At 44.1% G+C, this 72,089-nt stretch overlaps 1 long non-coding RNA gene across 1 annotated transcript; it reads right to left on the bottom strand.

Annotated features, from left to right (window-relative positions):
- Nucleotides 1-12,192: 12,192 nt before the first annotated feature.
- On the bottom strand, nucleotides 12,193-42,830 carry LOC141145870 (uncharacterized). The gene is made up of 3 exons (XR_012244685.1): nucleotides 42,611-42,830; nucleotides 21,113-21,363; nucleotides 12,193-14,125 (listed from the first exon to the last, which is right to left on the bottom strand). It is a non-coding gene; the product is annotated as an uncharacterized lncRNA (long non-coding RNA).
- Nucleotides 42,831-72,089: the final 29,259 nt, after the last annotated feature.

The raw sequence follows: 72,089 nt of genomic DNA, 5'->3' as shown, positions 1-72,089 counted from the left end.
GTTATAAAAAAATCTAATAAACTCAATTTTAGTCATACATTTAGGCCCAAATGTATTCGGCCACATGTCTTTGGTAAAAAAATGTCAATAAGCGTATATTTATTGGTTTGCGCAAAAGTTATAGCGTCTACAAACTAGGGTACATTTTCTGGAATTTACACAGCTTTTAGTTTATGACTGCCTATGTCATTTCTTGAGGTGCTAAAATGGCAGGGCAGTACAACCCCCCCCCCAAATGACCCCATTTTGGAAAGTAGACACCCCAAGGAAATTGCTGAGAGGCATGTTGAGCCCATTGAATATTTTTTTTTTTTGTCCCAAGTGGTTGAATAATGACAAAAAAAAAAAAAAAAAAAGAAATATTTACAAAAAGTTGTCACTAAATGATATATTGCTCACACAGGCCATGGGCCTATGTGGAATTGCACCCCAAAATACATTCAGCTGCTTCTCCTAAGTATGGGGATACCACATGTGTGGGACTTTTTGGGAGCCTAGCCGCGTACTGGGCCCCGAAAACCAATCACTGCCTTCTAAGGGCATAAATTTTTGATTTCACTCCTCACTACCTATCACAGTTTTGAAGGCCGTAAAATGCCCAGATGGCACAAACCCCCCCCCCCAAATGACCCCATTTTGGAAAGTAGACACCCCAAGCTATTTGCTGAGAGGCATGTAGAGTCCATGGAATATTTTATTTTTTGACACAAGTTGCGGGAAAGTAACACATTTTTTTTTTTTTTTTTGCACAAAGTTGTCACTACATGATATATTGCTCAAACATGCCATGGGCATATGTGGAATTACACCCCAAAATATATTCTGCTGCTTCTCCTGAGTATGGGGATACCACATGTGTGGGACTTTTTGGGAACCTAGCTTTATACGGGGCCCCGAAATCCAATCACCGCCTTCAGGATTTCTAAGGGCGTAAATTTTTTATTTCACTCCTCACTACCTATCACAGTTTCGAAGGCCTTAAATGCCAAGATAGCACAAAACTCCCCAAAATGACCCCATTTTGGAAAGTAGACACCCCAACCTATTTGCTGAGAGGCATGGTGAGTATTTTGCAGCTCTCATTTGTTTTTGAAAATGAAGAAAGACAAGAAAATTTTTTTTTTTTTCTTTTTTCAATTTTCAAAAGTTTGTAACAAAAAGTGAGGTCTGCAAAATACTCACTATACCTCTCAGCAAATAGCTTGGGGTGTCTATTTTCGAAAATGGGGTCATTTGGGGGGGGGGGTTGTGCCATCTGGGCATTCCATGGCCTCCGAAACTGTGATAGGCAGTGAAGAGTGAAATCAAAAATTTACGCCCTTAGAAAGCCTGAAGGTGGTGCTTGGTTTTCGGGGTCCCATACGCGGCTAGGCTCTCAAAAATTCTCACACGTGGTATCCCTGTACTCAGGAGAAGCAACAGAATGTATTTTGGGGTGTAATTTCACATATTCCCATGGCATGTTTGAGCAATATATCATTTAGTGACAACTTTGTGCATAAAAAAAAAAATTGTCTTTTTCCCGCAACTTGTGTCACAATATAAAATATTCCATGGACTCGACATGCCTCTCAGCAAATAGCTTGGGGTGTCTACTTTCCAAAATGTGGTCATTTGGGGGGGTTTTGAACTGTCCTGGCATTTTATGCACAACATTTAGAAGCTTATGTCACACATCACCCACTCTTCTAACCACTTGAAGACAAAGCCCTTTCTGACACTTTTTGTTTACATGAAAAAATAATTTTTTTTTGCAAGAAAATTACTTTGAACCCCCAAACATTATATATTTTTTAAAGCAAATGCCCTACAGATTAAAATGGTGGGTGTTTCATTTTTTTTTCACACAGTAATTGCGCAGCGATTTTTCAAACGCATTTTTGGGGGAAAAAACACACTTTTTAAAATTTTAATGCACTAAAACACACTATATTGCCCAAATGTTTGATGAAATAAAAAAGATGGTCTTAGGCCGAGTACATGGATACCAAACATGACATGCTTTAAAATTGCGCACAAACGTGCAGTGGCGACAAACTAAATACATTTTTAAAAGCCTTTAAAAGCCTTTACAGGTTACCACTTTAGATTTACAGAGGAGGTCTACTGCTAAAAATACTGCCCTCGACCTGACCTTCGCGGTGATACCTCACATGCATGGTGCAATTGCTGTTTACATTTGACGCCAGACCGACGCTTGCGTTCGCCTTTGTGCGAGAGCAGGGGGGGACAGGGGTGCTTTTTTTTTTTTTTTTTTTCATTATTTTTTTGATTTTTTTTATCTTATTTTTAAACTGTTCCTTTCATTTTTATGTTTTTTAATCATTTTTATTGTTATCTCAGGGAATGTAATTATCCCCTATGATAGCAATAGGTAGTGACAGGTACTCTTTTTTTAAAAAATTGGGGTCTATTAGACCCTAGATCTCTCCTCTGCCCTCAAAGCATCTGACCACACCAAGATCGGTTGTGATAAAATGCTTTCCCAATTTCCCAATGGCGCTGTTTAAATCCGGCGAAATCTAAGTCATGAAATGCTCGTAGCTTCCGGTTTCTTAGGCCATAGAGATGTTTGGAGCCATTCTGGTCTCTGATCAGCTCTATGGTCAGCTGGCCGAATCACCAGCTGCATTTTCAGGTTCCCTGTTGGGACAGGAGAGCCAGAGAAAAACATGGAAGACGGTGGGGGGGGGGGTCATTCCCTCCCACTGCTTGTAAAAGCAGTCTAGAGGCTAATTAGCCCCTAGGATTGCTTTTACATGAAAGCTGACCGCTGGCTGAAAAGAATGATACCAAGATGATACCTAAACCTGCAGGTATCATTCTGGTATAACCACTCAAAGTCCAGCAACATACCAGTACGTTGCTGGTCCTTGTTGGGCATATATTGTAAACTTTTTTTTCATGCAGCCTGTGGGCTGAACGAAGAAAAGATATTGATCGGTGGGTATGCCCACCATTAGAATACCTCCCTTCATCCATCCACTTCTAATGATGGGCATACATGCACCATTTATATATGCCAAAGCATGGGGGCATCCTCCTGCAAAAGGCAGGAGCAAATCGCTCCTCCACCCACTGCTGCCCCCATGCTTCGGCATATATGCTGAAGTATGTAACTGTGGTGATGAAATCACCTCCGACAGTGCTGGAGTCACGGCTTTATATATCGTGGGAGCAAACGCTGTTGCTGTCAAGATAAATAAATCCGCGCTGCAACTGAATGGCGTACCTGCTAAGCAAATGATGGTTAACCAAAAAACAAAGTAACATTACAGTATAACAGTAATACTTACCATACCTGCTAAGCAAATACAAAGAAAACATAGTAAAAAATAAAACATTTAACGCAACCTGTGCCTACCTAAAATATATATATGCCGAAGCATGGGGGCATCCTCCCACAAAGGCAGGAGCAAATCGCTCCTCCACCCACTGCTGCCCCCACGCTTCGGCATATATGCTGAAGTATGTAGCTGTGGTGGTGAAATCACCTCCGACAGCGCTGGAGTCACGGCTTTATATATAGTGGGAGCAAACGCTGTTGCTGTCAAGATAAATAAATCCGCGCTGCAACTGAATGGCGTACCTGCTAAGCAAATGATGGTTAACAATAAAACAAAGTAACATTACAGTATAACAGTAAGACTTACCATACCTGCAAAGCAAATACAAAAAAAAACATAGTAAAAAATAAAACATTTAACGCAACCTGTGCCTAAAATATATATGCCGAAGCATGGGGGCATCCCCCCACAAAAGGCAGGAGCAAATCACTCCTCCACCCACTGCTGCCCCCACGCTTCGGCATATATGCTGAAGTATGTAACTGTGGTGGTGAAATCACCTCCGACAGCGCTGGAGTCACGGCTTTATGTATCGTGGGAGCAAACGCTGTTGCTGTCAAGATAAATAAATCTGCTCTGCAGCTGAATGGTGTACCTGAAAACAATAAAATGGTTACCAACAAAACACAGTAAACAGTAAAGTATAAAAAAATTGCATATCTAAAAAGAAAACATGGTAAAACATAATAACAATAAAACATTGCAGAATAGAATACAGTAAAAAAAGTGCAGAACAATAGAGAGAGAATAGAGAGAGAGAGAACAATAAAACAACAACAACTATTTTTGGTTTTTTTATTTTATTTTTTTTTGTGTTTTTATTTTTTTTATTTTTTATACACTTTTTTTAGTAACTTTAACTTTTGTAACTGGTACCAGGTTTGGGTCTCTCAAAATGCAATGGCATCTTGGGAGACCCTGTGAAAGTGTGTCCTAGTCTGTGCAGTGCTGTACCCTACGCTAATACTCAACTAGTGTATGGTAGCTTCAAAACATTCACCCATGCAAAGACCAGGATTGCCAGGACAGGAGGGACAATAACACCGGGTGTCACGCCTAAATCCGCGCTTGCTACAGACACGACATCTTTTTTGGGGGGCTCGTTGGGTAGGGGTACTCGGGAGGGCATAAGGAAAATGCCTCTCATGCAGCCGGCCTACTGCATTTGGTTGGGGATGGTGAGGTGGAGCACCGTCTGGATACGAAGGGCTCTGACGATCTCTTCCTGGAATTTAAGGAAGGATCCAGTCCGTCCTGAAGCTGGTTATATTCGTGGACACAGAGGGGTTTCTCCACAACACCAGTCGCCGTAGTAATTTGGACCGTCGTGTCTGCATGAAGGGAGGTGAGAATGAAACATTCTTCTTATCCCTCCACTTCATAGCGAGCAAGTTATTACACTTCAAGCAGGCTCTCTCCCCCAGCCTAAGATGGGAATCTACAAGCCACTGAGGAAAGCCCCGGCGATTAGGTCGCACGGTGCCACATGCTCCAATCTGCTGATCAAACAAGTGACTAAAAAGTGGCACGCTCGTGTAATAATTGTCCACGTACAAGTGGTACCCCTTTCCGAATAAGGGTGACACCAAGTCCCACACTATCTTGCCAGCGCTTCCTATGTAGTCAGGGCAGTTTGTCGGCTCTACGTGACTATCTTTGCCCTCATAAACCATAAAACTACATGTATAGCCTGTGGCCCTGTCACAGAGCTTATACATCTTGACCCCGTATCTGGGACGCTTGCTGGGAAGGTACTGTTTGAATGACAAGCGGCCAGAAAATTTAATCAGGGACTCATCAATGCAGACAACTTGATGGGAAGTAAACAAGTCTGCAAAACGTTGGTTGAAGTGGTTTACGAGGGGCCGAATTTTGTAAGCCGATCGTATTCAGGGTCTCCACGAGGATGACAGAGTTCATTGTCGTTGAAGTGCATGAACCGCAAAATCTGCTCATATCGTGCCCTGGCCATGGAAGCATGGGCGCATGGTAAATTGGGTCAGTGGACCAATATGACCGCAACTTACTCTTTCTATTCAAGCCCATGTTGAGGGAAAGGCCCAGAAAGATCTTAAATTCGGAGACCGTAACTGGTCTCCAATCTCTGGCAAGGGAGGACTGGGGATTAGCGGGGATGTGTTGACCAGCGTATAAATTGCTTTGGTCCACAATAGATCTATAGAGATCTTCGGTGAAAAACAGTGAATAAAAATCCAGTGGCATAAAATCAACTATTTCCACCTGAATTCCGGGTTGGCCAGTGAATGGGGGAAGTACGGGTGCTGCAGAAGTGGTGGGTTCCCAATTCGGATTGGCAAATGCAGCAGGAAGGGCACTATGGGCACGATGGGCCTGTCTTTGTCTTCTTGGTGGCAGCGGGACACTACTTGTGCTTGCCACCTCGCCAGCTTGAACTGCACTTATGGGACTCGCCATGTCACCAAGTGTTACTGCAGTGCTGGATGTATGACCAGGGTGTACTAGGCCGCTGGTGCTTGCCAGTTCACCAGAAAGAATAGCGGCACTAGTACTTCTCTGCTCCATACGAGAGCCCTGCGGTTCTTGCACTTCAAGGACAGAAGAAGATTGGGACCTTAGCAGGGACCACAACTCCGTCGTCAGAGCTATCTGTCATGGAGCCGCTGTCCTCTACAGGATCGTATTCTGAGCCTGAATCTGACAGATGAGTGACTTCCTCTTCACTATCTGTCATGCTCAGAAACGTGTAGGCCTCTTCACTAGTGTACCTTCCATTTGCCATTTTGGGCTCTAAATTTAGGGGTACACTAGTGAGACTCACAGGCAAAAAAGCTCCTGACTGTCAGCGACTGTATCAAAACGCTACCAAAAAACTGTTAGCGATCGCAGGGATCAGGCCTGACTCTGCGAACGCTGCAGTTATGTGTGCTTAGTGTTTTGTAAGTGTCAGTGATCGATCGATACTGCACTTGGGTGGGCTGGGCTGGGCCGAGGGGCAAAACGCAGGTGCTAGCAGGTATCTGGGCTGATCCCGCTAACACTGCCTTTATGGGAACCCTAAACTGCTGGGGACGCTAGTATAGATCTGATCGGATCAGATATCGATCCGCTCAGATACTATAGCACTAAGGGAGGTGTATGCTGCGTGCGTGGGTGTTAGCCATACTGGCGCTAACCTGACGCTGCCTGGGGCGACGCAGACCTTATCTGACTCTAATAACTTAACTTATATCACCGCCGGGCAATTAGGGGGTTAAACCTGTATAAGGTAATAAACGGCGGGTGCCCTAAAACTATAATAAACTATAATAAACAAACCAACTAACCAGCGTCACTCGTAACAATTATATGGTGATCGCTGGTGAAAGGGTTAACTAGGGGGCAATCAGGGGATTAAAACCTTTATTAGGTAGTATATGGGGGTCCCTGTCGCTATAAAACACTGACAGCGAACCTATATACTTACCTCCCTAACTAGCGTCACCTGTGTCACTAATACAGCGATCAGAAAAACGATCGCTTAGCGACACTGGCGATGGGGGGGTGATCAAGGGGTTAACCTTTATTAGGGGGGTTAGGGGGGTACCCTGGACCTAAAGGGGGGTACCCTAGAACTAAAGGGGGCTAACCTAACTGCCCTAACACTTATAACTGTCACAAACTGACACCAATGCAAAAAAAAAACAAAACTGCTATTGGTGTCAGTGTGACAGGGGGTACAGGGGAGTGATCGGGGGGTGAAGGGGGGTGAAAAGTGTGCCTGGCGTGTTCTACTGAACGTGTTGTGTTGGTGCACTTACTTGGATGTCTTCTCTCCTCGGCGCCGGATCAAAAAGACCAGCTCGAGGAGGGATGACATCACTTCCTGTGCCTCTGTTTACATTACAGAGGCACAGGAAGGATTTTCATTTGCCAGGAGCGATCGGGAGGGGGTGGCCACAAATGGATGGCCTCCCCCTCACCTCTCATCGCCGGGAAGAAATGGCGACCGCTTCTGGCACCGGGGGGGGGTCCGATCGGACCCCCCGCCCGCAGAAGGCAGATCACGTGTATGTACGTGATTCTGCCTGTCCGTGCCACCTTGCCGACGTACATCGGCGTGAGGCGGTCGTCAAGTGGTTAAGTAGCACTGATTTAGGTCACATTATTTGGAACCTGCCAAAATACAGAACACTTAGCACTCAGACAGCGTCACTCACGGGTAACACGCTTACATTTTGGGACCAGGTATACGCACATAATAAATGGAGTTATAACTCGCCTTTGATATATATCAAGGACAACAAACTCTTTGAACCAGGGATGAGGGAGGTGGGAGGGAATTGGAGAAAAAATAGTAGCACGCAATTAAAAGACATAACTAAAGAGGGGAAATTACGCCCCTATCTGGATTTGAAAGCGGAGACAGACCTTATGGTGGTCAATGCTTGGAGGTACATGCAGTTATCGCTCTTTATTGAGAAACTTCCGAAACCAATTAGAAGAGAGGACGAGTATAGGCCGTTAGAGCAGTTATGCAAGAGAGATAAACCGGGTAATACTATCTCCCATCTTTACAAAATCCTGTCTTCAAAGGAAGAACTGGATGTACCTCTGTAACGAGCCCCTTGCTCGCTCGGTTCCACTCTCCCGACACTCCTCTGCAGCTATTGAATCAGATTGCAACGTCTGATGGTTTGGTCATCCGATGCTCCGGGATTAGAACTACAGCTCTGTGCCGTTCTAGTCCAGTTGTGATAGCTCAGAACAAACACCAGGCAGGCTGTATGTAAGTTCAAACAGGAATATCCTTTATTGCAAAATACAGGCTTTTATACACTCAAAGTGGAGGTGCAGACCTCCTGCTCATAATTACTCTAACAATACAGCTGTAACCTAATTAACCTAATTAACATGAGCTAATTAACTAATCCCTTTAGACAGCCTAGATGACTCAGACATGACCGTTAGGCCAGACTGGCCGTCTTGTAGTTCAGAAAATCCAATCAACATTATCACAATCAACATAGACTCTTCTTCACACAATAGCAGAGTTAATTAACACAAATAACAATGGGGATCTAATGACTCTTAGATCTCATAGTAGACTTATTTAGAATACACATTTTAGCAGACAATAGACAGACAGGTGTTGGAATTTACATCAGCATCTCCTAACAGTATCTGTCCCAGCATTATGAATCAGCCACTATTCCAATATGGCAAATCCAGGGTCCCCAGAGTCTGTGTGTCCTGGGGGACCAGGACCCGAATCCACAGTAATACCACCTCAAGGGTCCCCAGGCATAGAGCTCACAAAGAGCACCGTTCCCCCAAATGCAAGGGCCCCCGATCGATCGGCAAGAGGCTAGCATACAGTCCCCTCCAAAAGTCTCTTTCCCGGCTAGGTCTGTCACATTTCTCCCCTTTCGGCAGGAGACTAACACAGGAGGAGACCCCAGACGGGTTGACTCCGAAGTTAGTCAGTAGTTCCAGTCCTCTAATGCCTGTACCCACACAGTACCCCAAACAAATTGTTCCAAACAAAGCATTACTCACCCAGGCAACCTCTGCCTCTTTCAGAGAACATATCTGCCGCTGGGGAGAGGCCTGGACTGGCCCTTCTCCCTGGAGTCCTTTCTGCCGCTGGAGAGAAGACAGGGTGTCTGGGCTCACTCCGCCATGCTGTTGGGGATCTGGGCCGACTGCCCAGCATCCCTGGGGTATACAGGTGGAGACTGAAGTCCCATCCACCTTCACAGGACATCCATCCTCTGTTAGTTGAGGGCAGAGTCCAGCAGTACTCGGCCCTGTTGCCAGCCCTTCTGCTGGAAACCCCACACCATCTGCTCCGGCTAACTGTTGGGGAGGGACGACAAACACCTCCTCTCCCTTCTCCCCCTGTATCCTGATCTGCTGCTGGGAAGTGACCACCTCCTTCTCACCCTGAGCCTCCGGAACCGCCGCAGGTGTAGGGCAGAGATCTTGGACCCTCTGTCCAGTTGCCAGCGCTTCAGCTGGGGAAGTTCCTTGTGACTTCACAGATACTTCTGTTGGTGCTGGGCAGAGCACAGTGAAGTTTGGCCCTGATAACAGCTCTTCTTCTGCTGGAGGCTCACCAGGTTGTTCTTCCTCAGCAGAAAAGTCTATCAAATCCCCTGTCTCTGCAACTGGGTTCTGGGGATAAAGGTTCACCATCTCCTCTCCGTGGAACCCAGAAGATGCTATCAGTGCTGGACAGAGGTTAGCAGAGCTCTGCCCTGTTGTCAGCACTTCAGGTTTGGGAACGGCAATCTTCAGATTTTCCACTGCCGAATCTCTGGCATTCTGCTGGACAGGCACATTCCTCCATCCAAGATCATCCAATGCAGAAACAGGTTCATCAAAGTCAGTCAGCACTTGCTGCATCCGCCATAAGACCTCCCCCTACATAGCTGTGGGTGCAGGTTGGCAAAGCACACCGTTACTCTGCCACATTGTCAACTCTTCAGCCAGGATTTCAGAGTTGTCAACTGGTATTTCATGATAGTCCCAGGCAAAGGGAGCACCACCCTGCTGCTGAGCAGAGTCTAACAGCTGTTTGTAGGTGATCTCCAACTCCCATTCCTGAACGGCCAGAAACTCCAAATCTTCCAGTGCCCAGTGCACTTCTGAGACATTCAGTCTCCGCTCTCTGTGCTCCATTATTTCCTCCAAACGCCACTCCCGATCACTTCCAAAGTCAGGGTCCCTGGACAGCCTCCAGTATAACAATCCCAGGCCATCGTAGTCAAAGCCTTCCGTGGGGCTGTCATCCGCTGTCCATGGGCACACTTGGGCTACATACCACTGGAGGGCTCTATAGCTCTCGTCCAACCGCATTTCTGCCCGGATCAGCCTGCTTAACTCGGCTGTCCACTCCTGGTTCGGCTGTTCCCCCAAAAACAGCATTCGCACTTCATACTGTGACCAGTACCTCACATGGATGGAGGGGAGAACTTTTCCCTGGTGTCGCTGCTCACTGGCTAGCGCTTCCTTCCAGAGTTCACAGCGGATAGAATCAAACCATCCTAGCAGGACCTGCTCTGATACTGGTCCTCTGTGCTGTATCTCCTCTCGCAACCTCCTTCTGAATTCCTCATCCATGGTGGCTGGTATTTCCCCTCTCCTGCTATCCTGCTGCCTTGGATCCAGGTGATGGTTTGGATGTATTCACGGCAAGGAAGCACGATCCCACCATTCCCTCCACGGCTCTCAAGTAAGTCTTTCAGTGTGGCTCTCCTGCAGGCTGGTTTGGAGTGTCCCAGTAACTGGAGAGCAAATCCCACGGCTGCCAACCAATGTAACGAGCCCCTTGCTCGCTCGGTTCCACTCTCCCGACACTCCTCTGCAGCTATTGAATCAGATTGCAACGTCTGATGGTTTGGTCATCCGATGCTCCGGGATTAGAACTACAGCTCTGTGCCGTTCTAGTCCAGTTGTGATAGCTCAGAACAAACACCAGGCAGGCTGTATGTAAGTTCAAACAGGAATATCCTTTATTGCAAAATACAGGCTTTTATACACTCAAAGTGGAGGTGCAGACCTCCTGCTCATATTACTCTAACAATACAGCTGTAACCTAATTAACCTAATTAACATGAGCTAATTAACTAATCCCTTTAGACAGCCTAGATGACTCAGACATGACCGTTGTTCAGAAAATCCAATCAACATTATCACAATCAACATAGACTCTTCTTCACACAATAGCAGAGTTAATTAACACAAATAACAATGGGGATCTAATGACTCTTAGATCCCATAGTAGACTTATTTACAATACACATTTTAGCAGACAATAGACAGACAGGTATTGGAATTCTGTCCCAGCATTATGAATCAGCCACTATTCCAATATGGCAAATCCAGGGTCCCCAGAGTCTGTGTGTCCTGGGGGACCAGGACCCGAATCCACAGTAATACCACCTCAAGGGTCCCCAGGCATACAGCTCACAAAGAGCACCATTCCCCCAAATGCAAGGGCCCCCGATCGATCGGCAAGAGGCTAGCATACAGTCCCCTCCAAAAGTCTCTTTCCTGGCTAGGTTTGTCACAACCTCCATATATCAAGAAATGGGAAAGGGAGTTGGGGTCACAATGCAGTAAATTCACGGCGAAGAGGACTTTGAAAATGTTACACGGATCTTCAACCGATATTATGCGGTCGGAGACCAACTTTAAATGTCTTGCAAGATGGTATGACACGCCAGACAGACTCAGTAAACTCTACCCAGATAAAACGGACAGATGCTGGAGGGTTGTACAAATTTAGCTACGATGGCTCACATATGGTGGGAGTGTCCGGTTTATAAAGCATATTGGAAGAAAATTATACAACTAACCAAGGAAATAATTAAGGAATCTTTAGTAGAAGATCCATGGATATGTTTATTCCATGGAACCGAGAAGCCTATTAAGCTCTATCAATCATCCATCGTCCCCATACTATTAGATGCAGCTAAAAAACAGATATCAAGGAAATGGTTGCTGCCAGAGAGTCCAAACCCCCGAGACTGGCTCCTTTACATAAACGAAATTTACAATATAGAATACAGGGATTATTCGGGAGTCGAGTCAGATGAGGGGTCGATGGAACGGATAAATGGGCAGGGTGGCGTAGCTTCAAGAGTACATGGAGTTACCTAGCGGAGATTACATGTTAGACTTACGAGTTTGGGTTTCTGGGAAAGTATGGAAGGACATACAGAAGTTTGCTAGCTCAACTGTAACTACCTGCAGGAAGGGGGAGGGGTGGGTGGGATCGGGAGGTGGGTGGGTAATATTTATAGAAGGGGATTTTTGTATTTCGCTATGACAATGTTTTGTAAACATACTTTTAAATAATGTATGGCTTTCGTTTTTGTACGTAAAAAATATAAATAAAGAATTATAAAAAAAATAAAATAAAGTGGGGACAAAGTGTGGCTCTCATCTGCAAACCTCAAACTGCCATGTCCATCCCGAAAGTTGGGGCCAAAGTTTGTTGGTCCTTTTGAAATTAAACGCGAAATAAATCCAGTAGCCTTCAAACTTGCCTTACCTGAATCTTATAAGATCCACCCTGTATTTCATGTTGCACTACTTAAACCTGGTAGGAGATGAGACTGAATTTGAAGTGGAATCCATCCTTGACTGTCGACGGAGAGGTAGGACAATTCAGTTCTTAATTAAATAGAAAGGGTATCCACCTGAGGAGAGTTCCTGGAAACCTGAGGCCAATGTACACGCCCCTAGATTCCACCAAGAGTTTTGGGCCAAATACCCTGAGAAAATGGCCCAAATGGGCATCCGGAGGCTGCCCGTCAGGGGGGTGGCACTGTCAGGGAATCAACAGCAGGAGAAGGGCTCTAGGACCCAGCATCTCTACCAGCACTTATGGCAGGAGAAGGACTTTAGGACCCAGCATCTCTGGCAGGAGAAAGACTTTAGGACCTAGTATCTCTACCAGCAGGTCACATGGGCCTATATAAGGAAGTCTGCTAGTGTCTGCAATTGCTGGTTTGTCTTCAGCTCCCCCTGTGCTCCTGTGCCCTGTATTATCTGCTGATCTGATCTCCTGTGTACCGACCCGGCTTGTTTTGACCTGCTCTTCCTGATCCTCTGGCTTAACCCTTTGGCTTGCACCTGACTTCCTCCTGCCTGCTCCCAGCATCTGACCCCGACTCAGAGAAAGACTCTCTTTTAAGGAGCACTGGCACAAGCCTTCTGTACATTTGTCTCCGAGCTTTGCAGTTCTTTTTTGTAAAGAAGAGTGGTGAGCTGAGACCTTGTATCAATTATAGGGGTCTCAATCGTTTCACGATTAAGAATGCCTATTCCATTCTGTTGTTTACGGAGTTATTTCACCACTTCAGGGGAGCAACGGTTTTCATGAAGCTTGATTTGAGAGGGGCATACAATCTCATACAATCTCATCAGGATTAAGGAGGGTGATGAGTGGAAAACTGCATTTAATACCAGATCGGGTCATTATGAGTATCTCATAATGCCTTTTGGCCTTTGTAACGCTCCGGCAGTTTTCCAGGAGTTCATTAACGATGTCCTCTGAGATGTGTTGCAGTTATGTGTGGTGATTTGTCTCGATGATATCCTCATAGAGAACTAAGAGAGAACAATCTCTATTGTAAATTGGAAAAGTGCGAATTCCATTGTGAACAGGTTAAATTCCTGGGCTATGTCATTTCCACTGCTGGTTTTTCGATGGACCCAGAGAAACTTTCAGCGGTCCTACAGTGGCTTCGACCCATGGGTTTACGTCCTCTGCAGCGTTTTCTTGGCTTTGCCAACTATTACCAGAAGTTTATACGTAACTTCTCGTCTCTGGTCAAGCCCCTGACTGATATGACCAGGAAAGACGGCAACCCACTGAGTTGGTCTCTGGAGTCCATTAAGGCCTTTGAGAGTCTCAAGGCTGCCTTTGTTTCTGCTCCTGTGTTGGCACACCCTGATCCTACGTTGCCTTTTATTCTAGAAGTTGATGCTTCTGAGACTGGAGTTGGCGCCCTTCTGTCTCAACGTCCTAACTCTGAATGCACTATGCATCCGTGTGGCTACTTTTCCAAGAAATTTTCACCGGCAGAGTGCAATTACCAGATTGGTGACAGAGAGCTGTTGGCAATCATTTTAGCCCTGAAAGAATGGAGACATCTCCTTGAAGGTACCACTGTGCCGGTTCTCATTCTTACTGACCATAAGAATCTCACATTCTTGTCTGAGGCTAAGCGCCTTCCAGAGGGGTGCGATGGGCTCTTTTCTTGTCGAGTTTTAATTACATCATAGAAAAAGAGCGACCAACTCTCCTAGGGAGAAAAAAGAAGCCGTGCCAAATCCAATAAAACATAAACAACAGAAAAATGGGGTTCCCCTAAATGGATTTTCCCGGCACTTGCACATAAATTGTATATAGTAGCAGAGTACAAACTCATATAAAGGATAAAACAGTATTTTTATTTAATAAAGAATTTCATTTTGTGGACATCATAGGTAACAGAAACATATTGCATAATTGACATGGTTCATATAGATCAGTCAACAATGATGTTATATACAGAAAAAATCTCTTTTCAAGCCAGACGCGTTTCAGGGTACATAACAATAATTCAGTCCTTCTTCAGGGGCATGATTGAAAAGAGGGGTTCATCTAAATTAATTAAGAAATTGTAATAAGTCAGTCAATTATTGTATATGATTAACGATAGATATCTGTTTAGAGGTTAAATGATCAGTTGATCACTTACCTGAAAATGTTTCGTAGGTTACTCTGAGGAAAGGTTTAAAAACCACATGAAAAAGCAAGGCATGCTAAGAAAGATGGTAACCAAGTATATTGATGTGGATACAGATGCTGTTCCTTAAATATTGCAATTTCAAATAGGTGTTGGTAGACCACAAGTCTCCACAAGGAGGCACAAGGTTTCACCTACCCCTGTCCCTCCCGGACGCGTGCAAGCTAGAGCGATATACTGGGGCTAAAGAGGCAACCCTATAAACAAAAAGTTGAATAAGTACCATGAGTATGAGGGTATTCTATTATGTTGACATTAGAAAAATAGGGGGGCAGGCTAATGTGGATGATCATTAAATACATATTGAAATTTATAAAACATAATTTGCCTGTATTGTATAGTAAATTTATTCATGGTTTTTTATATATATAAAAATACCATTGTAGAACAAGAAAATATGTATAATATACACAGGTGAGTGTAAATCTTACATGAATCATATGTAGTCAATAATGCAATCATCCTAACTACTCTGTTAGCACTGATTCACAAAAATGGACCTAGTGCTGTACTCGCAGTGTGTTCAGATCCTAGGTTACAGGAGAGACTGATGTTTAAGTCTCAGAGGCAACAGGAAAGGAGCAGTAAAACCGGCTGTATATTTTTAAATGAGGATTGCATAGGGAAGAAAAGAGTATAGCCACATCCTAATTTATTATAACTAGAGAAATAGATAAATACCTAGATTTGGAACCTTGGAAGATTTCCTACCTTGGAAGACCTGGACACGGACTTCAAATCTACATGGGAAAATACTCTACAAACATGCTCACGTAATCTTATGCAGATATTAATTGACGAATATACTAAAAGATCTAGAATACTAGACATTGAAATCACTAAAACTTGTGAACAACTACAAAAATTCAGAACACATCAATCAGTCATAAATAAAGAGAAAAAGCTCAAAATTCATCTTGAATCCTTTAACAAAGATATCCTCATTAAAAAAAAACAGAAATTTCACAGAGACAAAAATGCGTTTGAAGCTGGAAAGGCATATAAATGGAATCAGAATAAAAATACCAATAGAAATATTAATACAACTTCAAACTCTCTTTCTAACAAATCTTCATCCCATAATTCCCTTCCCATTATCCCTAAAGTGAAACCCTCACTTGGCACCAAACGCCAATTTCAAGGCGATCCCACACAAGATCATAAGTCGAAAAAACAAATTTCAGATAAAACATCTAAATTGCTACACTCCAGCCCTGCACCCCTTGACAAACCTATAAATGGACCTATGTCCCATCATATCACACAGGCACACATACCCCCCACTAATCAGGATACCACAAACGCACAGGAATCAAGCCGCAATGAGTCTTCTTTTTTAGACCAAGTGTTGGCCGGTCTCAAACCACCCCCACCAACCTCAACACCTACACACAAATGACATTATAAATGCCCACCCGAACACATCCACATATTTGGACACTGATTTGAGCATCATTAATTTATCCTCATACCCCCTATCAGAAAATGAAAGGTCGATTTTAAAGAAAGGATTACATTTTTGCCCTAATTACAATCTAGACAAATTCGAGCTCTACAAAGATCTCCAGCTATTTGTCCGCAAAATAATTCTAAAAAAGCTTTATCAAAAACAAGACACCAAAACTACTTATACCCCCCAAGAAAATCAAGCTTTAGATCAGCTTATCGCTTTGTTGGAGGAAAGTGACACAGCTGATCTAATCAACCAAATAGATCTTCCCCGAATTCTTCAATCAATAGAAGAATCAGATGCGGACGACCGGGTACATCCATTGATGTCCAAACTAAAGAAAAAATCCGATCTTTGCCCACCACCCAGTACATGTCCAAATGCAGCAGCCTTTTTGAAACTTGTTAATAATGATTTAGACAAACTCAAAATACAAATGAAAGGACCCTCCAATTTAAATCCAGGAGAACTAGAAGCATTAAACTCCCTAGCGACCAATAGTAAAATCACTATAAAGCCATCAGACAAAGGTGGGAATGTAGTTGTCCTGGATAATGACCAATATATTAATATCTGCAAGAAAATTCTTGATAATATGGACTGGTACCGCCGTATGCCGGCATCCATTATCGAAAAATATAACAAAGAATTTTACACATTAGTAGACTCTGCATTCCTGAATAACACAATTAATAAATCTACTTGGACCTTTATTAGAAACAACTTTCCCAGGACTCCCACATTTTATGCACTCCCAAAAGTGCATAAAAACCTGACAGACCCACCAGGCAGGCCAATTATTTCAGGCGTTGGCTCAATCAGTGATAATGCAAGCAAATTGATCGATGAATATCTGAGGCCATTTGTAACTTCACTCTATGTAAGGGATACCAGTCATCTCTTGCAAATTATGGAATCAACTCTATGTATCACACCAAGCTTTTCTAGCCACAATTGACGTAGAAACGCTCTACAGTTCAATTCCACATGAATGTGGACTCGCAGCAATCAGACACATACTTCAACAAAATCTGAATCTAGACCCTACATATAATGAATTCATTGTTGCACTGCTCGAGTACATCCTTACCCATAATGTCTTTACCTTTAATGGCTCCCACTACCTCCAGGTGGAGGGGGTTGCGATGGGGACATGCTGTGCCCCATCGTATGCCAACCTGTACCTGGGGGAGTGGGAGAAAGCCTTCCTCTCTGATGAGGGCCTTACCCAATATACCAATCACATTTTGGGTTGGTATTGCTATATAGACGACATTTTTGTCGTCTGGGACGGCCCCCCCCCCGGATGTGCTCGAGCAGTGCATATCAAGAATGAACAAAAACGAGTTTAATTTAACAAAGTCTTTCTATTGAGGTTAAATCATATAACCTTTTTAGACATAGAGATCTTTAAAGATGAACAAGGTAAACTCTCCAGCAAGCTATTCAGAAAAACCACTGCAGGTAACACCATACTGCATGCTGCCAGTTTCCATCCTCAACCCCTCATTGATTCCATACCGTATTCACAATACATTAGAATCAAACGTAACTGTACAGACAATGAAACTTTTTTGAGGGAGGCAGCTGAGCTACGGGACAGTCTACTAACACGAGGATATACACGCATGTCCTTGAAAAAGGCTTTCAAAAAAGTAATGAACAAACCTAGGAATACTCTTTTCCAAATTGCTAAACAACAAAAAGACCCAAATCAACTAAGGATTATCACAACATATAACCAGCAACATCGTCAAATCAGAAAAATAGTTGAAAAATATTGGCACTTGCTGGCCCTGGATCCGTCCTTGGGCCACCTGGTGCCAACTAAACCATACTTTACATTTAGGAGAGCTACATCCATTGGTGACAAAATCGTAAGTAGTGAGTTTAAGTCGACGAGAGCACACTGCAAGTACAAAGGTACATTCGCATGTGGCTCTTGTCGTTACTGCGGATACATGTGGACACAAAAGAACCCTACCCTCCCCAATGGAAATAAATTCTACCCTAAACATTTTGCGAACTGCAGAACCACTGGAGTGGTTTATCTACTCCAGTGCAACTGTGGTTGCTTTTACATAGGAAAAACAAAGCTAGAATTCTGGAGAAGAGCTTATAGACACATTGTATCCATGCAAACGTCTGACCCTGACCTCCCTCTGAGCCGCCATGTATCGTTAGTACATGGGGGCAAGTTCCCCAGGATTAAATTCCTAATCTTGGATCGGATACACCCCAGCCCCAGAAGGGGCGACTGGAATAAAATTCTACTCCAGAGAGAATTAAAATGGATCTATTTATTAAAAGCCACCCTGCCCCCAAACCTGAATGAGGCAGTCTGTTTTAAACCATTCCTCGAGGGCTTTAACTCCGGTGGAATGGAAAAATAAACCATGGATATTAATACATGTGTTTGCTCCCTCTATATCTCCTAAAAAATAGGGGTGTAAGATGCCATCCCTTTTCTCTTTTCTTGTCCCTATATGTACTACTCTTTTTCTATCCACATAGTATACAGCAATATAGGATACTCGTTGTCTTTGCCGTATTGATTGCATATACTGTAAACTCTTGATATGTCTGGTTTGTCACATACATGACCCTAATAAGATAAGTCATTCGAAACCCTTAAGGTAGACCCACCAGTGATACCAGATGCTTTTGTTTATTATTCTTATGTTTGGAACTGACAGGATGGGTGGAGTTTAGAACTCCCTCCCCCTCACATCTCCCTGGGCCTGCTTGGCTTGCATTTTACATTATGTCCAAGTCACCTATAAGGTATGAATTGTTAACAAACAACGAAATGCATGGGGTCATGTGTGAGCTTATATGGACATTTCAGGAATACTTTGTACAGAAAGTATTTATACTGTCAAATTATCTATTGTTATCTGGAAATGCTGATTGAACCAACAAGTGTACTTTTTATAGGAACTGGTTGTCCTCTTATCAGTATTAAATATATACCATGCAAGGTAGAAATCAACCTCGATATTTATGTGGATCACTAGTTCTATGTCTGTTAGTACAAAGACCAATACACGATCATGTTTATTAAGATCATTTGATGTAATCAATGAATGTAATGATTGTTATGCCTGTCTGTATCAAATAAGAATGAGTTGAATGTAAAACATTTGAGATGTCAATGGATCATATATCATATTTAATCAATGTGATTATGCATGCTATCCCTTAGTTCTTCATTTACACTGTTAACCAGTCTCTGCCCACTATAAGTCAATTATCCATATTAGGCATCGTCAAGTATATAATTTTATTCAATTTTTAGGATCTCCTTTTGCTGTTTCTTATTGACCTTTTAATATAAAGTACACAGAATTTAACGGTCTTTCCAGTATGTTGTAATTATCAACAAACATTTTCAACTAGCTCTTTTATGATGTACAAACATAATCATGTTTTTCCACCTTGGTCGCCTTCTGTTTGCCCCTCCCGGGAAGCGTCTGGCCCGAGCGATTGCCCGACACGGAAAGCCGCCCGGGATTCTTACCTGGGCGGCGCTACAGGAGGTTACTAGGGCGACCTAACATTCACGCCCATTGCCTCCATATTGCCACTCCGGCGGACATGCTCAGTCCGCCGGATAGGCATTTCCGTGTAGGTGGGATGGGTGTGCGCGATGTCGACCCAACGTCATTGCGCTCGCGCATGCACGGCAGGGGCGGCGCTGCGCATCCCCATCTCAGGGGGCTGTGATGAGGTTTCCCAGCTGACGGGCTCCATTACACAGCTGAGCGTGATTACGGCGCCGGCTGATTGGAGCCCGTCCATTACATATACCAGCTCCACTCATTCCCAGCCAAGGCGCTTTACCTGCCGGACGCTGGTATGCGTGGTCAGCTGAATCCATATATCACTAAATCAAGGTACTTATCTATTTCTCTAGTTATAATAAATTAGGATGTGGCTATACTCTTTTCTTCCCTATGCAATCTTCATTTAAAAATATACAACCGGTTTTACTGCTCCTTTCCTGTTGCCTCTGAGACTTAAACATCAGTCTCTCCTGTAACCTAGGATCTGAACACACTGCGAGTACAGCACTAGATCCATTTTTGTGAATCAGTGCTAACAGAGTAGTTAGGATGATTGCATTATTGACTACATATGATTCATGTAAGATTTACACTCACCTGTATATATTATACATATTTTCTTATTCTACAATGGTATTTTTATATATATAAAAAACCATGAATACATTTACTATACAATACAGGCAAATTATGTTTTATAAATTTCAATATGTATTTAATGATCATCCACATTAGTCTGCCCCCCTTTTTTTCTAATGTCAACATAATAGAATACCCTCATACTCATGGTACTTATTCAACTTTTTGTTTATAGGGTTGCCTCTTTAGCCCCAGTATATCGCTCTGGCCTGCACGCATCCGGGAGGGACAGGGGTAGGTGAAACCTTGTGCCTCCTTGTGGAGACTTGTGGTCTACCAACACCTACTTGAAATTGCAATATTTAAGGAACAGCATCTGTATCCACATCAATATACTTGGTTACCATCTTTCTTAGCATGCCTTGCTTTTTCATGTGGTTTTTAAACCTTTCCTCAGAGTAACCTACGAAACATTTTCAGGTAAGTGATCAACTGATCATTTAACCTCTAAACAGATATCTATCGTTAATCATATACAATAATTGACTGACTTATTACACTTTCTTAATTAATTTAGATGAACCCCTCTTTTCAATCATGCCCCTGAAGAAGGACTGAATTATTATGTACCCCGAAACGCGTCGGGCTTGAAAAGAGATTTTTTTCTGTATATAACATCATTGTTGACTGATCTATATGAACCATGTCAATTATGCAATATGTTTCTGTTACCTATGATGTCCACAATGTTTTTAGAAAATGAAATTCTTTATTAAATAAAAATACTGTTTTATCCTTTATATGAGTTTGTACTGCGCTACTATATACAATTTATGTGCAAGTGCCGGGAAAATCCAGTTAGGGGAACCCCATTTTTCAGTTTTAATTACATTGTCTCATTCTTACCCAGTACTAAGAATGTAAGGGCTGACGCCTTGTCACGGCAATTTTCCTCCACTTCCAAGATGGAGTCGCTTCCGGTTCCTGTGATTCCTCCTGATCGTATTCTGGCTACGGTTCGCGCCAGTCTTACTTCTCCTTTGGGTGACAAAATTCTTGCTGCTCAGGTCGATGCTCCTCCTGAGAAACTTTGTGACCGCTGCTTTGTTCCCGAGAGTCTCGGTGTCAAGTACCAGATAAGACCAGAACTGTGTGGACTGCAACAGAGGAAACCCAGATGTGTATACGTAAAAAATATAATTGATTTATTAAAGATAAATGAATAAATATAACACAACCACCTCCAATAACACTCAGTGCACCACAACCAATACAAAACAGAACCCCACAAATAATAATAACAGAACAAATATATACAAGTAAGGGAAATACCGAGATCATAAACAGAGCCAGGGCAGGGTCGTCAGCGGGAGGTCAGCAGATGGGGAAGGGAAACAAACAGGACAAGAGAGGATAGATGGATCACAGGAGGGACGGGTCAGATACAAGGCTCAGGGTCCAGAGCAAGGAAACAGACAGGGAACAGGAACAACAGGCTCCAGGAATCAGGTCTCAGGTACAGGAATTCGGTTTCAGGAATCAGGTAAACAGGATGCAGGCTGCAGGTCAGGGCTCAAGGATAATACCAAGGCAAGATGAGTGTGCACCTGCCAGGTATTTATACTGCAGCTGCTAATTAAAGTCAGGTGACACCTGTCTGCAGAGGGGAATACCTGCTCCATACTGCCAGGATCCCTCCGCTGGTGGACGCCAGTACTGCGACCCAAAGGTGACAAAATACCAGCAGGGAAAAGCTCTTCTGACAGCTCCAAACTGTCAGGAGACACCTGCTGGTGGACCTCAGTACTGCACGCCAAATGATTGATATTACCAGCGGAGGGGACCTTTCCTGACACTCCCTACTGCTGTGCTGCAGACTTACCATTCTCCCAAGGCAGCTGGCCACCCTGGGAAGAATCAACTCTTTTGGGCCATTTCCCAACAATTCTGGTGGCCTAGTCTATGTGCTGATGTAACCGCCTTCGTAGCTGCCTGTTCCGTGTGTGCTCAGAGTAAGACTCCACGACACCTTCCAGTGGGCCTCCTACAACCCATACCCAATGGAGAGAGGCCCTGGACCCACCTGTCTATGGATTTCATTGTGGAGTTACCCAACTCCCAGGGCAACACACTTATCCTTATGGTGGTTGACTGGTTCTTGAAAATGTTGCATTGTATTCCACTCAAGAAGTTGCCTACTTCTAAGGAACTGGCTTCTATTTTTGCTTGGGAGATCTTCCGCTTACATGGGCTACCCAAGGTGATTGTCTCAGTGAGGGGTAGTCAGTTGTGTCCCAGTTCTGGCGAGCCTTTTTTGCACAGTTGGATATTCAGCTTGCTTTCTCCTTTGCGTATCACCCGCTGTCTAATGGGGCCGCAGGACGAGCCAATCAGTCCTTGGAGCAATTCCTATGTTGCTATATTTCTGACCATCATAACATCTGGTCAGACCTCTTACCGTGGGCAGAGATTGCTCACAATAGTGCCTTGAATTCAGCTTCCCGTTTGTCCTCGTTTATGGCGAACTATGGTCTCCAACCTTCCGTGTTGCCTGCCTCGTTTGTTCCGCAGAGTATTCCTGCGTTAGAGGAGCATCTCCGTGGCCTTCGTTCCACTTGGGCACAAGTCCAGGAGGCTTTGCGACATGCTAACGATAGGTACAGACTCCATGCTGGCCGCAGACGCCTGCCTGCCCCTTCCTACGGGTTTGGGGACAGAGTCTGGCTGTCGTCTCGCAACCTCCGACTTCATGTTCCTGCTTTGAAGTTCACACCTCGGTTTAATGGGCCTTTCCGTATACTTCACAGGAATAACCCAGTGGCTTACGCATTGGACCTTCCTCCTAGTATGCACATCTCTAATGTGTTTCATGTCTCCTTATTGAAACCTTTGGTCTGCAACCGCTCTACCACCTTGGTGCCACATCCTCACCCTATACAGGTTGAGAACCATGAGGAGTATGAAGTACAATCCATTGTTGACTCCTGTAGGTTCCGTGGGCGCATACAGTACCTGGTGCATTGAAAGGGGTACGGTCCGGAGGAACGATCTTGGATCTCATCCTCGGATGTACATGCCCCTGTCCTCCTCTGTGATTTCCATAGATGCTTTCCCCTCAAGCTCGGTGATCCTCCGATGGGGAGGGGTCGTTGAGGAGGAGGTACTGTCAGGGCTGGGCTCAGCCCTTCCTTCTCTGAGCTGTCGGCTAATTGCCAGCTCCTTTCTCTCCACAGTGACTCAGCTGTTGATGATCTGCTCGTCAGTCCTGGCTACTTAAAGCTGTCCAGCTCACTTCATCTTTGCCTTCGCCTTTGGTCACATCTCAGAGACTTTCTCCTGCATTCCTGTTGAAGACTTGCTTGGCTGATGTCCCTTCTGGCTCCTGATCCTGCTTGCTGTACTACTACGTTGATCTCTGGCTCTCTGACATTGACATTGGCTGACTTCCCGATCTGGTTACTGAACTCTGGCTATGTATTGACTACACTTATGCCCTGTATACAGGGTCGGACATTGATCGGACATTCCGACAACAAAATCCATGGATTTTTTCCGACGGATGTTGGCTCAAATCCGATCGGAATTTCCGACAACGAATTTTGTTGTCGGAAAATTTTATAGCAAGCTCTCAAACTTTGTGTGTCGGACATTCCTATGGAAAATGTGTGATGGAGCCTACACACGGCCGGAATTTCCGATAACAAGGTCCTATCACACATTTTCCATCGGAAAATCCTATTGTGTGTACAGGGCATTACTCTGTTTACCTTTTTATTATTATTAAACAAGTGTGATTAACTGTACTTCTGTCGTGGTCTGATTCATGGTTTCTGACACTTGTTGACTCATTGTCGCTGACATTCGAGTCCATCTGTTCCGGTAAGATTATACATCCCTTATCCTGGTTGGAGGACACACTATCCCTAAAGTTTTACATGCTTGCTGGGGCCTCTGTATCCCACTTCTGAACAACCATTTTCTGCGGTGGACTTTTTATATGTTTTCCACAAGATTTTGTCACCTTTGGGATTCCTTATTTGTGTTTTCACCCATTTTTCACATGCTTTCATATGCTTTGCACTTATTTTTGGGATTGATATTCACTATTTAGTTCTGATCACTTTTATACATTATTTGGTCACATTATTTAAAGTTATTTTGTTTAGCGCTACATTTATACCACCCTTTGCTTTAGAATTTTTTTCATATTTCGATGTAGCAGCTGTTTATCTTTCATCACTATATTGAGTTAGCGCAGTAATATCCCCCACTTTATATTCCCATATATATGGGCCTGCTTTTTGGCTCAGTCAATCAAGCTACTATACCTTCACTTGACCACACACGGTGGTTGTTCGTCTTCTATCATTTACCACAGCTCTTGTCCTTAAAGGTAAGACTAATGGCCAATGTTGAGTTCATCTATTTTGGAGTATAATTTATTTTAATTTTTTTATTTATTTATTTAATTTTTTTGTGCATTTTCGATTTACGGTTTCCGGTGACGCACTTCCGGTTTGGGGCCCATATAAATGGGGCTGCTTTTTGGCTCAGTCAGTCAGGCTATTCTACCTTCACTTGACCACACACGGCGGTTGCTCGTCTTCTATCATTCAACAAAGCTTTTCTCCTTAAAGGTAAGACTGAGTTCATCTATTTTGGAGTATAATTATATATTATAATTTTTTTTTGCCATGCTGGAGTTACTATCAATACTCTATTGCTCTGTTTTTTATCTTCCCCTGGCTTTTAAGTGATTGCCTATTTGAGTCAATTTTTTTCTACCAATTACAACAATTTATATTGACGTCAGTTCACTCATTCCGCCGGTGTAGATAAGTATCTACTGTTGTGTGTCTATCACCTCCCTCTCGTGGTGACACTTATTAGCCATACTTGGTTTTGACTATGTTTTGGATTCAGAACAAAAGTCTGATATTATTATATCTACCCCTTATCAAATTAAATGTAAAAGCATGCATGCCATGAAGTAATCAAGCTCTGACAGGCACTTGCAAAACACTTTATTGTGACATTGTCTGAGTTTTTTTAGCAGCTTCAGCAAATTTAGCAATTGATCATAGCTATTTTGAGGGTATCTTGGTAACTTCCTTTCCGAGAGGATGGATGTTGATGGCATGTCTTGTCTGGGGTGCAGTTCTCGGAAAAAAGCACAATCTTTTTATAATTCTTTGCGGTTCAGCTTTAAGATGGGGGGGGGGAAGAGCTAGCAGCCATCTGAGTTCAAATTAAGATTAACAAGCTAAGCAATGACATAATATTACATTTGAAAATAGGCATTTTAGCATTTTACCTGGTACTATATGTGACACCTTAATCACATCCATTACAGTTCCCCCTTAAAATGTCTATATTCAATCTGTTCCTTACACTAAAAGTCCTACTCGCTGCCCTGGCCATTTCCTCTGCAACTCTTTTCAGCTGTATATAGAGAAGAGCAGTGACTAACTCACGACCCTACTCGATACAGCTTGGAGGGGCAATCAGGTGCTGTCTGTCCCTGTAACCTTATGGCGTTGCACCTTGAGGGGAGGTGACTGTAATGGAGTGCATTTCATAATCTTCATCTGGTATTTCCTTGTTCACAAATGTAGGAGAACATTGGTCAATAGCTTTCACCTGCACACTTTTTAAGACGGGAGAATGCAGCAAACTATGACAGCCAAGGTCACCAAAATTATCAGGATGGTTATTCCTATTTGTGTTAATAATCCCTGCCACCCTCCCCTAATCCAGGTGAAGTACTGATCCCAAGGGTTAGTGAGCCCTGAATTCTTTCTTAGTTCCTCGGACAAATCCTCAAGTTTCCTGATGGCCAAAGTCACCTTACCATTTGGGCCAGTGTTGTCTGGGATGTAGGTACAGCATTTACCTGTTTTAGGCACCATTTTACACACACCCCCTTTTCAGCTAGGACCATATCTAAGGCCATACGGTTTTGGAAAGTCATGTGTGATGTGGCTTCTAGTTGTTCGGCTAAACCTTGGAGTGCATCTCTGGTGTAATTAACAAACCTTTGTTGGTTATATTAGATGTAATTTATCCAATCTACATTCTTATTTACGGTGATGATGGGGTTCAAAGATTCAAATCCTGCTGCTACTTGGTCTCTTGCTTTGAACTTATCTGGGACCCCTCTAGGGACCCTTATGGCGTCTATGTATACATGAGGGTCGAAGCTTCCTGCTAGGGCACTCCTTCGCCTCCTGTTAGGCCTAGGTGTGTTGTTTGTATTTGGCTTTGGGTTTTCTGAGAGAATATGTAGAGGCATTATGGCCTTGGCCAGTGCACATTCTCGTGTCCACTGTCCTGTCAATCTGCTTCTAATTTTCATGCCTCCGCAGATTCAGTACACGTCTCCCAAAGACTGGACTTGATTTTGCACTAGATCTGCAGACACCTCACTATAAGATCCACAGTAACCCTATAGTGAAATTCCCAAGAGGTTTTCCCACTCCCTGATACCGTCCATAGCATGTGTAATTGCCAGGATATATGGTGATACCTTCTCCTGGCTTTGGGGGTCTTGGTAACTATGGGATATTCTTTCTTCCAATGTTCACACAGGGAGTGATCAGTGGTTGTGTTGGTAAATAGGCTGAGGAAACATGTTTCATGTTCAGGGGTACCATTCCCAAGTATGGTCTAGCCCCCCCACACACATAATAATTGGTCTTATTGTGTTTCCCTGCACTGTACCTCACCCACTTGAGCCACAAGTTGACATCTGAGAACCTGGTTTCTGCAGCCATGGTATCCTCAAAGGTAGGGTCTGCTATGGCCACCATGTCCTTTAATGTCTGTACATGGGGCCTCAGGGGGTTTGAGCTAGATGTGGATTGGGGAACTCCCCACTCTGGGTTATTGAGCAAATCTTTCAGTTGGAAAGGCTTTCTAAAACCGGGATACCCACTTCCCCACCATAGGCCCAGAACATAGGTCCCACTGTCTTCTGGGCTAGGATTCTCAATGGTCAGCCTGAACTTTTTGGTGTAATACTGATCTTTGTGCTTGTTGATTGTCATTCTATCTAAAGCCCCATACACACGATATAACTTTTTACAAACTTTCTGGTGGATCTTTGTACAAAGGGCGTTGGCCATAAGTTTGTATTGCATACAGACGGCAGGACTTTTCCAGCCATTGACACCTTGTGAGCCGGGTTCACACTGGTGAGGGGATCCTACTTGGATCCCCGCCAATGCCAGGCACTGTGTTTGGTATGAATCTTGAGGGGGAACTCCACACCAAATTTTAAATTAAAAAAACGGCATGGGTTCCCCTCCAGGGGCATACCAGGCCCTTAGGTCTGGTATGGATTTTAAGGGGAACCCCTACGCCAAAAAAATAGCGTGGGGTCCCCCCAAAGTCCATACTAGACCCTTATCCGAGCACGCAGCCCAGCCGGTCAGGAAAGGGGGTGGGGACGAACGAGCGCCCCCCCTCCTGAGCCGTATCAGGCCGCATGCCCTCAACATGGGGGGGTGGGTGCTTTGGGGGAGGGGGCACCCTGCGGCCCCCCTCCCCCAAAGCACCTTGTCCCCATGTTGATGAGGACAAGGGCCTCTTCCCGACAACCCTGGCCGTTGGTTGTCGGGGTCTGCGGGCGGGGGCTTATCGGAATCCGGGAGCCCCCTTTAAAAAGGGGGCCCCCAGATCCCGGCCCCCCCACCCTATGTGAATGAGTATGGGGTACATCGTACCCATACCCATTCACCTAGGGTAAAAAGTGTCAATAAAAAAAACACACTACACAGGTTTTTAAAGTAATTTATTAAGGTCTTCTTCCGACTTCGGGGGTCTTCTTCCGACTTCAGGGGTCTTCTTCCGACTTCGGGGTCTCTCCGGCGTCTTCTCCCAGTATGCGGGTCTTCTCTGCTCTCTCCAGCGTCTTCTCCCGGTGTCCGGTTCTTCTCTGCTCTCTCCGGCCTCTTCTCCCGGTGTCCGGTTCTTCTGCCAGCTCCTCCGCTATCTTCTGCCGCTCTTTTGCAAGTGGCGGCCCGGACTTCTACATTGTCTTCTTCCCTCTTCTTTTCTTCCGATGTTGACACGACGCTCTCTCCCGATGTAATGCTGTGTAAGCGCTCCGTAATGACTTATATAGGAATGGGGCGGGTCACCGGGTGATGTCATCCGATGACCACACCCCCTCTCATGACGTCACACTCCCAGCATGCCCCGGGACTGTGATGTCATAAGGGGGTAGGGTCACGCCTATATAAGTCATTGCGGAGCGTTCACACAGCATTACAGCGGGAGAGAGCGTCGTGTCAACATCGGAAGAAGAGAAGAGGGAAGAAGATGAAGCAGAAGTCCAGGCCACCGCTAGCAAAAGAGCGGCAGAAGATACCGGAGAGACCCCTGAAGTTGTAAGAAGACCTCTGAAGTTGGAAGAAGACCCCCAACGTCGGAAGAAGACCCCGGAGCTGCCTAATAAATTACTTTGTTTTATTGTCACTTTTTTCCGTAGGTGAATGTGTAGGGGTACGATGTACCCCATACTCATTCACATAGGGTGGGGGGCCGGGATCTTATTAAAGGGGGCTCCTGGATTCTGATAAGCCCCTCACCCGCAGACCCCAACATATTTTTTTAGCCATGTAGAGGCTATGAGATATGGTTTTATTGTGCTGGTTCAGCAACTTTGGTCATTTAAGTCATGATCCAGCTCTTTTTCCTCTCTTTTCTTTTTATTTAATTCTATATATTATTTACCTTTTCCACACATGACCTAGGCTATTTGGGTTAGACTACCTGGGCTGATTAAATTATGTCCCTCAAAAACCAGCCACGGATTGCCACCAGTGGTGCTGCTGCTCAATCTTATTTAAATATATATTCAAATATATTTTTTAACAATTATCACTTATTTGAATTTTTGTATTATGCCATAGTTTATTTTTTCTCTTTTTTAGTGAACTTCGCAATAGCAGCTTTCTTGCCCACAAACTTTTGGTGTCTGTATGGCAGTTTTGGCAGCGGCAGAATATACACTGTTACCATGTCTCTGAAAGGCTATTGGGGACATGGCCTTATGTATTTGCCCTTATTGTTTCCCTTAGATAAGATGGCGCCTTAATTTCCTTGCAGGAGTGAGGCGTTGAAGTTTTCTCTGTATAAGCGGTGGGTCAGGACGTGGCTCGTATCCCGTGACCACATCCTGTAGCGACGAAACGACATAGGGAGGAGGAGCTACGTCCTGATGACACCGCTATTCTAGTACCCGGAAGACACGGGCAGTTTTGGAGCCGGCCAGCTTTTTCTATATGCTTTCTTGCAACCGCTGTTTGTAAGTGTAATTTATTGTTTTATTTACTCAATAAATGTGAGGATTTTACGCCATGTGGAGCTATTTATCTCTTTCACGCTGACACATTCAATCCATCCTGCTGCAGTCTGCGGAGAGGGTTCCTGTGGACCGGATGACACCCAGTGCCTGTCTCTGAGATCCCTGGCTGGGGTTACAGTCGCCTGCTTAGTGAGGTCTCCTATAATTAAGGGACCAACGCTCTCTGGTAAGAGGCAGCAGTTTTTTGAAGGTGGAGGTTTCATCTACGCACCTTATTCACTGCAGCAAGATTATTTTTAGTATTTTTTCACCTATCACTTGGGGACATTTATCCTTTTTTTCCCCGTTTGGTTTACACAATATATGGACTGTAACCAATCACTGTTCATTGTGCACAGAGTTTATGGACATCATTCACGTTTCTAATCTGTTTTGCAATACTGATTATCACCCATTCATTGTATATATTGATTATTGCTTATATGCATTTATTTGCTGTTTGTATCACACCATTAGCACGACTCCTTCTCCTCATCAACATGGGGACAAGGTGCTTTGGGGTGGGGAGGCCGCAGGGCGCCCCCCTCCCCCAAAGCATAATAAAAAATATTTTACAGCGCACACATACAAGAATGACATTTCCTGCAGGGCTAGTTAAAAACACCTGAACATATTCAAAAAATACGGGGGTTTGGTCACACTATATGGTCATATAGTGCTAAGCCCATTTAATGCAACAAAGTACCCCGAATTAGTGGGTCCTACTCTAGTAATAGAATGGAAGATCCTTTATCTCAACCATGGGAGCTAAACTCCTCTATGTGGGAGAACTGAAGGGGATAGATCCTATGCACTGGTGGCCACTAAATAAGAGTTAATGAGGAGGGAGAGGGGTGCTCCAGCCCAAAAGACCTGGTCAGGGCCTATTACAATATACAAGAACATATTTGGGGGGCACAATACAATGCGTTTAAATTCAAGATGGTGCTGCTATAAGACCTACAAACAGTACAAAATATTTTACAGCGCACACATACAAGAATGACATTTCCTGCAGGGCTAGTTCCTGAACATATTCAAAAAATACGGGGGTTTGGTCAAGTTTGATAAGCCCCTCGCCCGCAGACCCCGACAACCAACGGCCAGGGTTGTCAGGAAGAGGCCCTTGTCCTCATCAACATGGGGACAAGGTGCTTTGGGGTGGGGAGGCCGCAGGGCACCCCCCTCCGCCAAAGCACCCACCCCCCATATTGAGGGCATGTGGCCTGGTGGGGGGGGCGCTCGCTCATCCTCACCCCCTTTCCTGACTAGCCGGTGTGATGGAGATATTGGATATCATATTTATATCAATGAGATTCAAGTGGACCATTACAAGGACTCCAATTTAAACTGCCTTGCCCCATAGGATGTATGTATGTGTATATATGTATATATATATATATATATATATATATATATATATATATATATATATATATATATATATATATATATATATATCTACGTGTATATGTGTGTATCTATGTGTGGGTATATATATATTTTATATATGGGAATATGTTTCTTAATATCATGATAGAATATAGCTCAACTTAAGGAATGTAGTTACATTGATGTGAACCCGAGAAGCCCTACAGGTGTTGATTGGATCAAAGGGTATTGGCAGACCTTAAGGCATTCATTCTTCAGGGGGCCATTAACATGCTTCCAATACACTGGTGAAAACCAGGAAAGGTCCCCAGGGGGTAATCAACTCACCAGGGGGCCATTAACATACTACTGTCGGGACTGTTTGGGCTGGAAGATCAAAGGAGGTTGTTCATTAATTCATAGACTGTTAGGCACCGAGGGGGTCGCAATGTAACAGCAATGTCCGAGCATGAACTTTCAGACAGCTTCAGATTTGACCAATCAGAATTTAAGGCATCTGTAAACCAATTAGCAAAGAGGCTTTAAAATGTAGCCAACCAGACTTTGAGACATCTCTGACCCAATCCATATGTTGCATCTGTTGATTGGTGGAGAATGCATATAAAAGAGAGATGGCTAAATGGTTTTAAAGACTGTCCAGCCCAAGACCATCTAGGGGACATGCTGTCTGCGTAATGTATACTGGAATCTCTGTTCTTTTCTTTCTTTCTAACCTTTTTGTATCCTAGGATTTGTCTTATGACTTTGTATATCTTGTATATGTCCATTGCAAACATTTATGAGTTTATGCCTAAATTAACTTTGCAGCCTAGAGCAAACACTGTAGAGATATATGATAAATTCTAATCATTCTAACTTCTTCTGTGTAAATAAATGTAATTGTTTATCTTTTTTTTCCCTGTTATCGCTTGTTTTTATTTTTATATAGACAAAGGTTTAACCACCTATATTTGTATCGTTAATCGTTTAAGTGAGGTATAAATATTTCCGAAACATATGGTGCCCCAACGTGTGAGGAAGCTTCACGTTTGAGTGATTTTGCGGGTGGAGGACAAGTCTAACTCCAAAAACGGTAAGCATTTTTATGTCTTTGTTTGTATGTCTGTCTCCCCTGTATGAACACCCAAACTAGCAAGCTTCTTTGAACATTGTTTATATATATATAACCTTTTGCCTGTACTAATACTTTGATGAGACTGATATGAACAGTATAAGTGAAATAAAATTGTACTGAGAGTGTATGAGAAGGCATCCTGCTCGGTTGGGCCAAAACTGCAGGAGGGTGTCTGCGTGAATGATAAGGGGTTCTGATTGGACGTTTGAAGGCAGTGGAAAGAAGTAGGATCTGGGCCTTTCTGCCAACAAGCGCTTCTGGTTGACCCTTGCATGAGTCTAGGTCAAGACGCTTCCCGGTCTTTGAGATCGAATTGCACCTGTGGGCCTAGTACACACTGAATGATCTTCGATGTATGTATCTATCTTTCTGTGTAAACTACTAACTGGGGATCGTAAGCTTTGTGATTAGATCTGTAATGTTGTAACTCCTACAAATCGTATTGCAATTAGGTGTGCATCAGTTAACTACCTCCTGTACTACAAGCACGCATAGGGTCCTGATTATCCAAGTTCGTGCTAATAATTCTTGGTATAACAGAAGTAAAAGCCTTTCGTTAAGCATTTCTTTTAGAGTACTTCAGAAAAGTCCATGGGGGGATTAAACTATTATGTAGTTTGGGAAATCTACAGGCTAATTTTTTGAAGGACTATAGCCAGGACAGGGAATTGGCCTGGCAAGTAGTGAAAAAAAAGCAGCAACATTGGCAGGGGCGGGACCTGTCACCCCAATTCTTGGCCAGAGAGTAGCTACCTCTGAAGTAAAGGCAACCTGTAAAAAGGTTGGGGGAATCAGTTCAAGGTCCGGAGTCCGTAAAGGATGGGTAATCTAATCGCTTCAAAGAGGGTGTCTAACCGTGGGGAACCCTACCACTTGACCCCGAGGGAAGAGATGATAGATAAATATGGACCTTGGGTTGTGAAATATATTCAAGATTGGGCTCGCTGGACTGGGAAGAAGTATTTTAAAAGAGGTACTTTTAAGCCAAAAGCTTGGGAAGATCTGTACCGTGCTCATCACAGAAAGATGACACGACCATATGAAAAAGATACGTTATTTATATGGATGCTGGAGTCAACAAATAAAACAGAGGAAGTGAATGTTATTACTATGGGATTTAAGGAGAAATCATTCCAAACAATGCTTGAACGTAGGGACAAGCGGAAACCATCACAACCCCCATCAAGGGGTGACAGTGATTTTCAGGGAGACAAGGAGCAGTTGTCAGGACTTGGGCCTTATGCAGTTGCCCTGTCCTTATCAGCTGAATGCTCAGGGGCTGACATGAATTGTCACCTTTCAGTGGTGGACAAAAAGGTAGAGCCACAACACAAGTCTGATACCTCAGTAAAATGTGGATTACAGGGGGATGGGGAGGTACAGGAAGAAGAAGGCAGAGTAGCAAGGTAAGGAGACGAAATGGCCATGCCATTAAGGGAGAAAGGTCTCCAGGCAGAAGGGACACTTTCTGTCCCGCTGATGGGAGAGGATGTGAAATTAAATCTCACTGAAAGAAGCTGTAATAAGCGCACGGGAAAACCGCCGCTAATCTTTGCGGCCAGGTTGTTAGCGAAACAGTATGAACATTTGAAAGTGCAAAACACATCCCTAAAAGAAGAGCTAGAAATCACCAAAGGTAACATCAGTACTTTAGAAGCTTCTATGTCAAATTCAGGGGCTATCCACCAGCAATTAGTACTAGGAAACAAAAGATTACAGGAGGACATTCTCCAGTTGGGAAAGAGACTGAAGGATGCAGAAGGTGGGGTGAAACCATTATCTGTCAGCTGCCAGGAGCCGTTGGATCAGTTTTCAGATAGAGAAGATAACAAGGTAACTGATTTGGGTAGGTCTGAATTCAGGGGGACATCCTCCACACCTAAGGTATGTATCAACAAGAAAAAATCCCAGGAAGGTAAGAGCTCTTTAAAAATTGCCCCTATATTTTGTAAGCCGCATGTAAAAGCTACGAGTGCAGAAAAGTCCATCCCACAGTCATCTAAAACAAAGCCCTTTGTTAAGAGGTGTTGTACCACTTTAAATAAGATAAAATGCCACTTATGCGGATTACTGGGTCACATCGCGAGATTCTGTCTATCCAGTTCCAGTCAAAAAGTCGGTAAGCATAATCCATATAGGACCACAAGACGTGATTTTGAAGTGTACTCTGCACGCTTCGCCACATGGCCTAGGTGTAGGAAGTATGGACCACCTGGGTCAGGGATCCCATTCCAAACTCCTGAGAAGGCGTCCATACAGGCTGAGAAGGGGCTAACAAAATGGGATGGATCTCTGAAAAAAACTTCAACCTTACCAAACAGATGTTATGGGTTTAAGAAGAAGTACAGGGTATTATAGAAAACATGCTGATATGTGTGCTGTCTAGAGGTCATCTTTAACCTAGCCATTTGTGTGAGTGTGTGGAATATGCAATATATTTTGTGTTGTGTGACGTTTGTTCTCAGCTGCTGACAGCCCACCCAAGTGACCCCCCTTCTTTCTCACCAGGTCTGTGAAAAGGTACAGCGAACTGTATTGACATGCAAATGACCTGAGCCAAGATAATTATCTATACTAGTGAATTGAAAGATACATGTACTAAAATGACTTTGGTTTTCAGGAAAACAGTACTGGAGAGGTTCTTTGTGGTGAGGTATTATGATCTGTTGACAAATGGTACTGCTAAAAGGTTTTTTACGGATTGCTAATTTTTTTCAACCATGGTGAATAAATTTTTTGGCGAATTATTGGTATACCATAAAACAAAAATCCACGTGGTATTAATGTGTATTAAGTAATAATTATTAATAATACGTTGAGCTCAACAATTTTTTGGTATCTTAAAAAAAAAGTGCACTATTAATGTAATGTAATGTATATTTGTGTTTCATATGCTAATGTCTTGTTACAGGTATATAACCATTGGATTATTTTGTTTCTAGGAGGAAAATGGAATATTTATTACTAAATTTTATTGGTGTTTTATTCCTCAGATTCGATAATTGGGTTTCCTGGCTTTAAAGGGCACAGCGGTCGGCTCGTGTACCCACTACTGTTCAGTGATCCCGGCAAGGGATTTTTCTTTGCCCTTTGGCCAGTTGTGTTTGGTAGCAGAAGTTCCTCGAGTTGGATACACATTATGCAATTTTTGTTTTCCAATTTCCTTCAGTTTTACCTTCAGATGTGTAGTATGAGGGCCTGCCTGATGGCATACAAGTTGAGAGTGTATAGTTTTGGGAGAGCCTGGAGAAGAGTTGTGCAGGAAGATTGTGTATATTGCACTCTGTGTTCTGGATGGAGAGGTCATTGCTGGGAAGGAAGCACCTGGGTATTATTTGGGACATAGACGAGTTTGTTTCTGTGTCCTAAGGAATACCAATGTAATGTTAATCAGGGAACTAGAGGGTTCCTTGAACCTAACTATAGGTAGAGGTGCATTGTATACCCTGGGCATGGTCTCTGAAATCCAGGCACAGGGATGGAGTTGTGTGGACACACTGTATTCTCCTCAGTGGATACCCATAGTTGTCCTTCCTGTCCTAGACTCCTTGCGTACCTTAACTAGTGGTCTGTGTCCTGCATGACAGGAAGACCAGTGCCCCATAAGGTGTGCAGCCTCTATAAAGAAACTTGTGTACCTGGTGGCAGGTGGTTTTCAATCCGGGTATTCTGACTATTTCCCATCCTTAGGAAAGAGAGGCTTAATGGAGAATGTCTTTGGAGCTGGAGGTGGGGCACTGGGTACCTTAAAGCACTATGGAGCTGGAGATACTCAGGATCACATTGGGAGGGTCTTGTGCTACATATCAGGGAAGGGGTTAGGAAACTTTGTAAGGACAGACAGGGGGGGGGGGGGGTAGTATCCAGGTTGCCTATGAGTCGTAATAGATTGGTGGATGACTCAGTTCCAGGATTGTCAAAAATCTTATTTGCACTGTTCTCATCCCTAATGGCAGGGATGGAACATTGTGCAGATATCACGGTCAATCTGGGTACTATCCTATCAGACTCTACTGGGTTACACCCTGGAGTCCATCTTGTTCTGATGGTTTGAGTATGGACAGCCTCAGATGACTGGTACTGATAAGTGCTAGAGAAAGGTAGGGGTTGTGCTATGGGAAAAGGCAACAATGCTGGCACGGGGGGGGGTCATGTCTAATGGATGCCGGGGTAGTGTCCCAACTGGTCCTAAACAAAGTTAAAACTACTTGAGACTGGAGACCAGGGTACTGGTGCTAGTATCACATGTCTAATGATGCACTGTTTTCAGCATCAGGTTAAATGGTACTCAGCAGGGTACACTACCTCGGGGAGTCTATGATACACCTCCTCTGGCTCATCGCATGGATATAGCAGGAACAACGGGTTGTACCCCGATCACCCCTGAAGAAAGGTTTTATAGCAAACCTGACATCCCCTTACACCGGGCTGAGTGCTCGGATAAGGGTCTGGTATGGATTTAGGGGGAACGCCCACGCCGATTTTTCGGCATAGGGGGTTCCCCTTAAAATCCATACCAGACTGAAGGGCCTGGTATTCCCCCAGAGGGGAATTCCCTCTCGCGCCAGCCGCAGTAGGAAAATGTGTTTTTCCTATTGCAGCCAGCACGAGATGTACAGTAACCTGTCGCCGAGAACCAGCGCAATGGGGTCACGCTGGAAACACTCTCGCAGCTGCGTACTGTAGTTTGTACAAAAGTCTGATGGTTTTGTGTACACATGATCGGACTTTGCTCCATCTGACTTTTGTTGCCGGAAAGTTTGTGCATTCGCACAGCCAACAAAACTCCGATGGAAACAGAAAGTTTGTCCGATGGAGCGTACACGCGGTCGGATGTTGCTCCAAAACAGCTAATTTGCATGTCTGTTGTCAAAAAGTCCGATCGTGTGTACGGGCCTTAAGAGTGACTTTCCATTTTTGTCTTAGGTATAGGAACTTTCTTGCAGTGGGAGGCGTATATCCACGTGTTCTTCCCGGCCACTTTGACTGATGTGGCAGTTGTTAGGAGAACCTGGAAAGGACCATCATATCTGGGTTCAAGAGTATGTTTTCTCACAAACTTCTTTATCAGGACCCAATCACTGTGAACCAGCTTGTGTGTGGCTGTATCTAACTCAGGATCTGGAATGGAAGAAAACACTTCCGAATGGATACGGGTTAATTCTCGAGATAAAGCAGTCACATAATCAGTTAATACATCAGATTGGAGCGGCAAATGTTGTGGGAATAACAACCTAGTCTGGGGGCTGAACCAAACAATATCCCGTAGGGTGACACCATGGTTTCCCCTTGGAGTGTACCTAACACTGAATAAGGCAATGGGTAGGCTGTCTGGCCAACTCATTCCCGTTTCCTAAGACATTTTTAGCATTCTAGATTTTATTGTGCCATTCAATCTTTCCACCTTCCCACTGCCTTGAGGATGGTATGGGGTGTGGAAAGCTAGTGTGACCCCTAAAGCTGCCTATATTTCTTTGGTTACTGAGGCCGTGAAAGCCGGCCCCTGATCGCTCTCTATGACCTCTGGGACAACATATCTGCACGCTATTTCCGTTAAAAGTCTTTTAGCTGTGGTCTTTGCCATCATGTTGGTAACGGGATAGGCTTCCGGCCCACCTGGCAGACACGGTCTCTTGTTTAATTCCATGATTCCTTCAACTTCTGTGGCTCCTTTTTTGATCCACGCTTCTTTTTCTTCTTTGTCAGCTGTCTCCTGTTGCTCCTTGAGGTGGGTCCTGTTTACAGGAGGGTTTAGTAGAATCATAGTGGTTTGTACAGTCTCTTCAGGGGTGTCTATTGGGTCATCCAGGATAGGTGCATTCACTCTGCTGACCACTTCTCGCGTTCAATCTGCAGCTTGTTTCACAGCGGTATCTGCCAGGTGATTGCCTCATGCTTCTTGGGAAACCAGCTTGCCGTGTGTCTCTACCTTAAGTTTAGCCACTTGTGTTGGGAGAAGTAGGGCATCCATTAAGTCATTGATAGCTGCACTGTGTTTTACAGGTGTTCCTGCTGCTGTTAGGAACCCTCTGGTTTTCCGGATGATCCCAAAATTTCTTTCTGCCAATTTGCATGCCATTGTTAGGGCCTGGGGTTCTGCTTCCTGGGCAGACATGGAGGAGGGTAATGCCTGCATACCTGGAACCATCCACAAAAATTGTCAAGTCAGGATTCTCAAGGGCTGTTTTACTGACTGTCGGTTGTGTTGTGACTGACTTGTGTTGTTTCCATCTTCATCACTTCGAAACAGTCATGAGCAGTGAGATGAGGATCATTCTCCAAAGAGGTTCCCCCCTCGAGAAGAGGAAGCAGAGTGGATGAGTTAAGGGTATCACATCGGAGGATGGTGATGTTATCGGGGAGAAGCAAGGCACACTGGAGTCTGAGATGTCTTGCTGAGGACAGATGTTTGGGCTGTACTTGGTTCAGTATGGGGTGCAAAGACGGCTCTGAAGCAGGAGGGTCCCCCCCTGGCCACTGTGTCCAGTTGACAGGAGTAATACCCAATGGGTCTGAGTCTGTTACCATGGGCCTGAGCCAAAACTGCTGTGGCATGTCCTCTCTGAGACAAACAGTTTGAAAGTCTTTTAGTCCCAAAGCAGGGGCTGTTGAGAGGATCTCCTTCAGAGTTTCAAAATTGTCCACAACTTCTGGAGAAAGCAAGAAAGGGCATCATAAAGGGGTTGCATCAAGAGGGAGGCTTCTGGGATCCAAGAACGGCAGTAGGAGAATAATCCTAGAAAGGCGTGAAAGGGCTTTTGACCTGGAGGGATGCCCTTGATTGCAGCAACTCTTTCTTCAGTGGGATGTCGGGTGCCTTGGGAGATGCAGTGGCCTAGGAAAATTACCTTCAGAGGATTGAGGCATCACCAAGGGTATCTGCACAAGCAGGAAGTGATCTACATACTGAAGGAGTACAACGTCTGGGTATAACTTCATCCAGTTGTCCAGAATGAGGGCCATTGCCTTGGCGAATTGGGAGGGAGAGTTCTGGGCACCTTGTGGCATAACAGTCCAGGTGTAGCTGGCTGGTGACACAGGCTTGCCTGAAGAAGGGGTCCATGTGATCCGGAGAGGTGGTAGGCGAGGTGGGGTGTCATGTCTCTGGTACTGGGCATTTTCATGTGGACCATGGTTGGGGCTTGGTTGACTGTTTGTGAATTTACGGGGGCTTCGATATACCCTTCTGGAGTGACCGGATCTTCCGCAGTTGTAGCAGACACGTGGAGTTTGTACTGGTGGGCGCAGATAGGGTGTGTCAGAGGCCATCATGAGAGGAGCTACTCTCTACTGTGAGGATTCTGGACCTAATAACCACTAATAACAACGTCTCAAGCTCCATTACTCTATACTCTGGACATGACAGACCCTTTCGGATTGACTCTTTAAGACCTGAGATAAATTAACATGTGTCTATGTGTTTTGTTCAGCATGCTAAAACCCAAATCATTAAGCTTTTTGTGTTATTTCTCAACAGATTCGCCTTTCCTTGTATGACCTCTTGTACACATATTGGCTTCAGGCGTTTTAGAGTGGAGATATGAATACATACAGAATAATTGTTTTTTTTTTTTTTAAACTACAAAATGCTCAGATTTGAATGGGCCCTAAATCTAGATATAGATTTAAGCAAGAAAAGCACTTCCTCTTTCGTTCTTCTTCTGGCATAACGCCCAGAATACATAAACTTCCTCTTTATTTATAATACTCTTAAATATATTTTGGATTGAAATTGAACATTTTAAACTCCCCAATTATTGCTAAAACAGCTTAAACACAATTAAAACCTTTTGCATAGATATAACTCATTTGCTACATTTGCTGTTATTAGAGAAACTCCATAAAGTCAGACTCTCGGTGATGAAGGGAAGGGGCCGTATTGGGGCCGTTGTCTTTGGTGGTGTGAGGGTCCAGGAACCCATTCAAAGGGGGTTTAGGGAAAGTACTGGGTAATGGCTGCTGGATTTGTGTATTGGATTGCAAGGGGCGTAAGAGGGACTGTAAATGTGTGTTACCATATAGGTGGTCAAATGGGTAGTTGGACATTGGTGCGAAGGAACTCATTTCCTCAGCTGATGAGTCATACATGGGGATGGACCCAATGCGGGTGTGCCTTGAAATTTAACAGTCTGTCGTTTTGGGGTTGTACCTTTTCCGGCATGTCTGTCAGCTTGGTGCATCCTGGCAGGGCCAGCGTGACTCTGGTTGGGACTTTGAAAGGAGGGACTGGGTTGGGGCTGAGGTTGGGTCCCCTGGTCTATTAGCATTAGATCGGGCTGAGTCTGAGTCCCTAGTCCCAGGTCTGTTAGGACAGGAGGGCCAAGGGGGGAACCTCCTGAGGCTTGAGTGTCTGGGTTTCCCCCCTGGGAGCCGTCCGAGTCTTCCCCACAATGTACGCTTGTCATTAATGGGGTAGGTCCCCCCATGTTAAGACATGGCTCCAATTAGTTACGCTGTTGAATGACAGTGACTTCTGGGTGTGCAAAATGGCGCTGGCAGCGTGCGTTGCAGGCCTCGTTGTTAGCGAGGACATTTGGAACGCATAACTGGGGAGATGATGCTGTCAACGTGCGTTACAGGCCGGAAAGCAAGGGAAAGCGCCCGGAACGCACAGCTGGAACGCAGAAGTGTGTATTCAAATCATCTGTACTAAAGAATCTGTGTCGTGACGTCGCCACGCTGCCTGTCAAGCCTCGATATGGGTAAAGACAAATGGAACGCATAGTGGGATTGTTTATTGACAACATGACGCTACCTCACAGACTTATAAACAATACCGGAATGCCCTACATTTAAACTAACATACGCATATTAAAATTAAAAAAAAGGTATAGAATAGCCTACTCATATGTAAACATTGGTCCGAAGGTTAGAAATTGATATAAAAGTAATGTATTCATGTCCCACAGCTTCTTAGAGATAAAACAACTGTGATAACATGACAGTATATGTGTATTAAGATTAACAGACCTTATAGAGATATGTTAATAAAAATTAGATAATAATATTAACAGGTAAAAATGACCCAGATACATTTTAAATTAAAGACGGTAATAATAGTGTTCGTATTAAAAATACGTATGTGTAACAAAAAATGATATTAAATCTGGAGCCACAGCTTAACATACAGCCCCGTTATATACATGCCTAAATTGGGTAAAATTATATAAACAATACACACAAATATAGACAAAAGAGAAAAAAGAAATTGTATTATGAAGCTGTCCTGGACTCAAGGGGTCCGACAATTCCTCTGACCGCCACCTGTCCTCTTTCAGACCACTTTCCAATATATAACACTACTTTGCTACGTTCTGTCTTGATGACTGGGATATTTATGTGTGTCTGCTCAGTATTTAGACGGGTCACGAGGCTGTCCTGAACTCAAGGGTCCGACAATCCTCTATCCGTCACCTGGTACCGGTTCAGACCATATCACAGTCTCAAGTTAACGAGGACAAAATGGATAAAGAGAGAGAGAGAAAGGAACGTCTACAGTGTTCGACTGCCGTGCAAGTCTCCTTACACGCTTCTTCCCAAAATGTAGACCAGTCACAGCCCTGTCCACCCAGGTGGCCACAGGTAGGGGAGCGAGTAATATGTGACTACTTATTACTCTCAACAAGACATTTAACAAACATAACAGAACAGGAGTACAGTAATTTATATTCATTGCACCACATTAAATGTCATTTACACGTTCCAACTCAAAACCCAAACTTCTCACTCTGTCTCTTTCCCTTTCTTCTAACCCTTCCGGTTGTTCAGGTTCCAAGGGGCACCTTTCGGCTGCATGTCCTGTTATTCTAGTTTGAGCCTCTATTACTTCCAGTGATTTGCCAACAACAATTTTTACTGGATAATGCACATTCAATCTGAACACCAATAAATGCGCAGTATGTGGCAGTAGGGGTTTGTAACCAAGAGACTCAGCCCTATATCCTGGCTCTACCACTTCAATCAACCCCCAGCCCTCTTCATGTATCCCAAATAACAGACCACAAACATACTTAGGACATGACATTACCCCCAAATGTGACCAACAACCAACAAACCAACAACAAGATATGTGACAACTGTAGAGGAATACAGGATTGCTCAGATCCCACGGGATCCCCACGCCACCGCTGGGCGCATTATTCCTGACGTCCCCTCCTGATTACAGTTACCCGTGCACTTCCTTGCACCCGTGCTTTACCGCACAATTATTTCCCCCAGGAGAAGTTTAATCACGTCCTGCCTGATGCCCTCTCCTGGTCCCTATTCCCCAGGAGGAGTTTAACCACGTCAACTATTTTCCTCCGTGACTCTATAAGCAATCCCTCATTCCCAACAGCCACCACAAAACGCAAGATCGATCAACAAAACAGAACAGAACAAAACAGGCAGTAGATATAATTGCAAGTTTCTTAATTTATCAACAGACTCGAGGCAAGATAAATACCTGTCTTTGAGGGCCGCAGGAAGCTGATATGGGCACAGAGGTTGACCAGCCACGGCTACAGGATAAACAGTAGATTAGATATACGAGATATCAAAAGTGTCTTACCATTTTTAGAGGTGATCAGTCTCCATATCCTGTCTCTCCGTGTTGGCTTGTCCCGGACCCTTCTGGATCGGCTATCCCTTGAGATCCTAGCCTCGAGCCCCACGTTCGAGTGCCAAAATGTTTTGGATTCAGAACAAAAGTCTGATATTATTATATCTACCCCTTATCAAATTAAATGTAAAAGCATGCATGCCATGAAGTAATCAAGCTCTGACTCTCAGTTCAGAATAAAAAACTTCTGAAGTCTTTATTTCCTCTTTCACAGTTTTATACATTTTTGTCAGACTAAAACAAGGCACTTGCAAAACACTTTATTGTGACATTGTCTGAGTTTTTTTAGCAGCTTCAGCAAATTTAGCAATTGATCATAGCTATTTTGGGGATATCTTGGTAATTTCCTTTCCGAGAGGATGGATGTTGACGGCATGTCTTGTCTGGGGTACAGTTCTCGGAAAAAAGCACAATCTTTTTTATAATTCTTTGTGGTTCAGCTTCAAGATGGGGGGGGGAAGAGCTAGCAGCCATCTGAGTTAAAGTTAAGAGTAACAAGCTAAGCAATGACATAATATTACATTTGAAAATAGGCATTTTAGCATTTTACCTGGTCTTATATGTGACACCTTAATCACATGCATTACAGTTCCCCCTTAAAATGTCTATATTCAATCTGTTCCTTACATGTACTATATGTGACACCTTAATCACATCCATTACAACTACACATCCTTTAACATCTCTTTATGTAATTTGTTACACTTGACCACACACGGCAGTTGTTCGTCTTCTATCATTTACCACAGCTCTTGTCCTTAAAGGTAAGACTAATGGCCAATGTTGAATTCATCTATTTTGGAGTATAATTTATTTTTATTTTATTTACTTATTTATTTATTTTTTTGTGCATTTTCGATTTACGGTTTCCGGTGACGCACCTCCGGTTTCCGGTGACGCACTTTTGGTTTGGGGCCCATATATATGGGGCTGCTTTTTGGCTCAGTCAGGCTATTATACCTTCACTTGACCACACACAGCAGTTGCTCGTCTTCTATCATTCACCAAAGCTTTTCTCCTTAAAGGTAAGACTAATGGCCAATGCTGAGTTCATCTATTTTGGAGTATAATTATATATTATATATAATTTTTTTTTTGCCATGCTGGTGTTACTATCAATACTCTATTGCTCTCTTTTTTATCTTCCCCTGGCTTTTAGGTGATTGACTATTTGAGTCAAACACTCTTTTTTCTACCATTGGACCTCGCTGGTTATTGTTACAACAATTTATATTGACGTCAATTCACTCATTCCGCTGGTGTAGATAAGTATCTACTGTTGTGTGTCTATCACCTCCCCCTCGTGGTGACACTTATTAGCCATACTTGGTTTTGACTACACGCCTGCACTCAGCCTATGGTAAGCCATCCTTTAACATCTCTTCATGTAATTTGTTTTGAACATTTTTAACCAATGGCCATATGTATGACACCCGCAGGCTTGACTCCAGTATGTGCATGCTGCTGGGTATGCCTTTTTTTGGGTGTTATATGTGTTCATATATGTATGCTATCATTTTGCCCTGTTCCTTTTTCTCTTTTATAGATTTTTTACTTTGAAACTATGGGACAATCCTTTTCGCCTGTGTTCATTTATAAATCTTTATATTTTGTTATTATTTGTGAGAGCTTTTTAACTATGCAAATATTTATTTGCTAGAGTACAATGATGCAATACATATTGGCCATATCTTTTCTGCTAATATGCTACCATGCTCTCTCTCTCTCTCTCTCTCTCTTTATATATATATATATATATATATATATATATATATATATATATAAAAATATGTGTCCCCACACGGAGGGGCCCTGTTTCTTGTCTTCCTTTTTGGTTACCTGTTCTGGGCTGCATGCATCGTTGAGCCTCACCAAAATGACTGTCATATCTTTTTTATCTTTATATAATCATGTTTTTTATGGATATTACGATGTATTCTCATAATACCTTCTTACATGCTCGTAACATGTAGAGCGATTCTCTGAGTGACCTCTGAACACGACTCAACTTCTCCATGTATCCAAACAACTATTGGATCTATATCATTCTACATACTTCAAACCTTTGTGCTTGTTACATGTGGTATATACAGTGGAGATGGAAAGTATTCAGACTCCCTTAAATTTTTCACTCTTTGTTATATTGCAGCCATTTGCTAAAATCATTTAAGTTCATCTTTTTTCCTCATTAATGTACACACAGCACCCCATATTGACAGAAAAACACAGAATTGTTGACAGTTTTGCAGATTTATTAAAAAAGAAAAACTGAAATATCACATGGTCCTAAGTATTCAGACCCTTTGCTCAGTATTTAGTAGAAGCACCCTTTTGATCTAATACAGCCATGAGTCTTTTTGGGAAAGATGCAACAAGTTTTTCACACCTGGATTTGGGGATCCTCTGCCATTCCTCCTTGCAGATCCTTTCCAGTTCTGTCAGGTTGGATGGTAAACATTGGTGGACAGCCATTTTTAGGTCTCTCCAGAGATGCTCAATAGGGTTTAAGTCAGGGCTCTGGCTGGGCCATTCAAGAACAGTCACGGAGTTGTTGCGAAGCCACTCCTTTGTTATTTTAGCTGTGTGCTTAGGGTCATTGTCTTGTTTGAAGGTAAACATCTGGCACAGTCTGAGGTTCTGAGAACTCTGGAGAAGGTTTTTTTCCAGGATATCCCTGTACTTGGCTGCATTCATCTTTCCCTCAATTGCAATCAGTCGTTTTTTCCCTGCAGCTGAAAAACACCCCCACAGCATGATGCTGCCACCACCATGCTTCACTGTTGGGACTGTATTGAATAGGTGATGAGCAATGCCTGGCTTTCTCCACACATATTGCTTAGAATTAAGGCCAAAAAGTTCTATCTTGGTCTCATCAGACCAGAGAATTTTATTTCTCACCATCTTGGAGTCCTTCAGGTGTTTTTTTAGCAAACTCCATGCGGGCTTTCATGTGTCTTGCACTGAGGAGAGGCATCCGTCGGGCCACTCTGCCACGAAGCCCAGACTGGTGGAGGGCTGCAGTGATGGTTGACTTTCTACAACTTTCTCCCATCTCCTGACTGCATCTCTGGAGCTCAGCCACAGTGATCTTTGGGTTCTTCTTTACCTCTCTCACCAAGGTTCCTCTCCCCCGATAGCTCAGTTTGGCTGGATGGCCAGCTCTAGGAAGGGTTCTGGTCGTCCCAAACGTCTTCCATTTAAGGATTATGGAGGCCACTGTGCTCTTAGGAACCTTAAGTGCAGCAAAATGTTTTTGTAACCTTGGCCAAATCTGTGCCTTGCCACAATTCTGTCTCTGAGCTCTTCAGGCAGTTCCTTTGACCTCATGATTCTCATTTGCTCTGACATGCACTGTGAGCTGTAAGGTCTTATATCGACAGGTGTGTGGCTTTCCTAATCAAGTTCATTCAGTATAATCAAACACAGCTGGACTCAAATGAAGGTGTAAAACCATCTCAAGGATGATCAGAACAGCACCTGAGTTAAATATATGGTTGTCACAGCAAAGGGTCTGAATACTTAGGACCATGTGATATTTCAGTTTTTCTTTTTTAACCACTTGACGACCGCCTCACGCCGATTTACGTCGGCAAGGTGGCACGGACAGGCAAAATCACGTATATATACGTGATTTGCCTTCCGCGGGTGGGGGGTCCGATCGCCCGAGGTGGTCGTCTTTGGTCCCACGGCGATCGGAGATGAGGGGGAGGCCATCCGTTCATGGCCCCCCCCTCGCGATCGCCGCCGGCCAATCAGATAACTTCCTTTGCTGCTGTATGCTAAACAGCAGCAAAGGAAATGATGTCATCTCTCCTCGGCTCGGTATTCCGTTGCAGCGCCGAGGAGAGAAGACATCACTGTGAGTGCACTAACACTACACACACAGTAGAACATGCCAGGCACACAAAACACCCCGATCCCCCCCCCGATCCCCCCCCAATCACCCCCCCCCCTCCCTGTCACAAACTGACACCAGCAGTTTTTTGTTTTTTTTTGTTTTTTTTCTGATTACTGCATTGGTGTCAGTTTGTGACAGTTACAGTGTTGGGACAGTGAATATTACCCCCCTTTAGGTCTAGGATACCCCCCCTAACCCCCCCTAATAAAGTTTTAACCCCTTGATCACCCCCTGTCACCAGTGTCGCTAAGCGATCATTTTTCTGATCGCTGTATTAGTGTCGCTGGTGACGCTAGTTAGGGACGTAAATATTTAGGTTCGCCGTCAGCGTTTTATAGCGACAGGGACCCCCATATACTATCTAATAAATGTTTTAACCCCTTGATGGCCCCCTAGTTAACCCTTTCACCACTGATCACCGTATAAGTGTTACGGGTGACGCTGGTTAGTTTTTTATTTTTTTTAGTGTGAGGGCACCCGCCGTTTATTACCGAATAAAGGTTTAGCCCCCTGATCGCCCGGCGGTGATATGCGTCGCCCCAGGCAGCGTCAGATTAGCGCCAGTACCGCTAACACCCACGCACGCAGCATACGCCTCCCTTAGTGGTATAGTATCTGATCGGATCAATATCTGATCCGATCAGATCTATACTAGCGTCCCCAGCAGTTTAGGGTTCCCAAAAACACAGTGTTAGCGGGATCAGCCCAAATACCTGCTAGCACCTGCGTTTTGCCCCTCCGCCCGGCCCAGCTCAGCCCACCCAAGTGCAGTATCGATCGATCACTGTCACTTACAAAACACTAAACGCATAACTGCAGCGTTCGCAGAGTCAGGCCTGATCGCTAACAGTTTTTTTGGTAGTATTTTGGTGAACTGGCAAGCACCAGCCCCAAGCAGCGTCAGATTAGCGCCAGTACCGCTAACACCCACGCATGCAGCATACGCCTCCCTTAGTGGTATAGTATCTGAACGGATCAATATCTGATCCGATCAGATCTATACTAGCGTCCCCAGCAGTTTAGGGTTCCCAAAAACGCAGTGTTAGCGGGATCAGCCCAGATACCTGCTAGCACCTGCGTTTTGCCCCTCCGCCCGGCCCAGCCCAGCCCACCCAAGTGCAGTATCGATCGATCACTGACACTTACAAAACACTAAATGCATAACTGCAGCGTTCGCAGAGTCAGGCCTGATCCCTGCGATCGCTAACAGTTTTTTTGGTAGTATTTTGGTGAACTGGCAAGCACCAGCCCCAAGCAGCGTCAGATTAGCGCCAGTACCGCTAACACCCACGCATGCAGCATACGCCTCCCTTAGTGGTATAGTATCTGAACGGATCAATATCTGATCCGATCAGATCTATACTAGCGTTCCCAGCAGTTTAGGGTTCCCAAAAACGCAGTGTTAGCGGGATCAGCCCAGATACCTGCTAGCACCTGCATTTTGCCCCTCCGCCCGGCCCAGCCCACCCAAGTGCAGTATCGATCGATCACTGTCACTTACAAAACACTAAACTAAACTGCAGCGTTCGCAGAGTCAGGCCTGATCCCTGTGATCGCTAACAGTTTTTTTGGTAGCTTTTTATTGAACTGGCAAGCGCCAGCGGCCTAGTACACCCCGGTCGTAGTCAAACCAGCACTGCAGTAACACTTGGTGACGTGGCGAGTCCCATAAGTGCAGTTCAAGCTGGTGAGGTGGCAAGCACAAGTAGTGTCCCGCTGCCACCAAAAAGACAAACACAGGCCCGTCGTGCCCATAGTGCCCTTCCTGCTGCATTCGCCAATCCTAATTGGGAACCCACCACTTCTGCAGCACCCGTACTTCCCCCATTCACATCCCCAACCAAATGCAGTCGGCTGCATGAGAGGCATTTTCTTTATGTCCTCCCGAGTACCCCTACCCAACGCCCCCCAAAAAAGATGTGTCTGCAGCAAGCGCGGATATAGGCGTGACACCCGCTATTATTGTCCCTCCTGTCCTGACAATCCTGGTCTTTGCATTGGTGAATGTTTTGAACGCTACCATTTACTAGTTGAGTATTAGCGTAGGGTACAGCATTGCACAGACTAGGCACACTTTCACAGGGTCTCCCAAGATGCCATCGCATTTTGAGAGACCCGAACCTGGAACCGGTTACCGTTATAAAAGTTAGTTACAAAAAAAGTGTAAAAAAAAAAAAAAAAAAAAAATATAAAATAAAAAAAAATAGTTGTCGTTTTATTGTTCTCTCTCTCTCTCTATTCTCTCTCTCTTGTTCTGCTCTTTTTTACTGTATTCTATTCTGCAATGTTTTATTGTTATTATGTTTTATCATGTTTGTTTTTCAGGTATGTAATTATTTATACTTTACCGTTTACTGTGCTTTATTGTTAACCATTTTTTTGTCTTCAGGTACGCCATTCACGACTTTGAATGGTTATACCAGAATGATGCCTGCAGGTTTAGGTATCATCTTGGTATCATTCTTTTCAGCCAGCGGTCGGCTTTCATGTAAAAGCAATCCTAGCGGCTAATTAGCCTCTAGACTGCTTTTACAAGCCGTGGGAGGGAATGCCCCCTCCCCACCGTCTTCCGTGTTTTTCTCTGGCTTTCCTGTCTCAACAGGGAACCTGAGAATGCAGCCGGTGATTCAGCCAGCTGACCATAGAGCTGATCAGAGACCAGAGTGGCTCCAAACATCTCTATGGCCTAAGAAACCGGAAGCTACGAGCATTTTATGACTTAGATTTCGCCAGATGTAAATAGCGCCATTGGGAAATTGGGGAAGCATTTTATCACACCGATCTTGGTGTCATCAGATGCTTTGAGGGCAGAGGAGAGATCTAGGGTCTAATAGACCCCAATTTTTTAAAAAAAGAGTACCTGTCACTACCTATTGCTATCATAGGGGATATTTACATTCCCTGAGATAACAATAAAAATGATTTAAAAAAAAAAAAAAAATGAAAGGAACAGTTTAAAAATAAGATAAAAAAGCAAAAAAATAATAAAGAAAAAAAAAAAAAAAAAAAAAAAAAAAAGCACCCCTGTCGCCCCCTGCTCTCGCGCTAAGGCGAACGCAAGCGTCGGTCTGTCGTCAAACGTAAACAGCAATTGCACCGTGCATGTGAGGTATCGCCGCGAAGGTCAGATCGAGGGCAGTAATTTTTGCAGTAGACCTCCTCTGTAAATCTAAAGTGGTAACCTGTAAAGGCTTTTAAAGGCTTTTAAAAATGTATTTATTTTGTTGCCACTGCACGTTTGTGCGCAATTTTAAAGCATGTCATGTTTGGTATCCATGTACTCGGCCTAAGATCATCTTTTTTATTTCATCAAACATTTGGGCAATATAGTGTGTTTTAGTGCATTAAAATTTAAAAAAGTGTGTTTTTTCCCCAAAAAATGCGTTTGAAAAATCGCTGCGCAAATACTGTGTGAAAAAAAAAAATGAAACACCCACCATTTAAATCTGTAGGGCATTTGCTTTAAAAAAATATATAATATTTGGGGGTTCAAAGTAATTTTTTTGGAAAAAAAAATATCTTTTTCATGTAAACAAAAAGTGTCAGAAAGGGCTTTGTCTTCAAGTGGTTAGAAGAGTGAGTGATGTGTGACATAAGCTTCTAAATGTTGTGCATAAAATGCCAGGACAGTTCAAAACCCCCCCAAATGACCCCATTTTGGAAAGTAGACACCCCAAGCTATTTACTGAGAGGCATGTCGAGTCCATGGAATATTTTATATTGCGACACAAGTTGCGGGAAAGAGACAAATTTTTTTTTTTTTTTTTTTTGCACAAAGTTGTCACTAAATGATATATTGCTCAAACATGCCATGGGAATATGTGAAAAGTCTCACACATGTGGTATCCTGAGTACGGGGATACCACATGTGTGAGACTTTTTGGGAGCCTAGCCGCGTACGGGACCCTGAAAACCAAGCACCTCCTTCAGGCTTTCTAAGGGCGTGAATTTTTGATTTCACTCTTCACTGCCTATCACAGTTTCGGAGGCCATGGAAAGCCCAGGTGGCACAAAACCCCCCCAAATGACCCCATTTTGGAAAGTAGACACCCCAAGCTATTTGCTGAGAGGTATAGTGAGTATTTTGCAGACCTCACTTTTTGTTACAAAGTTTTGAAAATTGAAAAAAGAAAAAAAAAAAAGTTTTTTCTTGTCTTTCTTCATTTTCAAAAACAAATGAGAGCTGCAAAATACTCACCATGCCTCTCAGCAAATAGCTTGGGGTGTCTACTTTCCAAAATGGGGTCATTTGGGGGGGTTTTGTGCCACCTGGGCATTCCATGGCCTCCGAAACTGTGATAGGCAGTGAAGAGTGAAATCAAAAATTTTCACCCTTAGAAATCCTGAAGGCGGTGCTTGGTTTTCGGGGCCCCGTACGCGGCTAGGCTCCCAAAAAGTCCCACACATGTGGTATCCCCATACTCAGGAGAAGCAGCTAAATGTATTTTGGGGTGCAATTCCACATATGCCCATGGCCTGTGTGAGCAATATATCATTTAGTTACAACTTTGTGCAAAAAAAAAAAAAAAAAGTGTCACATTCCCGCAACTTGTGTCAAAATATAAAATATTCCATGGACTCAATATGCCTCTCAGCAAATAGCTTGGGGTGTCTACTTTCCAAAATGGGGTCATTTGGGGGGGTTTTGTGCCACCTGGGCATTCCATGGCCTCCGAAACTGTGATAGGCAGTGAAGAGTGAAATCAAAAATTTACACCCTTAGAAATCCTGAAGGCGGTGCTTGGCTTTCGGGGCCCCGTACGCGGCTAAGCTCCCAAAAAGTCCCACACATGTGGTATCCCCATACTCAGGAGAAGCAGCTAAATGTATTTTGGGGTGCAATTCCACATAGGCCCATGGCCTGTGTGAGCAATATATCATTTAGTGACAACTTTTTGTAAATATTTTTTTTTTTTGTCATTATTCAATCACTTGGGACAAAAAAAATAAACATTCAATGGGTTCAACATGCCTCTCAGCAATTTCCTTGGGGTGTCTACTTTCCAAAATGGGGTCATTTGGGGGGGTTTTGTACTGCCCTGCCATTTTAGCACCTCAAGAAATGACATAGGCAGTCATAAACTAAAAGCTGTGTAAATTACAGAAAATGTACCCTAGTTTGTAGACGCTATAACTTTTGCGCAAACCAATAAATATATGCTTATTGACATTTTTTTTACCAAAGACATGTGGCCGAATACATTTTGGCCTAAATGTATGACTAAAATTTAGTTTATTGGATTTTTTTTATAACAAAAAGTAGAAAATATCATTTTTTTTCAAAATTTTCGGTCTTTTTCCATTTATAGCGCAAAAAATAAAAACTGCAGAGGTGATCAAATACCATCAAAAGAAAGCTCTATTTGTGGGAAGAAAAGGACGCAAATTTCGTTTGGGTACAGCATTGCATGACCGCGCAATTAGCAGTTAAAGCGACGCAGTGCCAAATTGGAAAAAGACCTCTGGTCCTTAGGCAGCATAATGGTCCGGGGCTCAAGTGGTTAATAAATCTGCAAAAATGTCAACAATTCTGCGTTTTTCTGTCAATATGGGGTGCTGTGTGTACATTAATGAGGAAAAAATGAACTTAAATGATTTTAGCAAATGGCTGCAATATAACAAAGAGTGAAAAATTTAAGAGGGTCTGAATACTTTCCGTCCCCACTGTATATTGTGGAATTATTATCAGTAGTGATTCCTTGACGTGTAAATTCCTTAACACTGGCTTTTTGTTTGGAATACATACGTGCCTTCTCTGTTTATGTGATCATATGTATAATGTAGATACAAATGTTTTGGATCTGCCTTTTCCTGTTTTTTATAAATAAAATATTTGAAAAAAAAATGGCCTGGGCAGGAAGGGGGTGAAGGTGCCCAGTATTAACCACTTGCCGACCGCCTCACGCATATATACGTGAACAAAATGGCACAGGCAGGCAAAATCACGTACCTGATACGTGATGCCTTCCCGCGGGCGGGGGGTCCTATCGGACCCCCCCCGGTGCCATAGGCAGTCTGCTCTCGTTCGCGGGCGATGAGAGGTGAGGGGGAGGCCATCCATTGATGGCCACCCCCTCCCGATCGCTCCCAGCGAATCAAATGGTTCCTCTCCCTCTGTAATGTAAACAGAGGGAGAGGAAGTGATGTCATCTCTCCTCGAGCCGGTCTTTTCGATCCGGCGCCGAGGAGAGAAGACATCCAAGTAAGTTGCACCAACACTACACGTTCAGTAGAACACGCAGGCAACTTTTCACCCCCCTTCACCCCCCGATCACCCCCCTGTACCCCCTGTCACACTGACACCAATAGCAGTTTTTTTTTTTTTTGCATTGGTGTCAGTTTGTGACAGTTATAAGTGTTAGGGCAGTTAGGTTAGCCCCCTTTAGGTCTAGGGTACCCCCCTTTAGGTCCAGGGTACCCCCCTAACCCCCCCTAATAAAGGTTAACCCCGTGATCACCCCCATCACCAGTGTCGCTAAGCGATCGTTTTTCTGATCGCTGTATTAGTGACACAGGTGACGCTAGTTAGGGAGGTAAGTATATAGGTTCGCTGTCAGTGTTTTATAGCGACAGGGACCCCCATATACTACCTGCTAAAGGTTTTAACCCCCTGATTGCCCCCTAGTTAACCCTTTCACCAGCGATCACCGTATAAGTGTTACGTGTGACGCTGGTTAGTTAATTTGTTTTTTATAGTTTTTTATAGTTTATTATAGTTTATTATAGTTTTAGGGCAACCGCCTTTTATTACCTTATAAAGGTTTAACCCCCTAATTGCCCGGCGGTGATATAAGTTACGTTTTTGGGATCAGATAAGGTCTGTGTCGCCCCAGGCAGCGTCAGGTTAGCGCCAGTACCGCTAAAACCCACGCACGCAGCATACACCTCCCTTAGTGCTATAGTATCTGAACGGATCGATATCTGATCTGATCAGATCTATACTCCCCAGCAGTTTAGGGTTCCCAAAAACGCAGTGTTAGCAGGATCAGCCCAGATATCTGCTAGCACCTGCGTTTTGCTCCTCGGCCCAGCCCAGCCCAGCCCACCCAAGTGCAGTATCGATCGATAACTAAACACTAAGCACACATAACTGCAGCGTTCGCAGAGTCAGGCCTGATCCCTGCGATCGCTAACAGTTTTTTGGTAGCGTTTTGAATCAGTCGCTAACAGTCAGGAGCTTTTTTGCCTGTGAGTCTCACTAGTGTACCCCTAAATTTAGAGCCCAAAATGGCAAATCGAAATACACTAGTGAAGAGGCCTACAGGTTTCTGAGCATGACAGATAGTGAAGAGGAAGTCACTCATCTGTCAGATTCAGGCTCAGAATACGATCCTGTAGAGGACAGCGGCTCCATGACAGATAGCTCTGACGACGAAGTTGTGGTCCCTGCTAAGGTCAGGCGTACCAGACCCCAATCTTCTTCTTCTGTCCTTGAAGTGCAAGAACCGCAGGGCTCTCGTATGGAGCAGAGAAGTACTAGTGCCACTATTCCTTCTGGTGAACTGGCAAGCACCAGCGGCCTAGTACACCCTGGTCGTACATCCAGCACTGCAGTATCACGTGGTGACGTGGTGAGTCCCATAAGTGCAGTTCAAGCTGGCGAGGTGGCAAGCACTAGTAGTGTCCCGCTGCCACCAAGAAGACGAACACAGGCCCCTCGTGCCCATAGTGCCCTTCCTGCTGCATTCGCCAATCCGAATTGGGTACCCACCACTTCTGCAGCACCCGTACTTCCCCCTTTCACTGGCCAACCCGGAATTCAGGTGGAAACAGTTAACTTTATGCCACTGGATTTTTATTCGCTGTTTTTCACCGAAGATCTCTTTAGATCTGTGGACCAAAGCAATTTGTACGCTGGTCAACACATCGCCGCTAATCGCCAGTCCTCCCTTGCCAGAGATTGGAAACCAATTACGGTTTCCGAATTTAAGATCTTTCTGGGCCTTTCCCTCCTCATGGGCTTGAATAAAAAGAGTGAGTTGCGGTCATATTGGTCCACTGACCCAATTTACCATTCGCCCTTGTTCTCTGCTTCCATGGCCAGGGCACGATACGAGCAGATTTTGCGGTTCATGCACTTCAACGACAATGAACTCTGTTGTCCTCGTGAAGACCCTGGATACGATCGGCTCTACAAAATTCAGCCCCTCGTAAACCACTTCAACCAACGTTTTGCAGACTTGTTTACTCCCCATCAAGTTGTCTGCATTGATGAGTCCCTGATTAAGTTTTCTGGCCGCTTGTCATTCAAACAGTACCTTCCCAGCAAGCGTGCCAGATACGGGGTCAAGATGTATAAGCTCTGTGACAGGGCCACAGGCTATACATGTAGTTTTATGGTTTACGAGGGCAAAGATAGCCACGTAGAGCCGACAAACTGCCCTGACTACATAGGAAGCGCTGGCAAGATAGTGTGGGACTTGGTGTCACCCTTATTCGGAAAGGGGTACCACTTGTATGTGGACAATTATTACACGAGCGTGACACTTTTAGCCACCTTTTTGATCATCAGATTGGAGCATATGGCACCGTGCGACCTAATCGCCGGGGCTTTCCCCAGCGGCTTGTAGATTCCCGTCTTAGGCTGGGGGAGAGAGCGTGCTTGCAGTGTAATAACTTGCTCGCTATGAAGTGGAGGGACAATAAGAATGTTTTCATTCTTACCTCCCTTCATGCAGACACGACGGTTCAAATTCCTACGGCGACTGGTGTTGTGGAAAAACCCCTCTGTGTCCACGAATATAACCTTAATATGGGAGGGGTGGACCTCAACGACCAGTTGTTGGCGCCGTACCCAATTGCCCGTAAGGCCAGACGCTGGTACAAAAAAGTGTCTGTTTATTTATTTCAATTGGCTTTGCTGAACGCTCATGTGCTATACAGAGCTTCAGGACAGACTGGATCCTTCCTTAAATTCCAGGAAGAGATCGTCAGAGCCCTTCTGTATCCAGACGGTGCTCCACCTCACCATCCCCAACCAAATGCAGTAAGCCGGCTGCATGAGAGGTATTTTATTTATGCCCTCCTGAGTACCCCTACCCAACGAACCCCCCAAAAAAGATGTCGTTTCTGCAGCAAGCGCGGATTTAGGCGTGACACCCGGTATTATTGTCCCCTCTGTCCTGGCAATCCTGGTCTTTGCATTGGTGAATGTTTTGAACGCTACCATACACTAGTGGAGTGTTAGCGTAGGGTACAGCACTGCACAGACTAGGACACACTTTCACAGGGTCTCCCAAGATGCTGTCGCATTTTGAGAGACCCAAACCTGGTACCAGTTAAAAAAGTTAAAGTTACAAAAAAAAGTGTAAAAAAAACAAAAAAAAGTTAAAAAAAATAGAAAAAAACACAAAAAAAAATATAAAATAAAAAAAAACAAAAATAGTTGTTGTTTTATTGTTCTCTCTCTATTCTCTCTCTATTGTTCTGCATTCTATACTGCAATGTTTTATTGTTATGTTTTTATCATGTTTGCTTTATAGGTATGCAATTTTTTTATACTTTGTTTTTTATTGTTAACCACTTTTTTGTTTTCAGGTACGCCATTCAGTTGCAGCGCAGATTTATTCATCTTGACAGCAACAGCGTTTGCTCCCACGATACATAAAGCCATGACTCCAGTGCTGTCGGAGGTGATTTAACCACCACAGTTACATACTTCAGCATATATGCCGAAGCGTGGGGGCAGCAGTGGGTTGAGGAGCGATTTGCTCCTGCCTTTTGCGGGAGGATGCCCCCATGCTTCGGCATATATATATATTTTAGGTAGGCACAGGTTGCGTTAAATGTTTTATTTTTTACTATGTTTTTTTTTGTATTTGCTTTGCAGGTATGGTAAGTATTACTGTTATACTGTAATGTTACTTTGTTTTTTTGTTAACCATCATTTGCTTAGCAGGTACGCCATTCAGTTGCAGCGCGGATTTATTTATCTTGACAGCAACAGCGTTTGCTCCCACGATATATAAAGCCGTGACTCCAGCGCTGTCGGAGGTGATTTCACCACCACAGTTACATACTTCAGCATATATGCCGAAGCGTGGGGGCAGCAGAGGGCGGAGGAGCGATTTGCTCCTAACTTTTGCGGGAGGATGCCCCCATGCTTTGGCATATATATACGGTGCATGCAGGCCCGGACTGGGACAAAAAATAGGCCCGGGCATTTTAGACTGAGCAGCCAATTTTTCCATGGACCGGGGGGGGTGTATCGGTCCTCCACGCTGTAATGTGCAGTAACACTGATATAAATATAAAGGGGACTGCACTGTAATGGTTACCCCCCTTACATCAGAGTCCGCACAGAGGTCCCTTACATCAGATTCCGCACTGAGCCCCCTTACATCAGATTCCGCACTGAGCCCCCTTACATCAGAGTCCGCACTGAGCCCCCTTACATCAGAGTCCGCACAGAGGTCCCTTACATCAGATTCCGCACTGAGCCCCCTTACATCAGATTCCGCACTGAGCCCCCTTACATCAGAGTCCGCACTGAGCCCCCTTACATCAGAGTCCGCACTGAGCCCCCTTACATCAGAGTCCGCACAGAGGTCCCTTACATCAGATTCCGCACTGAGCCCCCTTACATCAGATTCCACACTGAGCCCCCTTACATCAGAGTCCGCACTGAGCCCCCTTACATCAGAGTCCGCACTGAGCCCCCTTACATCAGATTCCGCACTGAGCCCCCTTACATCAGATTCCACACTGAGCCCCCTTACATCAGAGTCCGCACTGAGCCCCCTTACATCAGAGTCCGCACTGAGCCCCTTTACATCAGATTCCGCACTGAGCCCCTTTACATCAGAGTCCGCACTGAGCCCCCTTACAGAGTCCGCACTGAGCCCCTTTACATCAGAGTCCGCACTCAGCCCCTTTACATCAGAGTCCGCACTTAGCCCCTTTACATCAGATTCCACACTGAGCCCCCTTACATCAGAGTCCACACTGAGCCCCCTTACATCAGAGTCCGCACTGAGCCCCTTTACATCAGAGTCCGCACTGAGCCCCCTTACATCAGAGTCCGCACTGAGCCCCCTTACATCAGAGTCCGCACTGAGCCCCTTTACATCAGAGTCCGCACTGAGCCCCTTTACATCAGAGTCCGCACTGAGCCCCCTTACATCAGAGTCCGCACTCAGCCCCCTTACATCAGAGTCCGCACTGAGCCCCTTTACATCAGAGTCCGCACTGAGCCCCTTTACATCAGAGTCCGCACTGAGCCCCTTTACATCAGAGTCCGCACTGAGCCCCTTTACATCAGAGTCCGCACTGAGCCCCCACTTACTGTAAGGGGGAGCTCTGTGGACTCTAATGTAAAGGGGAACACTGATTTAAGGGGGCCTCCTATGATCACCGCATCCGTTACCATTTAAGCTGTTTATGATCGTATACCATGTGAGTGCTTTTCTTTTATTGTTTTAATAAATGCATGCCTTTTAAAACGATATCACGCCATGTGAGTCTTTTTTCTCTCATGGTTCCAATTATACATCCGGATGGTTTGCTGATACCTCTGGACGGTCGAAGCTGCCTACAGATCTTTCCTCCTTACCTATTGAAGCTTTGGATACTGATGTTTTTACCCTGCTAGCCCCGGTGGCTAAATAAGCTTTTTGTGACTTGCAAGACGTATGTCTTTCCAAGTCCTCTACGTCCGGTAAGCCTCCTCAGATGTTATGGTGGTGGTTCTGACACATACATAGATGTCACATTGGATTTGGTGTTCCTCCGTTTCACCCACCAGTAACACCCTGTTGCTGCTCTCATCAACCTACCCTCAGAGACTGTTGGTGGTGGCCTTTTTTCGATTTCCATTAAGGACACAATTTATTTACATGGACTTTATTTAATGTTGATTTATATTGTGTTTGTTGTTTTCACTCTTCCACAGGCGTTTTTTATTATGCTCCGTACATAAATTTGTATTTGTGCAACCAAATTCTTTTTCAACTCACCTTTTTAAATTAATTTTTTTGCTTGTTTTCTGGCCATTGTCAGTTGGCCCGATTTCAACATCTCACCTTGATCTACCCATACACATAGCGCTACACTATATATATATCTGTTGAATTCTTTACTTCTTTGTCTTAGAGGTGTGTTAGCTGCTTACTGTATTATATATAATTAATTTTTTTAGCATCTCTGTAGCAGCGCTGTACTCATCCCTTATCTGTTTACATCAGAGTCTGCACTGAGCCCCCTTACATCAGAGTCCGCACTGAGCCCCCTTACATCAGAGTCCGCACTGAGCCCCATTACATCAGAGTCCGCACTGAGCCCCATTACATCACAGTCCGCACTGAGCCCCATTACATCAGATTCCGCACTGAGCCCCATTACATCAGAGTCCGCACTCAGCCCCCTTACATCAGAGTCCGCACTGAGCCCCCTTACATCAGAGTCCACACTGAGCCCCCTTACGTCAGAGTCTGCACTGAGCCCCCTTACATCAGAGTCCGCACTGAGCCCCCTTACATCAGAGTCCGCACTGAGCCCCCTTACATCAGAGTCCGCACTGAGCCCCTTTACATCAGAGTTCGCACTGAGCCCCCTTACATCAGAGTCCGCACTGAGCCCCCTTACATCAGAGTCCGCACTGAGCCCCCTTACATCAGAGTCCACACTGAGCCCCTTTACATCAGAGTCCGCACTGAGCCCCTTTACATCAGAGTCCACACTGAGCCCCCTTACATCAGAGTCCGCACTGAGCTCCCTTACATCAGAGTCCGCACTGAGCCCCCTTACATCAGAGTCCGCACTGAGCCCCCACTTACTGTAAGGGGGAGCTCTGTGGACTCTAATGTAAAGGGGAACACTGATTTAAGGGGGTCTCTGCTCACCAAAGTCCCCCTCTTGTATCAGAGTCCACAGAACACCCCTTAAATTAGTTTTCTATACACATTGGAAGGCTGGAGAGAGGGTGAGCTTACTCACCCCAGGATGAGGCTCAAGAGCGGGCTGCCTGCAGCTTTTAAATCTTTTCTTCCTTCACCCCATAGATGTGTGGGCGGGGCAGACGCAGGGGGTGTGGGCGGGGCAGATGCAGGGGGTGTGGGCGGGGCAGACACAGGGGGTATGGGCGGGGCAGACACAGGGGGTATGGGCGGGGCAGACACAGGGGGTATGGGCGGGGCAGATAGAGTAGAGGGGCGGGAAGAAGTGGAACTGTCAGCGTTGGCTGAGCTGTGTGTGAGAGAGACACACAGCTCAGCCGCTCAGCCAATCAGCCGCTATCGTAGTTGCGCCGGAGCCCAGAGATGACACAGGCACGGCCGCATAGCGGTGGGTGAGCGGCGGCCGTGGCCTGTGTTAACCCTGTCCAGGCCGCGGGCGCCGCTTACCTCCCGCTGTGCGGCCTGATCATCAACAGGCTATGGAGCTGGAGGTCCCAGCCCACCGGGCAAATGCCCGGTCTGCCCTATGGCCAGTCCGGGCCTGGGTGCATGTATGCCCATCATTAGAAGTGGGTGGATGAAGGGAGGTATTCTAATGGTGGGCATACCCACCGATCAATATCTTTTTTTCGTTCAGCCCACAGGCTGCATGAAAAAAAAGTTTACAATGTATGCCCAACAAGGACCAGCAACGTACTGGTATGTTGCTGGACTTTGAGTGGTTATACCAGAATGATGCCTGCAGGTTTAGGTATCATCTTGGTATCATTCTTTTCAGCCAGCGGTCGGCTTTCATGTAAAAGCAATCCTAGCGGCTATTTAGCCTCTAGACTGCTTTTACAAGCAGTGGGAGGGAATGCCCCCCCCCCACTGTCTTCCATGTTTTTCTCTGGGTCTCCTGTCCCAACAGGGAACCTGAGAATGCAGCCAGTGATTCAGCCAGCTGACCATAGAGCTGATCAGAGACCAGAATGGCTCCAAACATCTCTATGACCTAAGAAACCGGAAGCTACAAGCATTTCATGACTTAGATTTCGCCGGATGTAAACAGCGCCATTGGGAAATTGGGAAAGCATTTTATCACACCGATCTTGGTGTGGTCAGATGCATTGAGGGCAGAGGAGAGATCTAGGGTCTAATAGACCCCAATTTTTTCAAAAAAGAGTACCTGTCACTACCTATTGCTATCATAGGGGATATTTACATTCCCTGAGATAACAATAAAAATCATTTAAAAAAAAATAAAAATGAAAGGAACAGTTTAAAAATAAGATAAAAAAGCAAAAAAATAATAAAGAAAAAAAAAAAAAAAAAGAGCACCCCTGTCCCCCCCTGCTCTCGCACAAAGGCGAACGCAAGCGTCGGTCTGGCGTCAAATGTAAACAGCAATTGCACCATGCATGTGAGGTATCACCGCGAAGGTCAGATCGAGGGCAGTAATTTTAGCAGTAGACCTCCTCTGTAAATCTAAAGTGGTAACCTGTAAAGGCTTTTAAAGGCATTTAAAAATGTATTTAGTTTGTCGCCACTGCACGTTTGTGCGCAATTTTAAAGCATGTCATGTTTGGTATCAATTTACTCGGCCTAAGATCATCTTTTTTATTTCATCAAACATTTGGGCAATATAGTGTGTTTTAGTGTATTAAAATTTTAAAAAGTGTGTTTTTTCCCCAAAAAATGCGTTTGAAAAATCGCTGCGCAAATACTGTGTGAAAAAAAAAAATGAAACACCCACCATTTTAATCTGTAGGGCATTTGATTTAAAAAAATATATAATGTTTGGGGGTTCAAAGTAATTTTCTTGCAAAAAAAAGCGGTTAGAAGAGTGGGTGATGTGTGACATAAGCTTTTAAATGTTGTGCATAAAATGCCAGGACATTTCAACCCCCCCCCCCCCCAAATGACCCCATTTTGGAAAGTAGACACCCCAAGCTATTTGCTGAGAGGCTTGTCGAGTCCATGGAATAAGACAAATTTTTTTTTTTTTTTTTTTGCACAAAGTTGTCACTAAATGATATATTGCTCAAACATGCCATGGGAATATGTGAAATTACACCCCAAAATACATTCTGTTGCTTCTCCTGAGTACAAGGATACCACATGTGTGAGACTTTTTGGGAGCCTAGCCGCGTACGGGACCCCGAAAACCAAGCACCGCCTTCAGGCTTTCTAAGGGCGTAAATTTTTGATTTCACTCTTCACTGCCTATCACAGTTTCGGAGGCCATGGAATGCCCAGATGGCACAACCCCCCCCCCCCCCAAATGACCCCATTTTGGAAAATAGACACCCAAAGCTTTTTGCTGAGAGGTATAGTGAGTATTTTGCAGACCTCACTTTTTGTCACAAACTTTTGAAAATTGAAAAAAGAAAAAAAAAAACGTTTTTCTTGTCTTTCTTCATTTTCAAAAATAAATGAGAGCTGCAAAATACTCACCATGCCTCTCAGCAAATAGCTTGCGGTGTCTTCTTTCCAAAATGGGGTCATTTTGGGGGGTTTTGTGCTATCTTGGCATTTTATGGCCTTCGAAACTGTGATGGGTAGTGAAATCAAAAATTTACGCCCTTAGAAATCCTGAAGGCGGTGACTGGATTTCGGGGCCCCGTATGAAGCTAGGCTCCCAAAAAGTGCCACTCATGTCGTATCCCCGTACTCAGGAGAAGCAGCAGAATGTATTTTGGGGTGTAATTCCACATATGCCCATGGCATGTTTAAGCAATATATCATTTAGTGACAACTTTGTGCAAAAACAAAAAAAAATTGTCACTTTCCCGCAACTTGTGTCAAAATATAAAATATTCCATGGACTCAACATGCCTCTCAGCAAATAGCTTGGGGTGTCTACTTTCCAAAATGGGGTCATTTGGGGGGGTTTGTGCCATCTGGGCATTTTATGGCCTTCAAAAATGTGATAGGTAGTGAGGAGTGAAATCACAACTTTACGCCCTTAGAAGTCCTGAAGGCGATGCTGGGTTTTCGGGGCCCCATACGCGGCTAGGCTCCCAAAAAGTCCCACAATGTGGTATCCCCGTACTCAGGAGAATCAGCAGAATGTATTTTGGGGTGCAATTCAACATATGCCCATGGCCTGTGTGAGCAATATATCATTTAGTAACAATTTTGTGCAAAAAAAAATAAAATTTGTCACTTTCCCGCAACTTGTGTCAAAAAATAAAATATTCCATGGACTCAACATGCCTCTCAGCAAATAGCTTGGGGTGTCTACTTTCCAAAATGGGGTCATTTCGGGGGGTTTTGTGCCATCTTGGCATTTTATGGCCTTCAAAACTGTGATAGGTAGTGAGGAGTGAAATCAAAAATTTATGCCCTTAGAAATCCTGAAGGCGGTGCTTGGTTTTCGGGGCCCCGTACGCGGCTAGGCTCCCAAAAAGTCCCACACATGTGGTATCCTCGTACTCAGGAGAAGCAGCAGAATGTATTTTGGTGTGTAATTCCACATATGCCCATGGCATGTTTGAGCAATATATCATTTAGTGACAACTTTGTGCAAAAAAAAAAAAAAAATTGTCACTTTCCCGCAACTTGTGTCAAAATATAAAATATTCCATGGACTCAACATGCCTCTCAGCAAATAGCTTGGGGTGTCTGCTTTCCAAAATGGGGTCATTTGGGGGGGTTTTGTGCCATCTTGGCATTTTATGGCCTTCAAAACTGTGATAGGTAGTGAGGAGTGAAATGAAAAATTTATGCCCTTAGAAATCCTGAAGGCGGTGCTTGGTTTTCGGGGCCCCATACGCGGCTAGGCTCCCAAAAAGTCCCACACATGTGGTATCCCCGTACTCAGAAGAAGCAGCTGAATGTATTTTGGGGTGCAATTCCACATATGCCCATGTGAGCAATATATCATTTAGTGACAACTTTTTGTAAATTTTTATTATTTTTTTTTTTTTTTTGTCTTTTTTCAATCACTTGGGACAAAAAAATAAATATTCAATGGGTTCAACATGCCTCTCAGCAATTTCCTTGGGGTGTCTACTTTCCAAAATGGGGTTATTTGGGGGGGTTTGTACTGCCCTGCCATTTTAGCACCTCAAGAAATGACATAGGCAGTCATAAACTAAAAGCTGTGTAAATTCCAGAAAATGTACCCTAGTTTGTACTATAACTTTTGCGCAAACCAATAAATATACGCTTATTGACATTTTTTTTACCAAAGACATGTGGCCGAATACATTTTGGCCTAAATGTATGACTAAAATTGAGTTTATTGGATTTTTTTTATAACAAAAAGTAGAAAATATCATTTTTTTTCAAAATTTTCGGTCTTTTTCCGTTTATAGCACAAAAAATAAAAACGGCAGAGGTGATCAAATACCATCAAAAGAAAGCTCTATTTGTGGGAAGAAAAGGATGCAAATTTCGTTTGGGTACAGCATTGCATGACTGCGCAATTAGCAGTTAAAGCGACGCAGTGCCAAATTGTAAAAAGTGCTCTGGTCAGGAAGGGGGTAAATCCTTCCGGGGCTGAAGTGGTTAAATTGGTTAAGGTAGCTCTAAAGAGAATGTACAATTACATTGTATAGTGTATGGTCACCTTGGCCCTAGGTTCACACTGATGCAGTGCGATTTTGATTACATTTTTAGTGTGATTTCAAGGTGCAGTTACAGTGCAAATTGATGCAATTCCAATGCGGGGCTGATGTGATTTGGACACGATTTGGATACAGTTGCATTCCCTGTACTGTGTGAGGAGAGCAAGACTGGAGGAGAAAAACAGGGTTATTACCTGTTAACGCTCTTTTCCAGGAATCTTCCAGGATGGCTTACAGAGAGAGAGGCTCCTCCCATCTAGCACAGGAAACACATGATCCACCTTATTAAAAGCCTGCCCATAGGCCATGGCCCCTCAGTATTGACAAATAACCGAAGGCACAGATAAAATAATAAACACTTCCATTAGTGCAACCAACTTGCTTTACATAATTATTCCTACGAGACGGGGGGGGGGGGGGGGGGGGATGATGCCGTCCTGGAAGATTCCTGGAAAAGAGTGTTAACAGGTAATAACCCTGTTTTTTCACAGTCATCTTCCAGGACGGCTTACAGAGAGGACAAAATAGAACTACCTGATCCGGACGGGACCACAGCTCTAAGTGTCTTCCTCCCGACAGCCTGTTTCTGGTTAGAGAACAGGCTCATTCAGTAATTTTTAGTCCAAAAAGTGGCCCCTGCTCTGTCGGAATGAGCTTTGATGTTTTCTAGAGGAAACAGTGATGATGCCTGGCAAGCTTCTATCATTGCATATTTCAATCACCTTGAGATAGTAATATTTTGACGCCCTCTTGGCTTTATAGGGGCCCCAGAACAGAACAAAAACTAGAAGTTGATCTGCAATCTTTAGGTCTCACCCTATGTAATCTTCAGTCAAGAGATATCAATGGACATCTACTGTAGATAATCGGCCCTTGTATTTATCCAGTGAGATTTCTGCCACAATGTTATACATACCCAAAAATGCATATGCCCATACCTATGAGCTCTCTCTTCTAAATGCTGGTACTGCAGATATTGGTGTTTGGAAAGGAACTGGGTAAGAATGAACCTGACAATTTTATGAATGACAGGTGCTCTGCCCAAAGATGGAAGTCTTACTTCATAAAGACACATTGTAATACTGGTGGTAAACTATGCCGATCAATACTTTAAGAGACTGAGCCTGTAGCAGTAACAGAATATTTACATTGACTCGCTATAGCTGTTCTGTTAGGATGGCTTTGTAAAAGAGATGTAATGATGTTTTTAACATATACAGAGTACTGATAATTTTAACATATACAGAGTACTGAACATAAACATACCCAGTCAGGTATAAGGGTCAGAGTAGAGCTGCACGATTAATCGTCAAGAATAGTTATTGCGATTTTTTCCCCGTTGTGATCTTGACAAAGGGTTTCCCGATCTTCCTGATCTTTGGTATGCAGAGAATTTTCTTTCTGCTCTCAGCTGTCAAAAGTCAAAGTCTGGGCAGTCTGCCAAGTTTTAAAACATTCTATCAGTGGAATGTTAAGTCCAAACATTGTATCAATTTGTCTTTTACATCAAAGGTATAGACTTCTATATGTAAATTAAGAACATTTAAACCACTTAAACACTAAATCTTTTTCTGACAGTTGTTGCTATCAAGTTAAAATATTTTTTTTTTTGCTAGAAATTGCTAGACATTACTTAGACTCCCCATACATTATATATATATATATATATATATATATATATATATATATATATATATATATATATATATATATTTTTAGTAGAGACCCTAAAGAATAAAATGGTGGTTGTTGCAATATTTTATGTCACACTGTATTTGCGCAGCGGTCTTTCAAATGCATTTTTTTGGGAAAAAATTACCTTAATGAATTAAAAAAAAAAACAAAAAAAAACCCCAGTAAAGTTAGCCCAAATTTTTTTGTATAATGTGAAAGATTTTACGCTGCGAGAATCATGAGAGAATCGTGATCTTTATTCTAAGCAAAAAAATTGTGATTCTCATTTTGGCCAGAATTGTGCAGCTCTAGGACAGAGTGATAGCAAGACATGATACCACATCTACAGTCCATGTTCCTGCCCATTAGTGCTGTAAGGTACGCATCACACGAAGGGGCTATCTACATCTGCAGCAAAAATGGCCCGTTATACCACTGGTCATACTAGATTATACTACTGTATAAATCCTAAATCCTAGGAAAGATTATAGTGACCATACCACTCCAAATAAAGGGCTCAGTGTTGCAATCAATATAGCTTTACATATTCAACTATGATGTTAAGACCTCCCAGGAGGAAGAACCCCAAAAAATATGTAACCCATACAAATTAAAATACCTTGTAGAGAACACAAGGCTAGTATTGAGGTATATTCATACCACAAGAAAACTTAAAGAACCTTCTGACACAAGGGCCAATACCCAAAAAATACTTATGTAAAAACATCACATATATAATGTAATAGTTTGTGGAATTTCTATGTCCGTATAGCCTGAGAGATTGCATAAAAGATACCAGTTAATGTCTCAGCGATCAGAGATTTTCTCTCAAAACCATTTACATACCTGCTGTCTATGAACCTTAATGCAATAAAGTGTGTGTTAACCCATAAAAAAATGGATCCTGCTCCTTTAAAGCATGTTATATGACACAGTGCTTGTCCTGTGTCATTTGGCCCCCTGTAACACCTAAAAAACCTGGCTGATCCTGCCAGTTTCTCCCCACCCCTTTGTAAACTGACCACTGTGTATCATGGCTGCTGAGACCAGACACCTTGGTCATTTAATATGCCTCTGTCATCAGCAGCCTGCTATCTGCTCTCCTCTCTGCTTCTGAGTCCTCCCCCCCCCCTCTGTCTGTGTGTGAGCCGTCCCTCCCCCTCCTGCTTCTCTCATAATACTAACCTGTATATACCATCAGCCCTGCCTCCTATTGCAGTGTCCCCCTCTGTGAATGATTTATATATATATATAAATGCTGTAAATACTTCATTTAAGAGCCAAGATTACGATCACATGACCGGCCAGCTCTCTCCTCCTCCACACTGACATCAGCAGAGGAATCTAAGCCCCGCCCGCTGCATTTCTCAGAGGAGAAAAGGAGGAAGCTGGCCAGTCATGTGATCGCAATATCAGCACTGATTTTCAGCATTTATTTTTATAAATCACACACAGAGGGGGGTACTACAATAAGAGGCAGTGCTGATGGTGTATACACATTAGAGTGGCTTAACAACCACTTTAAGACAACCTATTGCTGATTGCACAAGACAATGTAAAGGTCAGGTAAAAGCCTCCCAATTCATACAGTCACATATACAAATGAGGGCTAAATTTCAAGCAGGTCGTTTGAACTATTAATCTCAGTTTCCACTAGTGTGACTCGCCATGTGACCCTGGACACAAAGTCGCATGACAAGTCATAGCCCATAGATTACAATGGCACCCGTTCCAATCTTTGCGGCTCAAAGTTTCAGCGACCTAGAAAAGGTCCCTGCACTACCCCAATGCGACCTCTGATGCAACCCCGACCCAGAGACTGAAGTTGGATCAAAGCTGCACCCAAAGTTGCATCTCAGATCATGTGACCTTGGGGTCGCAACCATGGAAACTTATCCTCAGTGAGTAAATATATTAGATCGTATATGAGACACGAACCACCATGGTATCAAAAGAATATGACCCAAAAAACACAAGCATAAACTCCAATGTTATGTATTTAGATACATAGGGGGTTATTTATGAAAGGCAAATCCACTTTGCACTGCAAGTGCAGTCGCTGTAGATCTAAGGGGGACATGCACAAACTGGAGTGCATAGCAAATACTGTTACCCCATAATAGGTACAGCTTCAGCTCCTATACATAACCAAATATTTTATGTGGAATGTTATGTCCCTTTGATACAGGGTCTCTCAGGGTGTTGCTAGAAATGCTGCCAGTATCGGCTCAGCAAGTTACACACAGGCTGGATGCACTTCTTAAGCAGGGAAGGGTTTATTACTCAGAAAGCAATGTACATTTTTACATGGAGGAGTCTTATACAACAGGTCTCTCTAAGTATCACGCTGCTGCTTCCAGTCCCACACACACTGACTGACTTGCTGGTACAGCCCCTCCCCCAGCATGCATCAGTAGAAAGGGGTTAGGGGTCACAGTGATTCTGAATAAACATTTCACCTCCTCTTTTTCTCGAAGAAAAAAAAAAATATATATATATCTCAAGAGAACAAATACACAACCCATAAAATACTCAACACATACAGAACAAGGCAAACAGGATCAGTTCAGCAAGTAGTATCTTAGTATCTCCAACTCAGTTCTGTGGCTTCTGCAGCACTTCAGGAGCCCTTTGTCTCCATTTCCTGACCTCCGATGTATCTCGTAAGATATCAGTGCTTTGCCAAAAAGGAGTTTGATATCTTTGGCGAGCAGACTTATGAAGTGGCAAAGGACTGGAAGGAATAGAGTCGGTAAAGGGTTCTGGAGATGTCAGTGGGTGTCCAACAGACCAATCAGTCTCTGCAACTCCAGGTACATGTCTGGACCCATCAGGAATATGGTCACCAACCGTTTCAGGTGTTGGTTGTAAACTTGTGGGATCATGCCAGACACCATGCCATATGTCACCAGTAGAGCCCTGAGTAGACTCTGGTGGTTGGTTAGAAAGAGGGGTCGGGTTTGTCTCTAGTGGTCGGTAAATGCGCTTCCTCAATTACGAAAGGTGTCGTCGAACATAAACACCATTCTCCAGGCAAACAAGGTACATTCTTCTTCCAAGAGGTCCATCAATTATGCCAGGAAGCCAATGAGGCAAAACTCTGTAATTCCAAAACCATACAAGATCACCGGCACGGAATCCAGGACAGCCTGGTGGAGGAGGTGTTGGTGACTGTTCCTGTGGACGGACTAAATCAAGTTTGGTGCGGAGATGCCTGCCAAACATAAGAAAAGCAGGGGACAGACCAGCAGTAGCGTGTTTTGTGTTTTGGTACATGGTCAAGAACTCCAGCAGCTTCTCCTGTGACAGTCCAACCTGGTCCAGAGTGGACAGTAAGTGCTTCTTAAACGTCTGCACAAATCGTTCTGCCAGCCCATTCGAGGCTGGGTTATAAGGAGCTGTTTTGTAGTGTTGGATGCTCAAGCCACTGAGGAAGGATTGAAACTCATGCAATGTAAATTGAGTTCCATTGTCCGAGACTATGGCTGTTGGCAAGCCATATTGGGCAAAGAGCTTCCTTAAGACTAGAATGGTAGCAGCTGAGGTAGTAGAAGGCATTTGAAATACCTCCGGCCATTTTGAATGTGCATCTACCACGATCAAATACATTTTACCCTGGATTGGGCCAGCAAAATCAAGATGGAGTCTTGACCACGGGTCTGTCGTCCATGATCAAGCTAGCAGGGTTCCTTTCTTTTGGGGTCGCTGAGCTTGACAGCACTCAGGACATCAAGCCACATAATCTTCACTTGCTGTATCCATTTGTGACCACCAAACATAGCTCCGGGCTCGCTGCTTCATGCGCACCACGCCAGGATGGCCCTCATGCAGTATCCTTAGCATGGTTGGTTGCAAATACTGAGGTATAATCACTCATATAATACAGAGGTGGGGGACTCGAGTCACATGACTTGACTCGAGTCAGACTCGAGTCACCTGTTTGAGGACTTGCGACTTGCTTGACAAAATTAAATAAATGACTCGACTTGACTTTGACTTATCACTAATGACTTGCGACTTGACTTTGACTTGGGCTATTTGACTTGCAATGACTTGGCACCACCAGTGCTGTGTCTTGGCCTAGGCAAAAGCCGCCCCCCCCCACAAAAGAAAGCTCCCCCCAAGTCCCGGCTTTGGGGTAGATCAGTATTTTGACTTAATTTGTGACTTGACCAAAATAAATGACTTGACTTGACTTGCTTGACTTCTAGCAGGGACTCGACTTGACTTGCTTGCTTTTCGCCACAGTAACTTGGGACTTGCTTGTGACTTGAAGGTTAAGACTTGAGACTTGCTTGTGACTTGCACATGTGTGACTTACTCCCATCACTGATATAATATATAATAACTATAATAATAATTATATATAATTATATAATAACTCATATAATGCCCCACTGTAGGCAACCAGCAATAGTCACAAGCTCACATTTTCTGGCAAAGTACGGACGAAATTCACCTGGGACTTTCTCTGGCCATCCAGCCTGAACATACGAGAATATCTGAGACAGGAAGGGATCTGTGGCTGTATGTCTGGCAATTAGGGAGGTGGACATGCAGGACCGTGGCCTGTGTACTTTCACTGGGTGGTCTCCAATTGGCAATCTGGAAAATGCATCTGCATTGCCATGGGCCTCATGAGAGCGGTATTTGATAGAATAAGTATAAGCTCCCAAGAATAAAGCATACCTTTGTAAGGGAGATGCGGTTGTTGTAGAAATTCCTTTCTGAGGATTCAGTATGGACAACAGAGGCTTGTGGTCAGTGATAAGTGTGAACTCCCGACCACAGATGTATGTGTGAAATTTTTTTGTGGCCCATACAATGGCCAAAGCTTCCTTGTCTATCTGGGAGTAGTTTTGTTCTGCTGAGGTTACAGACCTGGAGGCAAAAGAAATGGGGCGCTCCGTGCCATCTGGCATGACATGGGAAATCATGGCATCCAGTCCATAAGGTGAGGCATCACAAGCCAAGGTGACGTGTTTCTTTAAATCGTAGTGGACTAGAACCTGAGAGGACAGAATGAGCTCTTTGGAAAGCTGAAAAGCTTCTTTACAGTTGTCTGTCCATATCCATTTAGCTCTTGCATCGAGTAAGCGATGTAATGGGTAGAGCTGGTGTGCTAGGTTTGGCAAGAAACAGTGGTAGTAAATTAGGAGGCCAAGGTAGGACCTGAGCTGTGTGACGTTCTGGGGAGTAGGGGCATGGGTAAGGGCTTTAACCTTTTCTTCAGTAGTGTGTAACCCATGTCGGTCCACAGTGTGGGCACAAAATTCCAGTCGAGACTTCAGAAATTCGCATTTTGAAAGATTGACACGTAATACTGTTGGAGTCTCTCTAGCACAGCTTCAACATTCTTTCTGTGTTCTTCATCAGTGGGACCAGTGATGAGCATGTCATCTAGTAGACATTGGGTGAAAGGTATGCCTGCCAGGACTTCATCCATGATCTGCTGCCAGATGGCTGGAGCTGGGGCTATGCCAAAAACCATGCGGTTATATTGGAATAATCCTTTATGGGTGTTAATGGTCAACAGATGTCGTGAATCTGGGTGTACTTGCAGTTGCAGGTAAGCTTGCTTTAAGTCTATTTTTATAAACTTTTGCCCCCCCAGCCAGTGAGCCAAACAGATCTTCAAGTCGAGGCAATGGATATTGATCCACAAGAAGTTGGTTGTTTAGGGCAAACCTGAAGTCTCCACAAATTCTAATGTCATTCTTTTTCTTGACAGGCACAATTGGTGATGCCCATTCACTTCTATCAACTTTAGTTATGATCTTTTCAGCCAATATGTGGTCCAGCTCTGCTTCCACTTTCTTCCGCAAGGCAAAGGGCACTGATCTTGCCTTACAAAAACGAGGTGTAGCACCAGGCTTTAAGAGAAGGTGGGCCATTTTCCTTTTACTGAGCCCAAAGAGTCCTCAAAAACCTCCTTAAAGCGTGACTTCAGGGATTCCACCCAATGGTCTACCTCAGAATGCAATGTACATTGGGCAATAGCAAGAGGGGGCATGCCCAGAGCTTTGATCCAGTCCCTACCATACAGCGGAGGACCTCCTTTACTTACAACATAAAGGCGTAGAGTTTGACTGCGCTTGCCTAATGTCACAATGGGTTTCACATAACGTAAGGGCTGTAGCAGTTCCTTGCTGTAGGTTTGTAGTGTGAAATTTGTAGGTTGGATCGGTAGGGACAGACCCGATGCCTTTAAATCAGTCCATGAAATGACGGACACAGCCACCCCTGTATCAACATCCATGGAGACAGGACAGCCATTGAGTGTGACATCCACTTTTATCGCAGGAGTGTTCCCAGCTACCCAAAACAGTCCAACATGCTGGACACAGGTCTCCTCATCAGAGCTGAAGCCGTTATTGTCAGTATCCACATGAAATGTCTGTTTACGTCTA

This window comes from Aquarana catesbeiana, linkage group LG05 (assembly GCF_042186555.1).
Source record: "Aquarana catesbeiana isolate 2022-GZ linkage group LG05, ASM4218655v1, whole genome shotgun sequence".
In the NCBI taxonomy this organism is placed as follows: domain Eukaryota; kingdom Metazoa; phylum Chordata; class Amphibia; order Anura; family Ranidae; genus Aquarana; species Aquarana catesbeiana.
The sequence above is the reverse complement of the archived record's forward strand: the minus strand, read 5'-3'. Positions and strand labels throughout refer to the sequence as shown.